General features: G+C 35.2%; 8 protein-coding genes, 1 non-coding gene and 2 pseudogenes across 9 annotated transcripts in view; 9 read left to right on the top strand and 2 right to left on the bottom strand.

Annotated features, from left to right (window-relative positions):
• The first annotated feature begins 13,946 nt into the window (after positions 1-13,946).
• Positions 13,947-15,138, top strand: LOC132302317 (stigma-specific STIG1-like protein 1). Its single transcript, XM_059799154.1, has one exon. The coding sequence runs from the start codon at positions 14,473-14,475 to the stop codon at positions 14,935-14,937; it is 465 nt and encodes a 154-aa protein (XP_059655137.1). The 5' UTR covers positions 13,947-14,472; the 3' UTR covers positions 14,938-15,138.
• A 2,506-nt stretch (positions 15,139-17,644) lies between these two features.
• LOC132302316 (stigma-specific STIG1-like protein 1) lies at positions 17,645-18,346 on the top strand. Its single transcript, XM_059799153.1, has one exon. It carries the CDS (start codon positions 17,690-17,692, stop codon positions 18,158-18,160), a length of 471 nt encoding a protein of 156 aa, XP_059655136.1. The 5' UTR covers positions 17,645-17,689; the 3' UTR covers positions 18,161-18,346.
• A 6,310-nt stretch (positions 18,347-24,656) lies between these two features.
• Positions 24,657-25,955, top strand: LOC132305338 (stemmadenine O-acetyltransferase-like). Its single transcript, XM_059802994.1, has one exon. The coding sequence runs from the start codon at positions 24,657-24,659 to the stop codon at positions 25,953-25,955; it is 1,299 nt and encodes a 432-aa protein (XP_059658977.1).
• Positions 25,956-28,541: 2,586 nt separating this feature from the next.
• Positions 28,542-30,239, bottom strand: LOC132303873 (stemmadenine O-acetyltransferase-like). Its single transcript, XM_059801321.1, has one exon. It carries the CDS (start codon positions 30,085-30,087, stop codon positions 28,813-28,815), a length of 1,275 nt encoding a protein of 424 aa, XP_059657304.1. The 5' UTR covers positions 30,088-30,239; the 3' UTR covers positions 28,542-28,812.
• An 11,036-nt stretch (positions 30,240-41,275) lies between these two features.
• LOC132305336 (stemmadenine O-acetyltransferase-like) lies at positions 41,276-41,770 on the top strand. Its single transcript, XM_059802993.1, has one exon. It carries the CDS (start codon positions 41,276-41,278, stop codon positions 41,768-41,770), a length of 495 nt encoding a protein of 164 aa, XP_059658976.1.
• A 569-nt stretch (positions 41,771-42,339) lies between these two features.
• On the top strand, positions 42,340-42,413 carry TRNAV-CAC (transfer RNA valine (anticodon CAC)). The gene has a single exon. It is a non-coding gene; the product is annotated as a tRNA-Val (tRNA).
• A 6,119-nt stretch (positions 42,414-48,532) lies between these two features.
• On the top strand, positions 48,533-49,773 carry LOC132305335 (stemmadenine O-acetyltransferase-like). Its single transcript, XM_059802992.1, has 3 exons — positions 48,533-49,030; positions 49,096-49,374; positions 49,618-49,773. The coding sequence occupies exons 1-3, from the start codon at positions 48,533-48,535 to the stop codon at positions 49,771-49,773; spliced, it is 933 nt and encodes a 310-aa protein (XP_059658975.1).
• Positions 49,774-59,419: 9,646 nt separating this feature from the next.
• LOC132305334 (stemmadenine O-acetyltransferase-like) lies at positions 59,420-60,703 on the top strand. The gene has a single exon (XM_059802991.1). It carries the CDS (start codon positions 59,420-59,422, stop codon positions 60,701-60,703), a length of 1,284 nt encoding a protein of 427 aa, XP_059658974.1.
• Positions 60,704-63,316: 2,613 nt separating this feature from the next.
• On the top strand, positions 63,317-64,621 carry LOC132305333 (stemmadenine O-acetyltransferase-like; annotated as a pseudogene).
• A 2,137-nt stretch (positions 64,622-66,758) lies between these two features.
• LOC132305332 (stemmadenine O-acetyltransferase-like) lies at positions 66,759-68,354 on the top strand (annotated as a pseudogene).
• A 3,119-nt stretch (positions 68,355-71,473) lies between these two features.
• LOC132302315 (GRAS family protein RAD1-like) overlaps positions 71,474-72,089 on the bottom strand; it is a 1,572-nt gene continuing 956 nt past the window's right edge. Inside the window, exon 1 of the mRNA XM_059799151.1 lies at positions 71,474-72,089. This exon is cut by the window's right edge and continues 956 nt beyond it. Within this exon, the coding sequence (XP_059655134.1) occupies positions 71,474-72,089 (616 nt within the window).

Raw genomic sequence — 72,089 nt, 5'->3', positions numbered from 1 at the left:
CTCAGCATTCTAAGGATGGCCAAGTTGCTTCCCTCCTCGTGTTTCTAGCCAGTAGGTGCCTTGTTTTTTTGTTTAAACAACCCTATAAGGGCCTTCCCAGTTGGTAGCAAGCTTACCTTCGTTTGGTTCCTTGGTGGCTTGGGTGACCCTACGTAAGACAAGATCCCTGGGCTCGAACCTCCTTCCTTTCACCCGAGAATTGTAATATCGGGACATCGTTTGTTGGTATGCTGCCACCCTAACTTGGGCTTGCTCTCTTCTTTCTTCAACTAGACCCAAGTTGACTAACAGTTTTTCTTCATTCTAGAAGGGGTCGAAGTTGGTGGTCCTGAAACTTGCCAAACTAGTTTCTACTGGAATTACGGCCTCACTTTCGAAAGTTAGAAGGAAATGAGTTTCTCCTGTTGGGGTTTCTGAGGTGGTTCTATAAGCCCACAACACGTTTGGAAGTACCTCTGGCCACAACCCCTTTGCCTTTTCCAGTCGCTTTTTGATTAAGCTGAGTATTGTCCTATTGGCGACTTCGGCCTGCCCTTTGGCCTACGGATGGCCAGGAGAAGAATAGTGATTTCTTATTCCTAGCTCAGAACAGAAATCCTTGAAAATAACACTATCAAATTGCTTCCCGTTGTCCGAAACAATAACATGGGGAACACTAAACCTACATATTATTGATTTTCATGTGAAATCCTTGACATTGTTTGTTGTGATTGTGGCCAGTGGTTGGGCTTCCACCCATTTGGTGAAATAGTCGATTGCCACGACAACATGCTTGGTTTGCCCTTTGCCAATGGCTAAGGGGCCAATCAAATCCATTCCCCATTGGGCGAAAGGCCATGGGCTGGACATTGGTACTAGCTGCTCTGGGGGTTGTCTAGGAACATTAGCTAATCTTTAACATTTATCACACTTTCGCACGTATTCTAATGCATCCCTCTGCATGGTAGGCCAATAATAGCCCTGACGGATTGCCTTGTTGGCCAAGGATCTGCCCCTTGCATGGTTCCCACAAACTCCTTCGTGTATCTCCTTTATAATATAATGAGCTTCTTCAGTTGATACACAACATAGAAAATGCAAAGAAAAACCTCTTTTGTAGAGAATTCCATTCACGAGCGTATACCTGGGTGCTCGGACCCTGACCTTCTGAGTTTCCACAGGGTCCTGTGGTAGTTCCCCGTATATGATGTACTTTATTATTGAGTTTGCCCACTCCAACCCTAGTTCTAACTGGTTTATTTCCTTGCATTCTTCAGATATACTAGGCTCTTCCAAGTACTCAAGTGGTATAGCCTTAGTATTCTCAAGCTCGATTGCAGTTGCTAGTCGAGCTAATGCATTTGCATTCTCGTTCTCCATTCTGGGTATTTGCTGATCATGAACTTCTTGAAGTAACTAATTAGGCCTCTTACCTTCTGTACATACAATTTCATTATGTTATCTTTGGCTTCGTACTCTTCACGAACTTGCCTTGCAACTAATTGAGAATTAGTAAACACCTTCAAGTGTTGCACTCTGAGAGCTTTTGCCAGCTTCAATCCTATTATCAAAGCTTCATACTCTACTTCATTATTGATAGCCTTGAATCCAAATCAAAGTGCATACTTCAAATTCTCTCCTTCTGGCGATATAATCACTAAACCTGCCCCACAGGCTCGGGCGGTCGATGACCCATCAACATAAAGTGACCAAGTATTACCTAACTGGGTCTGATTATCAGGATTCATTTATGAGGTTGTAAGCTCATCTTTCTTTTGAGGGAAAGAAAGCTTTGCCACAAAATCAGCGAGTGCCTGACCTTTTATTGATACCCTTGGCTTGTACCTGATGTCGAACTCACCAAGTTCCACTGACCACTTAGTAAGGCGTCCTGATGTCTCTGGCTTGTATAGGACCTGCCTCAGTGGTTGGTCTGTCAGTATTATCATGGTGTGTGCTTAGAAGTATGGTCTGAGTTTCCTTGCTGCCACAACAAGTGCAAATGCTAGTTTTTTTATTGCCGGGTACCTTTCTTCCACTCCCCGAAGTACTCGACCAGTGTAATACACTGGCTTTTGAATACTACTTTCTTCTTTTACCAATGCTGAGCTTACCGCCACAGGGGAAACTGCTAGGAATTGCTTGGGACAACAACAGTGGTGAACTAAGATAGTTTTTGAGCCCTATGAATTCCTGCTCGCATTCGGGGGTCCACTCGAAGGCTTTCTTTAATATCATAAAGAAAGGAAGGCACTTGTCGGTGGCTTGAGAGATTAACCTGTTTAATACTGCCACCCTTCCTGCCAGCCTTTGGACCTCCTTGGTTGAGCTAGGCGATCTCATATCTAGTATTGCTCTAATCTTCTCAGGGTTTGCCTCGATTCCTCGTTAACTTACCATATACCCCAGAAACTTTCCCGAGGATACCCCAAAGGCACATTTGCTTAGATTTAACCACATCTTATATGCCCTAAGCACATCTAAAGATTCCTGTAAATCAACTAAATGGTCCTTAGCCTTGAGGCTCTTTACCAACATGTCATCCACATATACTTCAATGTTTATGCCTATTTGTTGCTTGAACATTGTGTTAACTAGTCTTTGATAGGTGGCACCAGCATTCTTCAACCCAAATGACATTACCTTGTAGTAATACAGACCTCTATCAGTGATAAAGGAAGTTTTTTCACTATCAAGAGCATACATGGGGATCTGATTGTATCTAGAGTAAGCGTCCATGAAACTCAGTAACTCATGTCCTGTCGTTGCTTCAACCAACATGTCGATCCTCGGTAAAGGAAAACTATCCTTTGGGCAGGCTTTATTTAGATCTGTGAAATCCACACAAAGCCTCCATTTACCATTTGCCTTCTTGACCAGGACCACGTTTGAGAGCCAGTGGGGGTATTTTACCTCACTAATAAAATCGGCCTTCAGGAGCTTCTTGACCTCCTGGGATATAGCACGGTTCCTCTCTGGGGCAAACACTCGCCTTTTTTGTCTGATTGGCTTGAAGGACGAATCTTCATTAAGCCGATGCTGCATAACAGAGGGGTCGATACCCGGCATGTCGTCATGCCTCCATGCAAACACGTCTTTATTGCCTCCTGAGAAGTTGAACGAGTGAATCCCGGATGAGTGGGTCGAGTAGTGACCTTATACTCACCTTTTTCCCGGTTCCCTCTTCATCCAAATCTATCTCCACAAGGTCTTCTATTGGTTCTCCCCTTTGAGTGGGCTCCTCCCTTTGAGTGAGCTCATTGTCCATTAAACCTTCTGGTGTCTCAATAGCCAATGCTTCCTCTAACTGTTTTCTTTTTAAAGTGGCGGCGTAGCATTCCCTTGCTGTTACTTGGTCACCTCTTGATTCACCAATACCTTGCTCTGTAGGAAAGCGCACCAATAAATGGTATGTGGAAGTGACGGCCCTCATAGTATTTAGAGCCGTTCTCCCTAATATTATATTGTAAGTAGACGGACAGTCCATCACAAAAAAATCCACCATTACTGATATTTGTTTTGGTCCGGTCCCGGCTGTCAAAGGAAGTGTAACTATTCCCAAGGGAAAGACTTTTTCTCAAGAAAAACCAACGAGAGGGGATTTTGTTGGCCTTAACCTTCCCCTGCCAATACACAATTTGTTGAAAGCATCAATAAATAATAAGTCAACTGAACTACCATTGTCGATTAGTACTTGATGGATTGTGTAGTTGGCCGCGACTACTGTCACCACTAATGGATCGTCATGCGGTTGCTAAACTCCCTTGTCATCTTCCTCGGAAAAAGTGATGACCTCACCTTCCCGTTTCGGGAACTTCGTTTGGGGTTCGAATATCCCAACCTTGTTGACTCCTATGGAGCTCCGGGCTCTTCTGACGTGGGCCTTTCTACTGAGCTCGACTCTCCCCCTCCTGCGAGTCTACCGGAGATCACCCTTATTTCACCCAATGGGTGGGCACGGGGATTATTCTCTCTATTCTCGCGAATAGGTTGACTAGTACCCTTCTCACAATCTGTTGCGTACCCATGTAACTTCCCCCGACGAATTAGGCTCTCAATTTGGCTTTTCAAGTCGAAGCAATCATTGGTATTATGCCATGGTCTCTATGGAATTGGCAATACTTATCCTTAGACCTTCTTTTCGGATTTGACTTCAACTTAGTGGGCCATTTTAAGGTATGGTCGTCTTGGAGCTGCATCAAGATTTGACTAATAGGAGCATTCAAGGGAGTGAAGTTGGTGTAGCTATCTCACCCTCTAAGGACTTTAGGGGACCTATCAGGCCTTTTGAGCTTGGAATCTCTTTCGTCTTTAGAGAAAGAGGCTGACCTCTTCTTATCTCCTTTCTTGTTATCGACTTCTTTGCTTTTCCTAAAATTCATAGCATCTTCGGCATTCATATGTTTTTGGGCCTTAATAAATAATTCTGTTATACTGTTTGGTGGGTCCTTAGATAAAGAAAAAAATAACTTATAGGATTGTAGTCCTCCCATGAAGGCTGTAAGAGCACCTTTATCATCCACCTCATCGACTTGCAACATCTTTGTATTAAATCGACTAATATAATCACGCAACACCTCCCCTATGTCTTGCTTAACATTCAGCAAATAGGTAGCCGGTTTTCAGTGTCGTCTCCCTACGATGAAATGCCCTATGAATTGCTTACTGAGTTCTTCAAAATTATTAATAGATCCCGGCTTCAATCTATTAAACCAAACACAGGTTGATCCTTTGAGGGTGGTAGGGAATGCCCTACACATGATCTCATCTGGGATCGCTTGTAAGTTCATCAGTGACTTGAAAGTTTTCAGGTGATCGAGGGGGTCACTGGTTCCGTCGAAACTCTCAAGATGGGGCGTCTTGAACTTCCTTGGCAATGGGAGAGCTATCACTCGAGGATTGAAAGGTAGATTCATCTTTTGAACAAGGGCGGGACCTTTCCCTTTCAAGGCTTGGGCCATCCCATCAACTTGCAACCTGAGATCCTGGATCTGCTGATCAACGTGGGTAGCTTCAGTGCGTTCTCCGGCATTAGATACATCCTTTCGGTGATGAGATGTTTATGCACCGGAAATATTCTGTCGTGGAGAACGAGCTGTGGAAGCACGACGGTTTCTTCATCGACCTCCCGCATGGCTGTGCCCAACTCTGTCATCATCATTGTTACCCTCCACGACAGGTGCTGCAGGGATAGCTAAATGCCGCATGATTGCTGTATTTTGTTGGACTAATTGGTTCATACATTGACTAAGGTTCTGAACATGCTGTTTTAATGCTGCAACACGCTCCCCTTCTTCCGGAGTGCGCCTTGACAAGCTCTCATGATGGGATGCCTGCTTAGAATGCTTTCCCTTCACGTGTGGCTGGTCATCCCTTGGGTGGGGTTGGTTGTCGTCATGGTGAAATTGACGATCACTGTTACCACACTCATGATGGTGACTGTCATTACCGTGCGACTGATTTTCACCATCAAGTTGATGGTGGCTGTTATCGTTATGTGATTGGTCGTAATGGCCTCTTCCATCAAGACGCGAGGGGTGCTGACTTCCTTCTCCAAGATAGACTCCGGATCATAACATCATTGTTATTCTAGGAAACTCGTATCGTTTCCCACAAACGAAGCCAACTGATGATGCGGGATTCCGCAGCGACCTGAAGCGACGTCGTACCTGAAAAAAGAAGAGAAAGGTGATCGGATACCGGTGTGGTACAGACTTAAGAGCCTCTGATGATCAAGTCAGTGCTAGATCAGAAGGGAGGAAAAAGGTTAAGAGCTTTTTTAGGGATTTGTGTCGTACCTTTTATGTTAACCTGAAAGCCTTCTTTATAGGGGTGTCAAGTTGTATTGAAGAAGGAGTAGTATTCCTCATACTTTTCCAACACGAAAGGGAGGACGTATTTTTATCCTTATCAAAGATAGTGGAGTTTATCCTGGTTTACAGCTTTGTGTGACGATCAAACTTCTTGGCTGAAGACTCCTCATTAGTTGGGAATGAGTCGAAAAGAAAGAGATGTTTACGGAATTTTGTTTTAAGAGTTATAACGTGATCCAACCACGTTATATTCGAATGATGAGTCGGCAATTGAATTTGGAAGACCTATCATTTCTCTAATAATAATAATAATAATAATAGGAAGAATGGGAAGAATCTAGGTTTGTTCAGACTTCACATCAAATTGTAAAAATTTCTACTTATTTTAATTTTTTTTAAAATTTAATTATAAAAATATCTATTTTAAATAATTATCTTTTATAATTATTTAATTTTTTGAGTGACAAATCAAACAATTGTTCTTGAATTAGTATGTTCTTGAATTAACATCATACAATTATTGTCAATTTTCTTTAACGAACCCCAGGTATATAATATATCTCTAGAGTTCCCCTCTTCAATCCTCTCGGTATAAATAAATTTTTTTTTAAAAATAAATTTGATCCCAAAAAAATAATAAAAAATTCTCACCCTTCAGCATATCTTTTTGGACTTTTAACAATATAAACATGTCAGAGTTTAGACAATCACTTTACCAATGTCTAATTTTGAAAATATGCTTGATGAAACCTACCACAAATTTTTAGGTCACATGCTACTTTTATTTTAGTTGCGTTGTCAAAGATGGCTTTAGATTTACCATTATACTTTTTTTATTTCTAATCTTAAAATAAAGTAAAACCAAGTTTAAAATCTTACTTAATCGTCACGAATAAATGTCTCGATAGTTTATTAAGTTAGTGTTTTTGTGAACTTTGAAATGTCAAAAAAAAAAAAATAAATAAATAAATAAACCATTTAGGCTGCGTTTAGTAATGAGAAACATTTCCTGTTTTCTGTTGTCAACCTCTAAAAAGGCAAAACGAAAACAAAAATCGCGTTCAATAAAATATTTTTGTTTTTCTATAATAGAAAACGTTTTCAATTTTTGTGAATAAAAAAGAGAAAACATCAAAATGATGCTTCATATGTTTTCGGTATTGTAGCGCAGAAACGTTTTCACTAATATTACTGCACATACACTATTCATTTAAAATAAAATTCATATTATTTGTTTTATATACTACTAAGTTGCATATTAAATGTTAATAAAAATATATATTTTTAATATAGAATAAATTAAATATAGTATATTATTTTTTATTTGATAAAAATATATTTTAATATCTAATGTACTAAATAATGATGTAAATTATTTTTTGTAACAAAATAATTTTTGATATAGAATATAATGTTATTAAATTATTAAGCAGTAGATATTTTATATTATTATATATCATATCTATATTATATTATATGTAACTATTAAATTATAATTAATTTACAATATTATAACAAAATATATATTTTATTACATATAAGATATATTATTTAATATTTTTTATTCATAATAAATTATCATATGCTAAATATATTATATATCACATAATAAATGTATACATCATGCATAGACATGTATTTATATACATAATTGGTGGGAATATTTTTGTTTTGGTATACCTAATTTTGTACTTATGATGTATTAGGTATTTTTAAGATTTATAATTTTAAATTAGATTTTCTAAATTTATGTCTTTTTTATATTAATGGAAGCAAGTGTCGTGCCTGAGTGGTTGGGTTGCTTCCTGTGTCCGAGAATTCGTGTTCAAGTCATCTAGCCTTCCCCTCACCCTCCTCTCTGATCACTAACTCCTGTCATGAAAACAATTAAAACTAAAATAAAAAAATTAAAGAGTATTAAGTACATTTTGTAACAAATATGTTGTATTACTAAATACAGTTATTATTTTATATTTTTAAATTTGTGACAACAACAAGTGTTAATAAACATCATTTCTATTTTTTATTTTTACTCAAGAAAGAAAAATCATGTTTTTTCTTTTTTAAAATTGCAAAAACAGAAAACGAAAACGTTAGTAAATGCATCCTTAATAATCACAATGAAGTTGGCTGTAGGGCCGGCCCTGAGATTGAAAAAATCTTGAGAGGCCCTAGGCGAACTTTAAATGTGAGGCCCTCTATACATAAGTTTCACAGGCGCAAAAAAAAAAAAAAAAAAAAAAAAAAAGGTGCAAAATTTTCATTAAAGTAAATGTGACTGTCTTGCATTTTGAGCTGCAAAATCATCAATTAAAGTGTTCAAATCAATTTTCTCCAACACATCTTTTTCAATAGACAAAATAGCTAATTCATTCAATCTCTCTTGTGTCATCGTCGACCGCAAGTAAGATTTGATTAACTTCAACTTTGAAAAGCTTCTTTCAGCATATGCAACTCTAATCGGGATAGTCAATAATACTCTATATGCAATCCAAGCATTTGGAAAACAATAACCTAATATTTTTATAAAATCCAATACTTTAATTGCCTTTTTTGTTTCTTTTGGTAAAGCTTCTCTTAAGACTTGTAGCTCTAAAGATAATTCAATCCCATCAATATCAGAAACCATGTCATGTTTTAGAATATTTTCAAGGTTATGACATGAACACTTTAAACTATCATTATTTAAAGACTTCAACCTCTCCAAATTAAACAAAAATTCAAAAGAGTCATCATATTGTTGAAATTGTTCAAATCTACTCTTTAGTGAAGAAAGAGCTTGATCAACTATGTATATAAAGTAATTAACTTTAAACGATTCTTCGGCCGATTGTGTCCTCTCTTCATTAGCACTCTCGTCAAATTGTTTCTTTCTACGAATGACACGTCTTTCACGGAATAATGGTTCAACTTCCATTTCAGTTGCGATCTCTTTAGCCTCAATCATAGAAGATTTAAACCCATTTTCTCTATAAGTTTCAAAAAAAATAAATGAGTCCTTTTAAGAGATCTATAGCAACATCAATTTGCATGTCCTCTATTTGCATGATTTTGCTTACTTTGTTAATAGCATTCAATATATCAAACCAAATAACCATGCCAAGTAAGAACTCAAAATTCTCAATTTCATATGTAGCTAAGCACTCAGTATCACTCTTTGTCTTGGGATCTTCACTAGTATTTGCTAAATGAATTAAAGCATTTCTTATATCTGGAGCTTGAAATCTTATTGCTTTAACACTTTCTAGTTGACCTTCCCAACGTGTTTGTGATGGTAGCTTAAGTGTAAAACCTTTAACATTGTCTGTGAAAACTTTCCATCGCTTTATGGAAGATGAAAACAATGAATACATGCGTTGCACAACTCCAAAAAAAGATGATGCTTTAGAACAAGAGTTTGCCATATCACAAAGTGCTAGATTAAGACTATGACAACCACACGGCGTATAGAATGCTTTAGGATTTATATCTAGTAATTTTTTTTGTACACCTTTGTGTTTCCTTTTCATATTAGAACCATTATCATACCCTTGTCCTCTTACGTCACCAATATCAAGTTCAAGAGCTTTCAAAGCATCTACAAGTTCATCAAAAAGATGTATCATCCACCTTTAGAAATCCTAAAAAGAACTCTTCCACATTTATCGGACTTGCTGAAACATTAACACATCTTAATATAAGTGACATTTGTTCTTCATGACTTGCATCCGGAGTACAATCGAGAATAACTGAAAAGTATTTTGCATCTTTAACCCTTTTAATGATTACACATTTGATTTCATTCGATATCCGAAGAATAAATTCATTTTGAATTTTGTGACTAAGATAATGGTAATGAATTTGTTTATCTTGAATTCGACGAATGTGCTCTTTTATTATTGGATCAAATTCAGCAATCATTTCAATTATGCTTAAAAAGTTTCCATTATTTTCTTCATAAAGCTTTTCATTGTCCCCATGGAATTCCAAACTATTTCTAGCAAGAGTTTTCACAACGGAAATTATTTTCAATAATACTTGCCTTCAATGTTCTCTATCTTTGTTGATTTTTTCTTCCATACTTTTATCGATTGTTGCATTTTTTTTGTAATCTGATTTCTAATTCAATCCAATGCCCCATGTTAACAATATGTTCATGACTAGTCTCGTGACTTTTAAGTTTGTCACTAAGATTTTTCCAGTCATTGACTCCTTCATTTGCCAAATGAGTTTTTTGTTCGTCACATTTAAACAACTTACAACAAAAGCAATAGACTCTGTCTAAAGAACTCGAATAGATTAGCCATCTTCTATCATGTTTTTCACCGTTTGACAAGTGTCGAATGTAATATGTAGAAGAGAAATGTCTATTTTTTGAATTTTTAGGAAAATTTTTAAGTTTAGCATCTCTTGGAGGACATCTTTCAACTAATAAATCTCTTAAATTTTTTTTTTTATTAATATCTTTCTAATTTCCTGGATCATTAATGTTCAAAAGAAGATTATCATTCTCATTCATATATTCTTCATTTATCAAATCTTCAACTTCATTCACATTTTCTTCATTTTGATTCTCATTCATATCTTCATTCATTAAATCTCCATGTTCATTAAAATTTTCTTCATTCCTATGTTCTTCATTCGCCAAATCATCAACTAAACTCTCAGTTTGTGCATTATTCCTAAGAAATTTATGAATAACACCTTTTTGAGATTGAATCAATCTAAAAAAAAAAGATTTTTTTTTTTTTTTTTTTTTTTTTTTTTTTTTTTTTTTGCATACCCAGAGTCAAATTTTCTTGTAGACATAATTGTCAAAAATATTGAAATCTTAGAAATCTATATAACAGGAAACACAATAAACATAAAACTAAACTTAAAAAAAAAAAAAAAAATACTTTGCTGAAAGAAAATATAGATTACCTCAATAGCTCAATGATATGTCTTCAAGTGAAAAATTGCTCATGAGTTGTCTAAATGATATGATTTATAAAAAAAACAAAAATACCTTGTGAGATGTCTAAATAATATGTCTTCAAGTGAAGGATTGTTGGAATGGAAGTTTGGAACTCCTGTATTACAAATTTACAACAAATTCATTGAGTTCATAATTCACACAGAAGAATAAGACAAATTAAATCAAAATAACAAATTTCACTAACAACGAGCCTAACAAAGAGGCCTAATATTACTTTTAGAAGCATCAAATGATCAATATGATGATGGTATGGGAGAAATCTGTCTAAGACTCCTATTAATTTTTTTTTTTATAATAATTATTATTATTTTTTTAGCATATTTTTCACCTGGAAAGTGATTTGATCTACAAGGGAATCAAAGAGATGACAACCAAAGTCCCATTTCAAAGCTACCTCATTGTTTTGTAATTTGTTTGGGCTGATTTTAGGAAGGAGTTTATGAAGGTGCTGTCCACTTGGAAGAGCTTAACATCCTGTTAAGTAGAAGGTATGTTTTAATTCCTCTACCATATATGTCATTCACTTTTTGGCCATTCATCTGAAATTTAGTCCTTTGGGGGTTGGAAAAAGTGAAAAGATTGGCAGTTTAATAATATTGCTTATAATTTTAGCAAGTAATCACTTATCAAAATTCAACAGTTGTCCTGAATATTGGGACGAGCGGCTTCAAATGGAGAGAATAGAGCGAGTTTGGCAGGTAAAGGGGCATTGGGAGTTCCAGTGCCGAGCATTCATGGGTGTCTAACTAAATAGGCAAAATACTGATCGAGGACTAGTCTTGTCAACACCATTTTCTTTTAATTAATGGGCTTCCCGCTGCACACAAACTATATTGATATTTGTCGCTGGTGCAATTACATAAATTCCAATTGTTAAATATGACTATTAGAATTTAGAAAGCACATACCCAAGAATGGTAAGGAGGCAGATTCTCCAGAGAGAGAGATTGAATGGAGGAAGTGAATTTTCCTATAATTAAAGATTCAAATAATTAATAAGACATATTTAGTGTGTGTCAGTGTGTGTGTATATATAATATATATGTGTGTATGTATTAGAAAAAGTAATGTGATGGGTGAGAGAGAGAGAGACCTGTGGAAGAAGAAGGCAAAGGGCAAGCCGGCAAGAGAGGAGATGATGTGATGACAGTGATGTTTTCAATTTTCTGTTTTGAACTTTTGATTTTTGTGTTGCAATTATAGTCTTCAGTCTTGCAGAGACACAGAGAGAGAGAGAGAGAGAGAGAGAGATAGAGGGTAACGGGTAAGCTTGAGAGTTGAGAGACTGTTGCAATTCTTGAGAAGAAGAAGATAATGCGGGTTCAGATCATCAGATGCTTTGCTGGTATATATATATATCTATATATATATATATATTTTTTTGTGGCCCATCATTGATAGGCCTATAAATTTTGAGGCCCTTTAAAACATTTGCTGTATCTAGTTAATTTTTTTTTTTTTGTTTTTTTGGTGGTCCATCATGCATGGGCCTCAAAATTTTGAGGCCCCTTAAAATCTGAGGCCCTAGGCGATCGCCTTGGTCGACCAGGGCCAGGGCCGACCCTGATTGGCTGTTATGCATTAAGGATGGGTCATGTTCACTACCGAAATTGGTCTGATTGGATCATGGAATAGAAAAATCAGCTACAATCTTGATTCTATAGTTGGGCTAACACAAAAAAAGGCAGTGTTTGGCTAAACTTATGACTTACCTCCAAAGTGGTTTAAATTAAACATGATTGGAATTGTACACATGACGTTTGGCCATTGCAACATCCACATCATACTGCTTTATGTAGTTGTGTACATGTAGTACACTTGATGAGATGGAACAGGATAAGTGGGTCCCAATTTTTGCATTTCACACCCTGATTAGTATTGAAATTCTTTGATCCAAAGTCGCGTTGAAGACCTGCCAAACATGGAAAGTCAAGACGCCCCAAAGACGTGAACGCAATCTAAATAGGCCGCGAAGGACTCTAAAAATAAGTGCTTCTGTAACTGATTTCTTAAAATTGTAGAAAAACCGTTAGTCTGATTGAAACGTGGGCTTTGATTCGGCCAACTAAATTAATCCGGCCCACCTAATTTGACATTTTAATCTTGCCAAAGTCAGCTCCATTTTTTGATTTTTGATTTTTTTGAATGCCGTCGTACGAGTTCTTAATACACATATATATATAATCATTGATTAAGCAAATACCAATTATGTGGTCACTTTTTAAAGTTTTGTTATGGAAGCTGTAAAATAGAGGAACACAAAAGCCAACTTTAGAGGTCACCCAATAGAGGTGAAAGGGGATGAAGTAACACCAGAGGCGTCCCAAAGGCCAACTGTGTGTGTATATATTTATATATATATATATGTAATATGTATATATACATATGTAACATGTATATATACATATACTAGGGTTTAGGATACTTAAAAAAAAATTGAACTCTCAATTTTTTATTTTAAAAGGTAAAGAAGTACTAGACTACACAACTTTTGATAATATCATATTATATAATGAATATACTCAACCAATATAAAGTCTAAGAGTTTGTTTGATATGTGCCTACTGATGAATTTGAATTTGGTAAGGCACAACAATGATACCAAAATGAATTCCGAGGGGATGAAATTGTTGGTTTATAACCACATAATTAATTATAAGGTAGAGGTATTCGAACTTGATTCTCCTTCCAGTTCAGGCTAGGGCTTGAAATCGAGCTGATCTCAAGTGGGTTCATGTAATCGGATTTTTATTTTAATGTCACGATTCATATCCAAATCTAAATTTGTATCCAATCAATTCTAATCAATATAGTTTAAACTTGATTCAAATAGGAGTAAAACATATTTGCATATCTCGGGGTAAAATTTGATCCATTTAAAAAAATCAAAATTCATGTTCAACTTGAATGCTCGATGCATGGATTTTTCAAAGAAAGTTTATATCTGATTTGTTATTAAATTTTGATTCAAAATTAAAATCCAAGGCAATTAAAATGGATTTCAAATTAAATTGCATCTTGGATCAAACCCACTTCTTTTAAGGCCCTACTAATAACACCTTTCTAATTACCAAAACAAATGGGAAAAAAACATTGAGACCAAAGTTTGGTTTGAGTCCTTCCCCTTTTCAAAGGAAAGGTAAAGGTTCAAATTTCGGTCAAGTATTTTACCTTAAAGAAAAAGATAAAAAAATCTTAATAGATGATCTGAAGCATTTATGCACTCATTCTGTTTTTAATCACCATGTCAAATAGATAATTTTTTTTTTTTTTTATCACTAATAGACTATAATTTAGTAATATTTTCCCACATTTGATAAGTGTAGAAGTTTATTGCCATGGTATTAAAAAAATAAAAAAAAAAAAAAATTAAAGAAAAATTTATAGCTAATACGGAAATTTCTGGTGACTAACATATAATATACCACATGCTGTATATACACCACAATTTTATGGTTCATCCCCTTTTCATCATTTTCCATTATTCCATTTGAGCTTGGAATTAATTTTCTCAAGCCTAACTTTCTTTTAGTTGAAAAATATATGCAACAATTGATAAGGACTACCATTAACCAACAAAAATCACAAATATAGCTAGCTAGATCTCTAGGGTTTTGTCTATAAATACCTTGCCATGCATCCTTTCATTGTTCTCATTAAGAACTAAATATTCTTATCATCTCTCTCATCTCTCTATCACGCATAGATCCAACCTTGCATTCTATGGAGTCATCAAAGATTTGGTTTGTCTTACTTGTATTGATGGCCACAACCATCACTCTCTTTGCAACACCAACTAGTGAACTAGAATCACTTGTCCATGTTAAGGAAGATGATGCTTCTTCTTACTTTCATTTTCATGAAAGCCAGGAACCATCTTCTCTGAGAGGAACTGCTCGCTTTCTTGCCGGCCAGGGTCCCCGTGCCACCACCATGACATGCGACAAGTACCCTAGAGTTTGTGCAGCCAAGGGCAGTCCCGGCCGGGACTGCTGCAACAAGCAATGCGTTAATGTGATGAGTGATGAGCTTAACTGCGGGAAGTGTGGGAAGAAGTGCAAGTACTCGGAGTTATGTTGCCAAGGCCAATGTGTGAATCCATCTGTGGATGAGAAGAATTGTGGGAAGTGCAACAAGAAGTGCAAGAAAGGAAGCTCATGCGTGTATGGGATGTGCAGCTACGCTTAGAATTTAGAAATGCTTGTTACATCTTCTAGCATTCACGTTATATATACATATATCCATCTATCTATTTTATGTGTATGTGCGTATATCTGTGTGTCCATGTCTTCATAATTTTAGTTAAATTTATTGTTAATCCTACGGGAGTTGTGTTCACCATTATTACGTGAAATAATAAAAGCAAGTCATCGAACGAGTTGTATTCGATCACCATTATTATTGTTCACCATTATTGTTATATATACATATTGGTTGTAATTAGGAGGAGGATCAGTGGTGAATATGTACGGCTGAATTTATAAATTTACTTTATAATTAAGATTAATTATTTAAACCTATTTCTTTTTCCAAAATTATTTACTTTTTTGGATAAATAAAATAAACTACTCAAATTCAAATTAAGTGGGTGTACCGGTATCAACTCATTCAATTTCAAAATAGATTTGTTATAGATTATTTAGAAATGAAGAGGTTTTTGAGAAACCGGTATCAACTCATTCAATTTCAAAATAGATGTATTATAGATTATTTAGAAATGAAGAGGTTTTTGAGAAAAAATGACCGCTTTACTAATGAAAATTCTAGTGGGAGAAAATAAGACTACCATATCGCACTTCTCCCACCTCTTTAACGTAAAATTCAAGAATACCCTACACATATATACAAAATACTAAAAAGCCAGAAAAAAAAAAAAAAAATCCTCCTTGATATTCTATATTTTTCTATTCCAATTTTATTCACATGACCCATCATAAATACTCTACAAAACTCTATATAACTAACATAATTACAGAATTCTCTAGAATATCCATGCCATATGATCATTCTGTGAATATAAGTTAGACAATCTATACAATGAAAATAATTACAAAATTTTCTAGAATGTCGATGCCATATGATCATTCTGTGAATCAAAGTTAGACAAGGGGTAACAATTCACTAGCTACTCAATCCACGTGACAAGAGTAAAACAATTTTTATTGTTTTAGTCCTTCGACAGTTCGACAGCCCAATTGAAACCTATTGGTCAACCATGCAAAGCAAGTCCAATATTTTAATTAATAAATAGAAGTCAAAACATTAGAATATATTGAGCATTGAAGTGCCCAAAATGAGAAATATATTATTGATTAATACATTATTTATAATTAATAATATAATACAAATATATATATATATATATTATGGACTTGATCCGGTCAGACTGGTCTAATTAAAAGACCATTTTTTATTTTTCGTTGCAAGAACTTGTACATACAACAGGATAATATGAGGTAACATCTGAGCTAAACTTATACTGTTGGTGACGTAAAGTAAAAAACTTTACCTCTATTATCACACAAGATTTGCCATCCTACAAGTAGTAAATTGCATATTTTCATATATTCTCTTGACGAAGTAGTACTAATTAATTAAGGAATAAACATGTAAATATGTATTTTTCACACTTTAGATTTGCAATCCATTAATTAGTTAATTGTTGTAAAATTAAATAGAAAATATAAGAAAAATATCAAATACACAATTTTATTTGGTTCACCCAAAATCGGGGTAACGTCTAAATAAATACGCTCACATTAGAACAACATAACAAGTGCAAAAATTATCAAAATACTCTTTAAAAAAATTATGAGTTAGAATTTGATGTAAAGTATATATCAGGTTCCACACTACCCATAACCAAATTCATCGATCCTATATCATGCACACGAAATGATCGATCTTTCTCCAAACGCATATTTTATGTTTGGGAACTTCCCATTTGTGTTATCCGTCCTCCTTAAATTTATTTAATTTCGAGACAAATCAACCATTTTTCTGTTGTTGAGATCACTGAATAATTAACCATTACATAACAGTCCAATGATTTTTGAAATACAGACAGACAAGCAGCTGTGCTGGGTGGGCTTAAGTTACTTTTGTGTGATTGTCCATGCAATGGCTTAGGCCTGCTTTCTGGTTTATATTCTCTTGGTGATTAAGTAGTACTAAGTCAGCATTGAGGGAACAATCTTTGTCCCAAGACTTTAGTCACCACCGAACTCACAAATCCGTGCCTGTTTAGTATTTGCTTACTCACCTTTTTTTTTTTTTTTTTTTCTTTTTTACAAATTTGATACAATTTAAAATGATATGTGTTTATTTGAATTCAAAATACATATAAGAGAGAGAAAATTAATTGTTTTTTAATTCACAGTTTAAATTTAAGATAAACACATATAATTTTATTATATTTGTGCCTCGTCAATAATAAGATGGAGAATTCTATTCTCCAATGACTAAGTATTGATCTGTTTCGAAACTGTCAGTCTTTAATTTCTTTAACTAAATATATAAAAGAAAAATATCATTTGACTTGTCCACCAATAAACAATTGTAATTAGTTATTGATAGCTCAAGGGAAACAATTGTTTAGATTAATTAGAGAAATCAAAACAAGGGCAGTCCATGTACGGATGTAGAGGTAGAGGTCTACCTACCAACCTATACATATAAGTATTATAAGATAAGGGTTGAATTCTACGTCGTTTCCTAATCTGGAGTAGTACATACAAAATTTCTTTGTAAGCCTAACTTTTACCTAAATTATATGTGAAACCGTAGAATAAGACCACTCCACTAACAATAAACAACGTACTATAACCTTTTACCATACTATAAATACCCTTGTTATCAACTTCCATTCTCCACACAAACCATTCTTCATTTATTTCTACATTGCAAATCTCTGTCTCATACAAACAAAAAATCAACAACAATGAAGTGCCTAAAGGTTTTTTTGGTGTTGGTAATGCTAATGGCTTTGGCTACAACTCTTTTAGCAACACCTACAGAAGAAGAGGTGTTTATTGATGGTGATGATGAAGATTCTCAAACTGATAATTTTGATGCATCTCTCCCTGAAAGCGAAGAAGTACTGCCAGCATCTCTTCGAGGGACTGGACGTTTTCTTGCCCAAACACCGCGCGTGACAATGACATGCAACAAGTACCCTAGAGTATGTCGCGCCAAGGGCAGTCCGGGGCCAGATTGCTGCAAAAAGAAATGTGTGAATGTGAAGACAGACAGACTCAATTGCGGCATGTGTGGGAAGAAATGCAAGTACTCGGAGATATGTTGCAACGGTGTGTGTGTGAACCCATTGTCCAACAAGAAGCACTGTGGAGGGTGCAACATTAAGTGCAAGAAAGGGAGCTCATGTGTATATGGAATGTGCAGCTATGCCTAGAAATGATATATACACTTAGAAATTAGAATTGTTTTGTTAGAGCTATAGGGAGTCCATTTAATTTGCATGTCAATGTCGGTAGCTACTAAAGGAAAGCCATCACAGCAATTTGATGGGCTTTGCTGATGATTTATTATTCTTTCGATTAGTTTATGTAGTCGCAGTCAAAATCGCTTTGTTCTTTTAGTTGAATTTTCATATTCCTCATTATTAATTAAAGAGAAATGTTGCGTCACTGGAACATTTGTATCCAATACTATGTTTTGCCTTTTTCTTTTAGAATTAATGTTTACCTAATGATATAATATAATATTTGATGCATTGCCATGACTTGTCTATGTCAAGGAATGATGCTTCTTATGACTTTCATTTTCTTGACGGAAATGCCATTAGTTGGATATTATGAGGCATCACAAATAGAAAAAAGGCAATGTGAATACATAGATGTACAAATCCAAAAAATTGACCCATTATTCATTAATGATAAGTCCAAGAGTTATATCCAAACTATCAAGAGAGGTGGGTATAATTTATTAAATATTTAATATAAGTTCGTGGGTTATTTTTAATATGTTATTTTGATAAAAATTGAAAAGAATATTTATTGAAAAATAATTTAAAGAGTATGAACAATTTTTCAAAATGTATTTGTTTATTATGTTGTAATTAAAGAATAGTTCTTACTCTACCAAATATTCGTGTGGAAGATTTGAAGTCACAACTTCGTCTCGATGAAGTATCTTGCATATTATTTTAATTTCTATAGTTTTTAAATGGAAAAATTTTCCATTTGTGGTATCTTAGTTACTGATATGCTATTTAACATGTAAAAAATTATGGCTACGCCAAAGGTAAATAACTTTGACATACTAGGGAATTGTTATCATATTTGAAAATTTTGAAGAAAAAAAAATAATCTTCACTCATTGATAGGAATCCTTTGCAAAAGACATGCGTATTTATACAAGAATTATCCAAATAGAAAAAGAAAAAGAAAAAACTATTAGAATATCTACAATAATGGTTAGAATACTCTAGAAAAATATAATAGATTTACTTATATATATATATATATATATATATATATATAATACCTACGATAATTGAAAAAAGAGAGATTCTTTAAAAAAAAATATGGCAAACCAAATTGCTATGTCGTATTTTGAATTAGCACATAATACATATCAGTTGTTAAATTATCGCATTCCACTTTCTAGATAACCACATTCGATAAGCGAGTTCAGTTGGAATATTGTAGACACCAAACAATTAGAACTTTTAAAAGAAAGACATAAGACAAAAATTGTAAAGCTACTCAAATTGGTATCACTAAGTGTTCGCTGGTATTTGTAAACAGAATATTTATTGTAGGCTATAATATAATTTGTAGACACCATGGTTTGAAATTTTTTATCTTTTTATTGTTAAAGATTCCCCTCTCACATAATTTTCCGAGTCCGTTCCTACTGCTGGACATCTCTATCGGCCACTCCTCGCTGCAGTCAATCTCCTCGACATGATTTTCATCGTTTCATTTTGAATACTTTAAAAACCCTAACCATCATTTTCGGTCATGATCATGCCTTGCACTCCTCAATTCGATCTATTACTCATGGCAAAAAGGAAGCGGATGTTAATGCATTCAGCCATTCAGAGTTGGTATGTTTTTGAGAAAAAATGTCAAAAGGAAATAAAGTTGAAGAGTGAGGTTAGAGAAAACAAATAGTAATCAGCTTGTTATATTTGCATTTTATAAATAAAATTAGATCATTAAGCAGGTTAAAAATAGATTATACAATACATGGACTATGTCATAGCCATGTCAAGATGATTTGGTATGATTATTAAAAGAGTTGCATGGGTAACTTTTAACTTGAGACAACTTCTTAGCACGGTTTGTCATTTCAATATCTTTCCTTTTAATCCGTTAAAAGTCATATGAATTGAACTGGATGGCCCAAATAATTTAACCAATTTAATAAGTAAATGGACAGCAATAAATTTATGTCAAGGAGCATTGAATCAATGTTTTAAAACATATATATATATATATATATATATATATAGATATATATATATATATATAGATATATATAGGAGAGGGAGAGTTAACTCTAATTTGAAAATATTAATTTAGTGCTGTGAAATGATATACACGTATGTAAACCAATGCGTCAAAATATCATTATTATTATTTTGATAAGGATTAGTATTGTTTCAAGTTAAAAATCTTGCATTATATTTGTTTTTTGTACAAGAACTTAGAGTATCTCCAGCCGTATGTTAAAATACTCTTTTATATAAAATATATACTGATTGTCACATTGTCAATGTGTAAAATTATTGTGTATTTTACACAACTTTTTTACACAGTCACACCAACATATTTTCTTTTTACTCTCTCTTTCGCATTCAATTAATAAATCAACCATATATTAAGTAGGTTTGTATAAATTATGTGGAAATTATGTGGGGTACAGATATGACACTGATTGATTATTATTTTGGAATATATTTTGACACAAAAGGTATAAAACGGCTGGAGCTAAAAATAAGTAATTAAAATTTTTTATGTAAATCTATTATGACACATAAATTTATACAATAAATAAAGCACAACGGTTGAAAATACTCTTACTTGACAAAAACCCTAATTTGGAAACAAAACTTCTGTAATGAAATTTTGTAAAAGGTGATGTGCCAATGCCTAGTGAGTAGTGACAGCATTATCCAAAGAACATTCCGTACGTATAAAAATTTTGTTAAATTTTTTGACCACTTGATTAGGAATTGCACTCAAATATAATTTGAAAAATCCCTTCCTCACTTATATATATATATATATATATATATATATATTTATATACCAAAAATAGGAATATATGAAATTGGAGGGTAGGTCCTTTGGTCGACACACAAAACAAAACAGTTAATTTTTTTGTTAGGTACCTATTTACATGCACATTTCACAAATTACTAGTTACGAGTTTTCGAGGGATAAGGAGGAGAGGATATTCCATTAGGTTAATGGAAGTCGTGTTGTAGTACAGGAGAAAGAGAACATTAATATTTTATAGTTCTCTCAAATGTAATGTATGGTAACAATAACAACATGGTTGCTCAAATGTAATGTTGTATGAGTTTCACAATAACCACATGGTTGCTCAAATGTAATGTTTTATGGCTTTACATAGTTAACGTACCACATGGTTGCACAAGTAGTGTAATGTTATATGACTTTACATAGAGTTATAGCAAATGTATAATTTTGGTAACAAGAACCACATGGTTGCACAAATGTAATGTTTTATGACTTCAGTGGTATCAAGAACTTGATAATACACAAATTACAACCACATAATGTAATGTTTTATGACTCCAATAGTAACAACAACTTGATAATACCCAAATTACTAAATACTAAATACTAACCATGGTTGCGTTCACAAATATAATGTCTTGTCATAGTTTTTTCAAGAACTAAATGATAGAAAGTGTAGAGTATGATAATCCGATAATACGTAATAAGAAGATTGATGTTGTGATCTATTTTTAATGCTCCGGCCTAGAGTTTCATGAGTAATCTAATTACCCTCGTGGACCACAAAGAAGTTGTATCGCTCATGACCAGACCTTGGTCAGCCTAAGCACCATATTGGGGTATTATTGTATTTTCAGTCACACTTATATGTAATAGTAGACTTAGGAGTCCTAATGCATCTGATTGAGATGATATCACTGTAATGTTATCGACATTATTCTTTTCTTACATAAATTTAGTCTGATGTGCGAAACTTTAGTAATCCAAAAACAAAGTAAATTAAAGTTTTTTTTGTTTGGACTTAAAATGTTTTCTAAATAAAACTTTTCATGTAAAATGTTTACTTTATTTTTCTTTTTAGATATTCATTTTTCTTTTTAGATATTTGGTAATAGCTAACTTTCTTTTCTTCAATATTCCTCACCAATAGGGAATAGGACTTCCTAAACCATCCTACCCTCTCTCTATGCTAAACCAACCTTCCCTTTCCTTCTCGTTACTCTCTCTCTCCACTCTCTTTATACCAGAACATGCTCTCGACCCAAATCTGTTCCCCTTCTCTCTTCTTCTCAGTCTCCACTCTTCATTCTATTTCTTTTCGCTCTCTAAGAAAACAAACTCTTTCTCTCTCTACCCAAAACTATCTTTCTCAATGCTGTACAAATTCTATTCTCATTCACAATACTTTCTCTCCTCTCACTCTGTGGGAAAACAATCACTTTCTCGACAATTCAAATTTGTGTTTCTTTTTTTCTCTCATCTCACTCTATGTATACATTACTAAGATTAAAATATTTTTAGATTGGGATGATTAAAAAAGATTAGTTGTTAGAGGGACATATGTACTCAATAACAATATAGATGATTAGATGACCAAAGGTAACATGTGGAAAATGACTTACCGAAACATTTTTGGTAAATCATTGTCAATCATTTGGGGTAAAATAGTTTATATGAAAAATAATTTTCTACCCTTGGAGTCACCCAAATATCAGAAAATGAGAAAAATGATTTTCAAAAAATATTTTAGTATGAAAACACAATTAATATGCTAATATAACTAATTTATGCAAATAACAACAAAGATTAGGTCTTACTATATAGGTATTACACTGAAAAAATAATCCTTTTATTATCACAATATTTACAATGTCTAGAACATTCATTTATTTTTTTCATAGTTATAGCATATTTGTCAATTCTTAAAACGTAGGACAATAGAAATTGATATAAATTATTTGTAATTGAAAATAATTCTTAAAACTAATTTAATTTGATGGAAACTAATTAATAGGGAGACGATATTTGCACTCCACTTCTCTACATCTACACTGCACTTTTTTTTTTTTTTTTTTTTTTCTTTGAAGTGAATGACAAAAAAGTTCATAAACTAATTAAGGCATCATATTTTATTTCATTATACCCTAGCTACTCTTTGTACTATAAATTTTCTTCTTCTTCTTTTTTTTTTTTTTAATACTTAATTGACTAGTTTTGTCTTGTTCTATCTGTTTTGTTTTGTTTTTTAAGGAGCCTAAAACCAATTGTAATCCATTACAAGCCTCTCTCTCTCTCGCCACTCTCTACCCAATTTACAAACAACAAAATCTCTCATTTATATTAGAGGTTTGATTGTTGATGGGGTTACAACTTCTACTGTTCCTTCAATAGGGTTCAGTCGGAGTCAAAGACCTTCTGCATCTCCAGTGCTAGCTTTTAATGCGATTAGTGTGGTTGTTGATCTTGGTGATGGGTTGGCATCCAAACACAACTAAGCAACACCTTATTTCACTGGGATGCATATGCGCTCTCTCTATATATTCTTCTTTCTATTTTATTTCTGTATAATCAGTAGTGGAGTCAGGAATCACAATTTAGGGGTTGAACCAAAAAAAAAAAAAAATTAAAAAATGAAGTTCAATCCGGTGCATGAGACTCTTCTCATTATAGAGTTCTTGCCGAACTAATACTATATAATTTAAAATTGAAAATTTTATAAATCAATTTTAATACAATTGTTTATATTATATTATTCTTATTATTATATATTGAGAAAAATAATACAGTTCTAAATATGAGAAAAATTAACCTAAATAAGTAATTATGAAAACTAATATGAAAAAAAATAAATAAATAAAGAAGAGGAAGAGATGAATCATAGGTAAAATTTTTTTTGTAAACTCAGTGACAAAATGGTGAATAATTATTGAACAAAAAAAGATTGTATGACCGCAATAAGAAAAAGAAAAAAGAAGAGATGTTGACACAACACTCTAATTCAATGGCAATGACTGTAACATCCATTTCTTCCACACTTCATATGTACTTTATTAACTACAATTTATTTTTTCTATGTCGTTTAGATTCCTATTATAAAGGTTGTTTTTTTTTTTTTTTTTTTTTTTTTTTTTTCTCTCTCTCTAAAATTGATATTTAGTCCTTAGCTATGTAGCTACATAATTTTAGAACGTCTAAATTGAATGAAGAAGATAGAAAAATCGTACACCATGTAGCATTGATATATAATAGAATACTGTTTCTAGTATTTTTTTTATGCTTCTAATATTATTTCAATATACTCACAAATAACATATTCTATTAAACTTTGCAATCTCGTTTGCTTATATATAGTAGGAATACCAATTGGAAATCTTGAAGATATCACACACACGAATTGTGGAGAGGAGAGGGAGAAGGGTACATGATTGTGATATTTGAAAAAAATTATTATGTATTTATTTATAAAATTAGGAATAGAAGTGTCATATAGATAAATAGAGTACGAATACCGCCTCCCAATTAATATAACTTTTATATTTAAAATTGAATGTGTGGGTCCCTAAAGAGGCTGGCCTCTTTCAATCCACTCCTTGTTAGACTCTATATAAGAGAGATCACATTCCCATTAAAATTACACAAAACAAACATCAACTTTAGGTAGCAAAAGGCGGGAAGATGGTGGGAAGTTATGTTGAGGTGCTTTCTAAAGAGATGATAAAACCATCGTCTCCAACCCCCCATCACCTTAGAAACCTAAAGCTTTCATTCTTAGACCAAATTGCACCACCAGTTTATGTCCCTCTCATTTTCTTCTATCAAACTGAGATAGGCCAAAGTATTGATCATGCCCAAAAATCTCAATCACTAAAACTATCTTTATCAGGAACCCTAACTCACTTTTATCCGTTAGCCGGAATGATAAAAAATGATGGTACTATTGATTGTAATGATGCTGGAGTTGAGTTTATTGAAGCTCAAGTCCATTCTCATCTTTCACAAGTTATAGAAAAGCCTGATGTTGAAGAGCTAAAAAAATACCTTCCTATTGACCCTTATGGTACTAGGGCTGAAATGGCTAAGGAACCACTCCTATCTATCCAAATCAATTTCTTTGATTATGGTGGGATGGCTATTGGTGTGTGTATTTCACACAACATAGCTGATGGATTGTCTTTAGTCACATTCATCAATGCATGGGCTGCCACGTCTCGTGGAGCTAGCAAACTTGTGCGCCCTAATTTCGATTTGGCGTGCCATTTCCCACCTAGGGACTCACTAGGGTTTATGCCAATGGCAAGCGTCACGAAAGAAAAGATCGTGACAAGAAGGTTCATATTCGATAAGATGAGGTTAGCAACATTGAAAGAGGTCGCTTCCTCACCTTTTGGATCAGAAGTGAAGGATCCCACTCGTGTTGAAGCTGTCTCAGCTTTCATCTGGTGGCAATTCATGAAGGTGTCCAAAGTTAAGCTCGATACAAAAAAGATGTTTGCTGCAGTCCATGCTGTGAACATGAGACCCCAGATGAAGCCACCCCTCCCAGACCACTCCTTTGGAAATGTTTGGACTTACGCCACTGCGTTATCAACATCTAAGGGTAAGCAAGATTACCATGACCTAGTGAGCCTGCTGAGGGGTGCAATAAGAAAAATCGACGTTGATCATGTGAAGAAAGTACAAAATGGAGATTGGTACATGAAAGATCTCAAAAGGGTAAAAGAGAATTTATGCAAGGGTGATTTAGAGTTTTGTAATTTTAGTAGTTGGTGTAGATTTCCTATGTATGAGGTTGACTATGGTTGGGGTAAGCCAGTTTGGGTATGCACCACAACTATGCCTTTCAAGAATCTGGTGATTTTGATGAGTACTAGTTGTGGGGAGGGAATAGAGGCATGGGTGAGCATGGTTGAAGATGACATGGCCATGTTTGAACATGATCATCTCTCGGTGCATGCCACTAAAATGGATTCTTAAAAACTTAGATGGTGATAATAAGGGAGGTATCTAGTTTAGTCCAACGATTTACCATCTTATTTATAAGTGTGCAATATTTGACTTCTTCCCTAGCTAGCTATTAGAATAAATGTGTATGCTTGTGTTTCAAAATTTACCTAAAATAATGGTATTGGCATGCATGTACACTTCTCAATCAATAAAAACACTTTCCCATATATCTTCACTTTTCTTCTTTTTCTTTTTTCTTTTTCATATAATTTCTTATATTTTTAGGGGTTTTCTGACTCTATAAATGTGCTTATGTTCAGGAACATAAATGAGTCACACCAGCTTATATTCACGAACCTACATGAGCTGAGCTCAACACTATTTGGGATTGGCTCGCTCGTTTACTAAACGAACCTAAAAAATGATTCTGCTCATTTACTTAACGAACAAATCCGAACCGAACCCTAAAGGAGCTGAACTCGAGTTGTTCATGAACAACTCGGTTTTGTTGCAGCGCTAGCACAAGGGCTTGAAATCAGAAATATCTTTTACATGTAGTATTTGCATTCCTGATTATGTGGTTAAAGGCATGGAGAGGGAGGGGAACTGTTACAACGTGTATTGTCTTTCCATCCAATCATGCATATTCTGTTTCATACATGATTAATACATGAGGAGTTGTTGTTCAGTTCTAGAAGTCTTTACGATGTGATAGAAATATGCTTGAATATTAATTTTGATTTGTTAAGAATTGGAGAGAGCTAGAAATAAAAGAGAATAAGTAATCGGTTATTTGGCTCTGAGGACATAACAATTCAAGGATATGGTACCAAACCCTCCCCCATTTCACTGAAAAAATAAAAAATAAAAAATTACCCTCCAATTCTTTGAGACAAGCACAAGTGCACAAGTGAGACTTTCTAAAGAGGAAAGGCTCGTGATACATACCTAGGCACCCAGAGACGAGGAAGGGTGCAGTAAACGACAAAATGTTCGAGTAAAGGCTCACGATAGATATATACCTAAGCGCCTAGAGACGAGGAAGGGTGCAGTAAACAAAAAAATGTTTTAGAGATCGAGTGAAAAAAAAGCATAGATTCAGAGATTTCCGAATATGTCAACCTTGTTTATTGTTTATAGTGAACTCCATCTGGAAAAGTTATTCAGTGGACTGATGAAGGAATATGCAATGTCAACTTCCCGGTTCAAGTTATTGAAATATATATTCTATATATGTATTACACATATATAGAATATATATTTCAATACAAGTTCCCTAATTGGCAAGCAAAAGTAAAGAATAAAGAGGGAAAAAAAGACCATAACTTCATCTAGTTAGTTGGCAGCAACTCCTAATTTTTCTCATATAGGATGGTTTGATGAACCCTGTGGATATATTTATCAAATATCGATACAAGAGGGTGTCAAGTACATGGAAGTTTTTGTTCTAAGCATAGAACAGTTCGTGCAAAAAATATGTTTTCAAATGTTTCAAGTATACAACAATTGATAGCCAAACAAAGCTATTGTGTTTAATTGATAACTAAGCATAGTTGTGCTTATTCATTGTCCTTGTTAAATTGGCTTCTACTTTTTATTATTATTATTATTTTTTTGTATGATTGCATGAGAACATATCTTTTAAAGATTTGGGTGGTTGATTAAATAATTGTCGCAACAAATTTATTGCTCAGGCCACAGTGAGATTGATGATTAAGTAGATTTTGCACGCGTATATATTTTATCTTAGATTGTGCTTTAAAGGAGGTACCCTATTTTGCGAAGGCGTGACAGCAATGATCTGTAGCAAAGATTTTACAGAAAAAAATACAAGATACTCAGATGCCTCATAATGACTTTAACACTAGGCTCATTGGCACTTCAATTTGATGCGTCTCAAGTTCTATGTTAAAGACAATTGATTAAGTACAAAGTTTTGTATTCTTAATTCACATAGTTACAAACTATTTCAATAAACATTATATACTTGCAATTTAATATGTAATGATCAATAAAGAGTGATTCCTTTGCTCACCAGTAGATGCTCCATCAATAACAAACAACACTTCTTGTTTGTGATGCCAAATTTTCACCTTTTTTTAATTTGGCTGATAAACTATTATAAAACTCATTCTATAGTGGCTTGGATATGTAATCTTACATGGAGTGATTCCTTTACTCACCACTAGATGCTCCACAATAGCAAACAAAACTCCTTGTTTCAATCACTAGATCTCAAATTGATTTCTAAGTCTTATTCAGAAGTTTGAAGTGTTAAGATATTGACTGATTGAAACTCATTGGCTTACATATTAGGTTGAATTATTTTCTTAGAAATGAATTTGAATTACTATGAGATTGAGGTCAATACAATGTTCTTACAACATGATGAATTAAGCCTAGCTTAGTGATCGAAATCTCAGAAAGACTAAACTCATTTAGGGCCAGATTTGTCTATACGCTAGTTAGATCCCCTAGATTTGCATTTTTTCGGTCATATTCTCTACTTTTTCTAACACACGAGTCTCTCCCCTCATGAAACAGATGTCAGAGATGTTTTTTTTGTTGGCATCATCAAAAAAGTAGTTTATATTAATGCCCAGACTGCTCATTCCCTCCAATGAGGGTAGATTAGTCATTTCATTCCTTTCTTTAACACCCTCAGCCGGCAACGTGTAAAAGGGGATATGAATGAAGATATGCAAACTTGGGGGGTCTAACTCAAGTATAGACAAACCTCAGGAGGATCTAAATGAATTTTACCCAAGAATTTTTCATGAAAAAGAAAAAGAAAGAGATCTAAGAAAGAATAATTAGACAGTAAAGATACAAAAAAGTTATAATTGGCCAACCATTCTTCATTTAAGTAACAGACAAGTGAAATTTACTAATTCGATGAAACGTAGCTCAAGAGATCGGAGTGCTGCTCGAATTTTGCCATATCTTGTTCATCAAGGACAACCCATGCTTCAATTCCATCACCATTTTTGGAATCCATCAGGAACATAGTATCCTTAATGGCTATGCCAGCAATACTCACCCAGGTGGGCTTTCCCCAACCAAAATCTGCCTCATAGATTGGAAACCTACACCAACTACTAAAGCTTAACAACTGCACTGAGCCGGACAATCTTTCAACCAGCTTCTTCAGACTACTATTCTTGATCACTGCATAACCATCTTCACTTAGTTTTCTTATATAATCAATGTCAATTTTTTTCATTCCTTCCCTTAATTTATGCACTAAGGAAGCCAACTCCTCTTCACCATCAGTACTAGTTGCGAATGCTGTCCTAATAAGATTCCCAAAATGATTTTCCGCCATTGGTGTGACCATCCTCCCCCTCAAATTCACTTGATGGGCTGCTATTGATGTGCTACATCTATCAAGATCTCTTTGAGCCATGGCACACTTCCATATCAGCGCGGTGACCACCTCAACCCTTGTAGGCTGCTGCACGGTGCATGAGGCTCCGGTCACTGCTCTAGCTTTCAGAGCAGCTATTGCTGAGGAATTGAAAACAAACCTTTTAGTGACAAGTACCCTCTCTTGTGAAGAATTGGTTGGCTTTGGCAAGTCTAGCGGTGGGAAGAGAGACGCGTTGTTCAAGTTTGGATGCACCAAATCGCGCTCCCCCCTAGCCATGGCAGCCCAAGTATTGATGAACATGACAAAGCTATGGCCATCAGCAATCCTGTGTGAAATGCACACACCAATAGCTATACTGCCACAATCCAATAAGTTGACCTGAACGCCTAATTGAACATCTCTAATCACAACACTTCCATTTTTCGTATACGGAACAAGTTGGTTCAGGACTTCAGCCTCTGGCAATTCAATGATGTCCGAGAGCTTGGCATAGACTCTGGCTTCCAAATAATCAACCCCCTCGTCGTTACAATCAACTGATCTTTCGTCTTTGATCCTTCCGGCTAGTGGGTAGAATCGGGTTAAGGCATTGGATAATGATGTTTTTAGGCAATGAGACATGTTGGACTGTGTATGATCACCAGTTTCATCATTGGAGTAGTAGAGAATAAGGGGGAAAAATAAAATTGCAGTGAGCTGATCTAACAAGGAGAGGTGGTAGGTTCTAAGGTGATGGGGTGTTGGAGAGGAGGGCTTGATGAGCTCCTTGGAGATGATATCAATCTTCACCATTGTTGTCTTAGTAAACAAAGAAAATGAGTGTGGGTTGTGAGTTTTGTAAGGTAACAATAATGCTATATATGTGGTTCTATCATACTAGCAATAATGCACCTAATACCATCAGAATTCTGCAGTCAAGCATGTTTGGACAAAAATAGTACTGAGATAAGTGACCATCTTAAAAGTGTGTGTGTGTGTATATATATATATATATTAATTTATTAAAGGAAATGAATTAGGAATGCATGACAGGGTTGAAAGCAAATCTTGTGGACCTCCTAAGTTATTCTCCTCCTAGTTGAGCCAAGGAACTTTGCCTTTTCAAATCACTAAACAAATGGGTATGGGGAAAAAGAAATGTTAGCTCAAATCTTGTGGACCTCCTAAGTTATTCTCCTCCTAGATTCCACATGCTTCTAGTGGCTGACAGTAGTCGACTGTCCTTATAATTTTTATTAAAAAGAATTTGGAAATCAACGGTGGGAATTTGAGAGTAAGAATATGAATGCATTTATGTTTTTATAGCCGACTCGTTTGCTTAACGAATGTACCCAACTTCACAAAATTAAGAATATGAAAAGAACATCAAATAAGTCACCAATTTATCCTTAGAATGCATTAAAATTATGTTTTGCCAAATGGTACTTCGTGGCCAAGTAAAAGGCAAATAGTTTAAGTTCTCGCAGGAGTAAAATTAGGTGTGTGAGTGTATTTTTTGTTAATTAAAAAAAAAAAAAAAAAAACCTAAATAGAATAATATATGTAGATATGTTAAAACCCCAAGAATGGAAAAGAAAATGAAAGAGGGAAAGAAAACAAAAAATTAGTCCATTAATGGAAGGAGCATATGCCCTTGTGATTTTTTTAAACAGTCTAACCTTTCATTTTCACATCTTTTTCTCAATTCACTGCACCATGGTGAGTCAAAATTCCCCATATCTTGGTCATGTCATGGCAATATTCAATCATGCAAATAAGAAAATTAAATTCTCTTATCCCTTGATTAGGAAGTGCACTCAAATATTATTTTGAAAAATCTCCTTCCTAACATACATACATATAGTTATTTACCAAAAATGGAAAAATATGAAATGGAAGGGTTGGTCCATTGGCTTACACACAAAACAAAATTCTCTCTTTTTTAAACTTTGTTTTTAAAAATAAAAAGTACTTATACACATTTCACAAACTATTCATTGTGAATTTGAACTCCACACCCCCTTTAAGAGAGGAGAGGTTATACTATTCGACTAATGACACTCAGACATATAACCACATATTATAATAAATTTTTATTTTTTCTCGATAAAAAATGTGCTTTACAGAGAAAGAGAACTGCCAAATGTAATGTTTTTATTTTTATTTTTTATTTTTTATTATCATATACAGTTCTCCCAAATGTAATGTTTGGTAACAAGAACCACATTGATGGTTGCACAAATGTAATATTTCGTCATAGTGGTACTGGTAACAAGAACTTGATAATAGGAAAATTACCAATTAACCACATTGATGGTTGCACAAACGTAATGTTTTATCAAAGTTTCCCTAACAACTTAATAACAGTCTATTGAATAAAACAGTGAAAAAGTTGGAGAGTTTATTTTGTTATATTGATTTTTGTTTTTTTGTTTTATTACTTTTTTCTTACAAACAAAATGATAATCTTAAATGAAAACTTTCCATGATAGACATCATGAATTTTTTTTTTATACATACTTCCCCAAATGGAGAGATTGAGGTTAAATCTGATCATCGAGAACAGGTGGATAATGGGTGTGTATTTACTTCAACTTTAAAAAAGATTAAAAAAATAAAAAAGAAATTGATATAACTTATTTGTAATTGAAAATAATTCTTAAAATTAATTTAATTTGCTATAACTTATACTAGTTCCAAAATTTTATCTTACACGGACGTGGTTCCATATTTTTTTTTTAATATTATTATTATTGTTATTATTTTGTTATATATGTGCAAGTTATACTTGTTGAGTTGTTCTAGATAAGAGTAAGGTTAATCATGAAAACGTTCTGATTTAAAAATACTTACTAACATCACTTTGAAGATCAAAAAGATCTCAATTTTTGGTTTGTTTTTCACTATAATAAAATCTGTGTGTTTTTCTCTATAAGAACAACCTTTTTTGGTTGAAAGGTAAACTTGAATTAATAAAATTAGGAAAATACAATTATCGGGTTCTAAATGATAGAAATTTGCCCAAAAACACCTTACATCAGCAACAACTATTGGGTTTTATGAGTTAGGCTGTTTCCAATCCAAGTAGGGTATTGGAATTGTCAAAAATTACCCCCGAATTTGTGTCCACCCACTTGTTTGACCTTTTTTTAAATTTTTTGGTAAATCTTTTTCTACGCCTTCCCTCCTCTTTGAGAATGAGGAGGTTATATAATTGGGACAAGAGCACTTGACTTGTTTGACGTTTTGATAGTCCAAACAGGTCACATAAGCTTCAACTATCAATGCTACATCAGCTAGCCTCTTTCAATCTCCTACTTCTTAGACTCTATAAGAGTGGTGACTGTGAAATATTATTTTGTAATTGGCAATTATCGGAAACAAAACAAATTCTTGCCGAGTTGTAATTTGAAGTTACTATATCGGGATCGATAACGACTATGGAATGGAAAGGTTGTTTAAAGTTACTATAATTGAGATCATTTGAAATAAGGTAAGAGCAACACATTAGGAATGATTCTAAACAGGGTAGGACACATTCTACACTCTCCATAGTTTTCAGAAACTTACTGTAGAATGTTTTTAGGCTTAAAAAAACCAAGTTTCAAGTTCTAGCCAACTTGAACCGATTTAGTCCCTCTAAACCGGTTCAAGGCTTCAAGATTGGATTCGAAAACCAATCTGCCAAACTTGAACCGGTTCAGCCCCTCTAAACTGGTTTACGTAGTCCTGATCAGATTCCAACTTTCAGCTTCCTATTTTAGAATTGTTTCCTAGTTGCTCTAGAATTGTACCAAGTCCTATGCATGAATTTTTTCATATTTTCAAAGGGACTAGGATATTCTAAATTATATATAAACCTTGTCATACACATAGGTTTATTCACGGCTTTTGCATTATCAGTTTATTATTTTTAAAAGACTTAGGAAGATTTTTGTCTCATAAAATCTTAGAGATTTTTTTTGTTTGTCTTTCTAGAACACACACATAGTCACATAGTGATTTTAGAATTTTGTTGTTCGAATCCTGATCGTGATTATACAGTTACATCTACATCAATCAGACAAAAGTATATCTACTTCTACATTAAATCCAAAAGTTGAAGAACAGAAGTAAAAACAATCACACTTTGAAAAGGTTAGAGCATTTGAGGAGTGTTGTCTGGTCTACCTACTACTCCTCTACAAAGATCAAGCATAAGTCTGAGTTCAAGTTGCTGCTGGACGAGGAGTCACAAAGCTAGAAGATTGTCAGCAATTGGTGTTTGGTAGAACGATAGGGTGTGAGCTAAAGTCAAAGTTCAGTGTACTTTGTTTCAAGCAGAGTGGATCGGTTTACTTTGGACTACACAGTCCACGAAGTTTTTTTCACGCAAACAGTTGACGTATTTTATCAACTGGGGTTTACTCGCTAAAAATCCTGTTGTCACCTCTAATTTTTACTTTGCTTTATTTTATCTGCATGTGATTAATTATTTAATTACTAAAATAAAGTAAGTTGGAAAAATACAAGATCTATTTTCAAAAATAATAAAAACTTTCTAAATATTCTGCTGCGTACAACTCATAAATTGGTTTCAGAGCCAATCTCTATACATTGAGTTGATCCTTGTTGGAAAGTTTTGTTTTGATTTCAAAAATTGGTTTTTAATCATATCTTATGCATTGAAAGAAAGCGGTTCTAATTAACATGGTCCTTTGTTTGGAGGAGATAATTACAATTTTTTGAAATCAAAGATGAGAGCCTATTTGCAAAATTCAGGTGATAAAACTTGGGCTATTGTTGAATCTGGCTATTCACTACCTATAGAAGATAAAATTGTAGATGGTAAAAAAGTCAAGGTCTTAAAAGATACTTTTGCTTTTACTGCTATTGAAACTGAGCGTAATGATGCTAATGGCAAAGCTTTATATGTAATTATTAATTCTGTTGTTTCATCTGAATATGCTAAAATTTCTGATTATAAAACTACTAAAGAAGTTTGGAATATTTTGCAGGTTACTCATAAAGGAACTTCAAAAGTGAAGTTGTCTAAAATTCAGATACTTTCTCATAACTTTGGGAACATCGTGATGAAAGATGATGAATCCTTTTCTAATTTTTATTCTAGTATTCTTGAAATAATTTTTGAACTACGTCACTTAGGAAAAATGGTTAGTGATAAGAAAATCTGTGTGAAAATCTTAAGGTCGTTACCTAAAAGATTTTAGATTAGGGTATCACTGAACATTGGGATTTAACTACCTGTAAAGTTGACGAGGTTGTAGGTTCATTGAAAACTTTTAAGATGCAAAACTTCAATTTAAATCAAAAGGAGAAAAATCTTGCTTTAAAATCAACATGGGTTAAGAATTCTCTAGATGATAACTTTGATGATGATTTTGTTTTTTTGTCAAGGCAATTCAATCTGATATTGCAAAGACAACAGAGGAGAAGGAATGACAACATAGCCAATCCTCAAAATTTTGACAAGATGTCAAAATTTAGGTTTAATGAAAAGAAATTAGAAGAATCAAAAGAAACTGAATTCACTTACTGGAATTGTGGTTGCAAAGGTCACGCGTCTAATGTTTGTCCTAATCCTAGGAAAGAACAAAAGGATAGGAATAAAGGAAAAGCAATGAAAGTTTCTATGTCTGAAAAATCTGCTTTAAGTGATAATGATTCTCCTTATGATGATACTGATGATTTTTCATATGTCGCTTTTCTTGAAAGAGGTCCTCATGTCGTTACTTTATCTGACTCTGATATTTCAGATAATGAAGACAATGAAGTTCATGATGAACAAATGCAGGAAGCTGAAAAGGGACGATGAAAGATTGAAGAAGATGGTCAAAGAACCATTAAAGTCAAACATGCAATCAATAAGCTAGCAAATGAGCTTATCCAAGCAAAAGGAGGAATGAAGATCTAAGAAAATAGATTGATGAAGGCAAGAGGAAAGCTTTTGAAAACAATTCTGTCATCACTGAGCTTGAGAAGAAGATCATCATTCTTGAGGATAAGGTAAGTACTGCTAACTCATTGAAAGAATGTCTTACTTTGAAAAATGATTATCTTGAAATTAAATTAAAACCTGAAAAAGATCAGTTGAAAGGATTCAATATGAGTCAAAACAGTTTGAATAAGATAATCAACATGGGCAAGGATATGAATGATAAAAATGGATTTGGATTTATTAGAGGTCCATCTAGTGGTCAAGGTAAAATAATTTTTGTTAAACCTGCTAATATGCCTAAACCATGTTTGTCTGATTCATTGCATTCTGATATGTCTTATATGCCTAAACTATTGCATTGCACTTTCTATGGTAAGACTGGACATAAGCATCACTCATGTTTTCAAAGGAAAAAGAAAAAGTCTTCAAAAATTTATTCTCAGAATGTTCAAGCTAAGAAAAAGGTGTTTTCTAAAAAGAAAAAGAATTTTGTGCCACCTAAGTTTTGTAAAGCTGTAAATTTACCTAAGAAAGAGATAAATAATGAAAGAGAATTTCAGGAAGTGAGAGTAAAGACTGTGTGGGTCAAAAAGACTGATTTGATCAATTTTGTGCCTGTTGAGTCCATGGAACTAGATTCCAAAAGGACTTCACCTTCAAACTGAGTCCTATGAAATTCAGTGATCATGGCTTGTGCTTAAAAGAAAATTTTGTTGCCATTGGATCACTTGTTAGGGTTTGGTTTATGTTTTGAGTTTTTGATCATAATCTTCATGATATACATGTGAAAATTCTTTTAAGGAATTTATGATATCTATCTTTAAATGCAAATTGAGACACATGATAATTTGGATAAAAATATATTATTGGTCTGTAATCTATACAATGAAAGATGATTTGCATTGATTATGTGATTTTTAGATTTGAATCTCTTAAATTCATAAACTTTTGTGCACTAGTTCATCTCTGAAAAATTTGGTTGAAAATCTTTTGGTCTGTTGACTAGGGTTTATTGTTCACAAAAGTTATAAAGGTTATTATTTAAAAATAAATAAATAAATTAAAAAAATAATAATTTAGGAGCTTAAATAAATAAATAAAAATTAGCTTGAAAAGAAAGAAAAATTTGAAAGTTGCTGAATACTTTGCTAAGGAAAAGGCTACCTATTGAGATTTGATCGAAAGCTCCCATTAGACTATGAATTGAAGCTAAAAACGGAGATAAGTTGAGTTGGGGAATTGCTGACTACTCTTTAGAGTGAAAGCCACCTTGCTTAGAAAAATTGCTCAAAACAATGTTATCTTAATGCTTTTCGATCAATAAGGTTTAGACAATGATCTGTTGAAATTTAGCTGAAGATGGATTGGATTGAGTTTCACACACACACATAAACTTGGTCGATTAATTTCTAAATCTTTCACTAAAATTTGCAAGTTTGATTTCATATTGTGATTATTTTCTGAGATTTGAAATTATTTGAAAAGTCTATGGAGTCAAATATTTATTATTTTTAAAATTCTCTGAAAGGGTTTTGAATCGTGTATTGACCGGATAATTTTAATAATTGGTGATTTGTTGTTTTAATTTAAAAAAATAAAAATAAAAATTGAAAGGTTTGAAAAATTCAAAAAGATTTTGATTTTTAGGTTTTTAGATTTTTTTTTTGTTGATTTTTTAATCACCGATGTGTTAAAATATTTTCTACAAAAATTGGAAAAAGTTTTTTTCTTTTTCAAATTTTAGCACTGTGTTCAAGACTGCCCTTGTTGAATCGGTTCAATGGGGCTGAACCAGTTCAAGGCTGTAAGCCAAAAAGGGACTGCCCTTCTTGAACCTGTTCAGGCCTCCTGAACCGGTTTAAGGCCGCGGGCTTGGGGTATTTTATTTGCTTGTTGCTCATTTGTTTTGCAACTCTCTCTTTAAATGCTCCATTGATTTCTCCTTTTCATATCTTAGTCACACACACACACACACACCATCTATATCATATTTTTGTCATTCATTCATGGAATATACTTAATCATTACATGATAAACATAAGATTGAAGACAAGAATTGAAGATTGTGGATTGAAGAGATTGAAGCTTCTAAAGAGAAATTGGGGTAGTAATCTACATTGTTGTTGATTTTTGGGAGGATTGAAGATCGAAACAAAGTTTTTTATAAACATTTTTGGGGTTGCACACCAAGTGTTTGATAGAATTCCCAAGAGAGTTTACAAGCTTCAAAGTGAAAATTTTGTGAAGAACAAGGCTCCAAAATTGTCTAAGGAAGCTAAAGGCAAAGGTGTTGCATAACCTAGGCCTCCTAAGAGACCTTGAACTAGCATAACCATTCAAGAACCTCAAGGTGGTTCACATGCTTCAAGAAACACTTCAATCAATTATCCGTCTGTTTCTAGCACCGGCATAATTGAATTTGAAGAGTCACACTTCTATAATGACAATGCATGGCAAACTTACCTTTTGTGTACAAGGATGGTCCTATAAAGTCAAAAAGGAATGTTAATCTCCAAAAACTTCAAGACATAGCTGGACAAAAATTGGTCGATTACATTAAGTCTTATAAGTGGTTCTTCTCCATAAAGCTTGGAAAGAGTACTTACTGTCCGAATATGGTTCGCTACTTCTATGCGAATATTCAAGATACCAAAGATTCATACTTTAATGTATCTCTTTTTGGGAAAGATTACATGGTGGATGAAAATGATATTGAAGCTATCTTGAATTTTTCAGACAGTTGATAGGACAGACTTTGCCTTTGACAATCACGGGTCCAAATTTTTCCCAGATTGTTTCAAAGATTTGTGTTTCGAATTCTTCTATGAATCAAGATAGTATTCCGGCTAGATTTATGATAGATGAGGCGGTGTTCTTTAATTTGTTTGCCATGGCTAATCTTGGCTATTTTGGAAAGAAAGATGAGATAAATCTTGAGCGAGCACAAGTTCTCTATTTTCTTGCTATTAATGAGACTATTCAGCTTGCACCATTAATTGTGCAGCTAATGATATCTCATTACAAGAAGAACTCGCGTAAGTATTCTTCTCATTTTCCTATGATAATCATGGAAATTTGCAAGTTAAAGAATATTCAGATTCCTCCAAGAGCGTATCATCAGCCTATCATGACTGAGTTAGATCCTCGTGCTCTGAATAAGTCTAAAACTACAAGAAAGGCTCGGAAAGGTATAGATGAGGGTTCGTCACAAGCTCTAGAAGTTACTCAACTATTTCCTCAAAAGGAAATTTCACAAGAGCAGATGCAAACATCATGTATTCTTATCTTCTGCAGCATCAAACTTCTTTGTTTGAGAGAATGATGGTTGAGGTTAGAGATCTCAAACTTCAAATGAATCAGATGAAAGGATAGCAGCAAGGGGTTCCAGATGAGGATGTTTACAGGCCTGCATCTCCAGATCCATCTATGAGAGCTGAGGATGAAAATGAAAATGATGATCTGGATGACTATTCAAATGGGGATGAGGATGAGGAAGATAGTGAGAAGACTGAAGATGTTTTTCTGACATAGCGGTTAAGAAGATAATGATGCTGACTTTTGCGTTGATTTATCATGCATCATGACATTATACTCTTGTTAACATGGTCATTATTTTTGGATATTTTCGTATATGCTTTAATGACATGTTTGGATGTTCTATCTGATTCTCTTATTTGTCTCTATTTCAAAGTCTCTATGTTTTGTCAATTTGTTACAAAAAAGGGCTGAGAGAACAAATGTGATGTTAAAGGGGAGATAATTTTTTTTTGGATATTTACTTAAGGGGGAGTTTTTATAAATTTTTATTTATTAAACTTCACTGGTAGTTATTATGTGATATTGTGCAGGAAATCAGGTCAAGCCGTATATCCAAGAAGAGATGAGAACAATGATCATATTCCATGTTTTTGTCTATAAACAAAATAATAATTTACTTTTCTGCTTTGGGTAGATTATTCAAATTGTTTTTAGGGTTTTGTCACGAAATTGTCAAAGGGGGAGATTGTGAGATATTATTTTGTAATTGGCAATTATCGAAAACAAAACAAGTCATTGTCGAGTTATAATTCAAAGTTACTATATCGGGATCAACAGCGATTGCGGAATAGAAATGTTGTTCAAAGTTACCATAAGTGAGATCATTTGAAATAAGGTAAGAACAACACATTAGGAAGGATTCTAAATAGCATAGGACACATTCTACACTTTCCATAGTTTTCAAAAACTTACTGTAGAATATTTTTGGGCTTAAAAGAACCAAGTTTCAAGTTCTAACCAACTTGAACCGGTTCAGCCTCTTTGAACCGGTTCAAGGCTTCAAGATTGGATTGGAAAACCAATCTGCCAAACTTGAACCGGTTCAGCCCATATGAACCAGTTCAAGTAGTCCTCATCAGATTCCAACTTTTAGTTTCCTGTTTGAGAATTGTTTCCTAGTTGGTCTAGAATTGTACCAAGTCCTATGCACAAATTTTTCCATATTTTCAGAGGGACTATGACATTCTAAATTATATATAAACCTTGTCATACACATAGGTTTATTCATGGCTTTTGCATTATCAGTTTATTATTTTTAAAAGCCTTAGGAAGATTTTTGTCTCATAAAATCTTAGAGATTTTTCTGTTTGTCTTTCTAGAACACACACATAGTCACGTAGTGATTTTAGAATTATGTTGTTCGAATCCTGATCGTGATCATACAGTTTCATCTACATTGATCAGACAAAAGTAAATCTACTTTTACATCAAATCCAGAAGTTGAAGAATAGAAGTAAAAGCGATCACACTTTGAAAGGGTTGGAGTATTAGAGGAGTGTTGTCTGATCTACCTGCTACTCTTCTATAAAGATCAAGCATAAGTCTGAAGTCAAGTTGTTGTTGGACAGAGAGTCACAAAGCCAGAGGATTGTCAGTAATTAGTGTTTGGTAAAACGATAGGGTGTGAGCCAGAGTCAAAGTTCAATGTACTTTGGTTCAAGTATAGTTGATCAGTTTATTTTGGACTGCACAGTCCACGAGGTTTTTCCCACACAAACAGTTAACGTATTTTATCAACTGAGTTTCTTCGCTAAAAATCCTGGTGTCATCTCTAACTTTTACTTTGCTTTATTTTATGTGCATGTGATTAATTGTTTAATTAAAATAAAGTAAGTTAGAAAAACACAAGATTTGTTTTCAAAAATAATCAAAACTTTCTAAATATTCCGCTGCGTACAACTCACAGTAACATTCTCGTTGAAGTTGCAAAAAACAAACATCAAGTTATTTCTAAAGAGAGGATAAAACCCTCATCGATCTCCATCACCCCATCACCTTAGAAACCTCAAGCTTTCATTCTTAGACCAAATTGCACTACAAGTTTATGTTCCTTTCATTTTCTTCTATCAACCTGATTAGATGTGCATGGTATTGGTCGTGCCCAAAACTCTCACTCACTGAAACAATCTTTATCGAAAACCCTAACTCGATTTTACCCCTTAGCAAGAATGATAAAAAATGATGGTACCATTGATTGTAATGATGCTGGAGCTGAGTATGTTGAAGCTCAAGTCCATTATCATCTTTCACAGGTTATAGAAAAGCCTGAAATTGAAGAGCTAAACCAATACTTTACTATTAATCGATCCTCATGGTACTAGGACTGAAATGGCTAAGGAAGCACTCCTAGCTATCCAAATCGATTAATTTCTTTGATTATGGTGCGGTGGCTATTGGTGTGTGTATTTCGCACAGCATAGTCGATGGATTGTCTTTAGTCATGCACATTCATCACTGCATGTCGTGGCTCGTGGTGCTAGCAAAATTGTGCACGGTACCTTAATTTCGATTTGGCATGTCATTTCCTACCTAGGGACTTGCTAGGGTGTATGCCAACACGAAAGAAAAGATCATGACAAGAAGGTTTGTATTCGATAAGAAAGTTAGTAAAACTCAAACAGGTTGTGTCCTCAGCATTTGGATCACAAGTGAAAGATCCCACTCATGTCGAAGCTGTCTCCTGCCTCAGCTTTCATCTAGAGGCAATTCATGGAGGTGTCCAAAATTAAGCTAGATACAAAAAAGATGTGTGCGGTCCATACTATAAACTTGAGAGCTCGGATGTGGCCACCCCTCCTCGACCACACCTTTGGAAATGTCTGGACTTTCGTGAGTGCATTATTGACATCCGAGGGTAAGGAGGAGTACCATGACCTAGTGAGCCTACTAAGAGGTGCAATAAGAAAAATTGACATTGATCATGTGAAGAAACTACAAAATGGAGATTGGTACTTGGAGGATCTCAAAAGGGCAAATGAACATTTTTACAAGGGTTATTTAGAGTTTTGTAGTTTCAGTAGTTGGTGTAGATTTCTTATGTATGGGGTTGACTATGGTTGGGGTAAACCAGTTTGGGTATGCACAGCAACTACGCCTTTCAAGAATGTGGTAATTTTGACGAGTAGTAGTTGTGGGGAGGGAATAGAGGCATGGGTGAACATGGACATGGCCATTCTTGAACATGATCATAAACTCCTTTCTCTTGGTACCAATGAAGTGCATGGATGCTCAAAAACTTGACGGTGACACTAGAGGAGAAACAGTACTTTAGTCCAATGACCTGACATCTTATTCACATATAAGTGGGCATTTCACTTCTTCAGTAGCTAATAGAATAAATGTGCGTGTTGGTGTGTGTAATTTAACCTAAATCACGTATTGGCATGCATGTTCACTTCTCATTATCCATTTATTTTCTTATACTTTTATGAATTTTTCTGACCATAAATGCTTATCTCTTGTGTATGGTTGTGACTTCTGCTAACAGTGCCTATTAAGCAGCCATAGTAGGGGTTCATTTCTTCTGTTGATTTTTAAGTAACCTGAATTTGGGTAGAATGGGAACTTTCGTTTCTTTTGAATGTTTTCCATATTCTTTCCTATAATGTGTTTACAAAAAACGGGAAAAGAGAAGGCCAAGTCTTAGCCCATAATGTATGTACGAAAACAAACCCGGTGACAAGCCCACCCAAGAAGAGAGGAATAAGAGCCCATAATATCTCCCTGTCATGCTACTAAAATCAAATGCAAAAATATGTTTTTAACTGTTCAATAACTGTTTTAATTCTTGAGCATAATTGATAACCAACGTCTGGGTGGTGTAGTTGGTTATCACGCTAGTCTCACACACTAGAGGTCCCCGGTTCGAACCCGGGCTCAGACAAAAATTTTTAATTCTTAAAACCTTTCAATTTTTATTTTTTGGCATATATAGCATACTTTTGTTTTATTCATTGTCCTCGCTAGATTGGCCTATACAATATTTATTTATTTTTCTTATTAATTGACAGATTAATTAAAATTATGATCATATCAATGAAGATTTTGAAAGCTTTCTTAGATTAGAGTGAAATTGATAATCAAGTTCATTCGCGAAATAAATAAATATGTACGGATTAATTAACAAGAAAAAGAAATGTTAGCTAAATTTTGGATGAGGTAGTGGTTGAAAATGGTCACGCAACGCGTGCACGACTGCTTTTTGAATTATTCTTAAAAAGAATTTGGGAATCTACAATGAGAGTTTCAGAGAGAGAATATGAATGCATGTCCAGAAAATACTACTTTTAGACACCTTAATTTAGCACTTAATAGAATAATTTTTTTTAAAAAGTGCAAAGTTGACCCACGGATTGATTCTATTGCTCAACAATTTTGCATAGGTGCTCTCAATACTTTCAAATAGAAATGAATGCGGGTGGAACTTGGATGTCCTCCCGTGTGAGAACCAAGAGCCCTCTTGTGCATCAAAACAGTGTTATTTTGAACAATAAGAATTGCAGATCGCACGAAACTGTAACACAGGTTTATTGGAAATAAAAATAATCAATCAAGAAGAAAACAATCACACAAGGCAATCACACATGAATTTGCGAAATATCAACGTAAACCAAGCTTGTAATTCATTTTTCACATCCTCATTAGAGTTTTGAGTCGGACTCCATGTATTTACATTCCAAGGGTACCATTCGAAGGGGGTGATAGAAATCCTCATTTTAGTGATCCAGCTGTGGAAGCTTTTACTGGAGGAGATGCTGCTGATAATATAGCTTATTCTTTTTTATTTTCTTCTTACAAAATATGAATTTTTTTTATTTTTTTTATTTGGGATATTACAGAAACATGGAGATTCGGAGGTTAAATTACAAAGCTATGAAGTCAGTCTATATTTTTCATAGATCTGATTTTTTCTTAAAGTCTGATCATAGAAGCACGTTATTCATATGCTCAAACTACACTTAATATTTTCAAGTACCACTTATGCATATGTATGTATCATTCTTGTGCACAAAAGTACCAATCTTATGCACGGAGGTACCATTGTTATGTAAACTAAGTCATCAAAATAACCTGCACAAAAACTGATATTTTGTGCACTAGAGTAATACCTACCAGCACATACGTAGTATCTTTGTGCATAAGAATGATACTTGTATAAAAATGATACTTCTAATCACATAGTGACATTAACATATTATAACGTACATGCATAAGAGTGATACATATTTTTATGTACAAAAGTAATACCTAAAAATACTATAGAATAAATAATATTTTTTCATGTTTACCTTAAAAAAATTGATGACAATAAAAGGCGTTGACTTGTTGACTTTTGACTTCGTGACCGTAAATTAACCTTCAAAACTCCATGATTTCATATTTATCCCTTTTTAATTTTTATAAGAAATAATTAATTTATCCTTCCTTACACTTTAGGGTCCGTTTGACATGCGTTTTGTTTTTATTATTTTTGTTTTTGAACCGTTGCAAGTCGATTTTGGTAATAAAAACATATTTTGTGCGGTCTTGTTTTATTTTATACAGTACTAAAATACTTCGTGAATAGTGATCCAAAACCAAAACACCAAAAAAATATATTTTTTTTTGTTTTGACAATGTTCATGTCCCAAAACTATAATTGTTTGTATTTTTATTTTGTTTTGACAATATTCATGTCCCAAAATCATAATTGTTTGTATTTTTATTTCCGACATTTTCTCAGCAAATTATCGTTTCAAAAGTACCACTCTTGCAACAAAAATACTATTTTTATTTTAGTCAAAAACAAAACGCCAAAAATAATGCAATTACCAAACCGCCCTTTAACTAAATTCGCTCCGCTCACCATTTCTCTCGATAATCCCACCACAACCCTCTGGCACAGCTCACAACTCTTGTCACGAATCTCTAAAATTGAACGTAGCGCTGCAGGTGGAAATGGTTGTATCACCATCTCTCTCTAGACTAGAAGTGATTCTCCATCTCTCTCTCTCCCTTGTAAATACACAAAATCACATACTTTTCATTCTTTACTACGTGAGATGCACCTTTGATTATATTTAACATGATTATATAAATATGATCATATGTTTTGAAGTCTGATATTTTTTTGGTACATTTATATAGATTCATATATGATCATATGTAGATTCTATTTTTATTTTCTTTTGTCTTGTTTTGAAGGGTGAGATTTTTCGGGACCAAGGCGACAACCGCGACAGAGATTGGAATTCATATATGCATTTGTATAAAAAACTGAGGTACGTTAATGGGTCGACTCAGAATTATCACCGAGTTGACTCATGGTAATTGTATCGTGGAGTTTTAGCTATAATGTAAGGTCTGATTTTCATCAATTTAGCTCTGGTTTGTGAAAAATGGTGCAATGTTCTTTTTGGGTATGAATCAGTTAATCATGAACTTGGATTTCATTGAGAAATTATTCAATTTTATTTTATTTTATTTTTTTGTTCTCCTTTTCACATAGGAGTAGGAATTATTCTGTACTCACAAAGACTTCTAATAATAATAATAATAAGCAAAAATTAATGGCACAGATTTAAGAAACGAGGTTATAAAGTTAAAGATAAAAGATTTTGATAACTTCAATTTTATATTAGACGAGGCATTGCATGAAAGTAATGTTGAAAACATTAGGCTGAAGAATAAAATTGAAATAAAGCTTTTTGATAAAATTGAAAACATTAGGCATGAAAGTAGTGCTGAAGCATATAGTCATTGCCATCTTCAATGAGCCATAAAAATTAATTATTCGGAAGTGTTAGATATACGATATTTTGCTTCACAATAGAAGAACAAGATATATCGTCTAACCACAAATACTTGGCTGCCTTTATGGTGTCATTTGAGGTCCTGAACTCACATCAATTGTGCCACGTTTGCACCTATATAATGTGTCTAAACTGAGCTCCAACGGGTTGGCGAAACGAACTAAAATGTCACCAACCAGTTGGTGACATTCTGCTCTATCGCCAACCAGTTGCTGATCTACAAAGAAAATTTCAACCAGTTGGCAAAATCTTGTGACGAAAAATGGTACATTTGTGAAAAATAGTGGTGTGTTAATGCAAAAAAAGTAGTACATGAGTGCAGAAAAGTGGTACATCGGGATAAAATACTTAGGCAACTTATTTTTTTTCACAACTAGACTTTGCAATCAGATATTTGATCACACATTTGTCACCCACTAAATGTAATGAACGAACATTTCGCCAACTGGTTGGCAACATTGTGATTGTTCTTATTTTCCATTTGATTGTGAAGGCGTTCAAAGTTCGATATCTTGATTATGAGGTGATGAATGCTAGGTGTCTTGCTTATAATTAAGGCATCTAACTTTTGACACCTCACTGTCAAGGAATCTAACTTTAAAAAATCCCTCTCTGAACTGTTCAAAGTTCGATATCTTGATTGTGAGGCGATGAATGTTAGGCGTCTTTCTTATAATTAAGGCATCTAACTTTCAACACCTCATGGTCAAGGAATCTAACTTTAAAAAATCCCTCTTTAAACTTGTCTGGGTTTTAAGAATACAATTGTTTTGATGGATATACCATAGAGAGATGGAACTGAACCCTGGGTGACATAGGTTGAGCAAGACATGCCCTTTTTTTTTAGCGTGATCGCGAATTTCTCAGATATGTCTCCTCTCAATCATGAGTGGCAGTTTTTTCTGTTAGAGCTCTAATATTTTTCTGTTAGATACGCTAATCTCTTGTAAAATATTTAGGTATTTGAGTCAAAATTGTAGGACTGACATCCGTTAGGCAAGTGGGATTTACATTTTATTGATACAGGGAAGGTTATGTCTGTTGTATTGTGGTCCATTCTTATCTTTCAAACAAAAGAATTAAAAGGAAAGTGTACAAAATAATAAAACTAAAAAATACATTTTAATAATTATAGGCACTACCTAGGAACAAACTTGGAAAAGTGCACTAGCTTAAAATATGTAGGACATGGGAGATGCAGACATTGTTTATTAATTCCTCTCTTCAGGATTTTTTAGTAGATGCTCTATGTACTTGCAAATAAAACTGAATGTGAGTGATGCCAAAATGTCCTTAAATATATATAAATATGCCTACCAAAGGTTGTGTAGCCTAGTGGCATTGACTCTACCTCCCAAACTGGAAGGTGAGGGTTCAAATCCCCGTAGAGACAAATGGATGTGTGAGTTTCTTGTCAATGAAAGATATATGTATAGATATATATAAATTTGCATAGCTACACTTGTAATACTGAACATGTAGATTTTTCAACAACAATGTCATGCCCAAAGAGTTGATAAAAGAAAAATGCTTGTTGTGCTCTTAGTTTCACAACTGAATCTTCTACTTTAACAATCTTTTTGTTTTTCTTGTGCTGGACATTAATCCTGGTGTTCTCTTGATAATTTCCATCCTCTACCAAATTGAATGTGGCAATGTTAGAACTTTTAGCTCTCCGGCCTAGATCAGCTCTCTCTAGATACCATATATTTTTGGCTGGGATGTTTCACCATGATATTCTTCATTGACTGTAAATTAGGGGATTAACCTCTTAAACTCTATTATGATTTTTTCCACATTACACACTAGTTGGTAAAAAAGAAAGGAGCTGTGTGCTAACTCAAAAGGAACAAACACGTCAATGAAATATAATGATCCTTTTTATTTAATACATGTGCGAAACATACAAGCTATGTTCTGGGAAAAAAAAAATAATAATAATTGATAAAGAAAAAAAGAAGCAACAACTGAATATTAATGTCTTGGAAATGAAGTAATAAAGTCAGTGTTGTGCTCAAATTTTGTCATACCTTGTTCATCCATTTTAAATCTTGTTTTTTACTTTTTTTGCAACAATGGTGGCTTAAAGCACCGTTTAATCTACTATCGGACAAATGCAGTCCTCCAAGATGCGTAAAACCACATTCTTAAAGGTCATTCCTGCAACTACTCTAATTTTTTCCCAACAAAAATCAGCTTCATATATAGAAAACATACACCAACAACTAAACTTGAGAAACTGCCCATCCCCATTGTACAATACCTAATCAAGATTTGTCAAATGATCATTGACCACTTCATTCCCATATTCACCTGGTAATTGTCTTACAGAATCACTGTCAATTTTCTTTGTTGAGCTCCTCAGCTACCCCACCAATTTACCCAAATCTGTTTGGCCATATGTTGCATTCGCACTTACATTTCAAAGAAGTTCCCAAAGGAATAATCTGGCAATGCCAGGGCAGTTTGCCCCCGTAATTTGCTAAATTGGCTGGCATGTTACTAGTGAGTGAAAAAATTTGTGAGCAAACTTACAGATGACCTATGAAGGCGTACACACACCCTTTTCCTAAAAGTTCTATTAATACACACACATATATATATTTATCAATATGATTCGAACCTGAATTTGATCATTAGTTTTTAGTTGCACGGTGAGATACCATGGAAAAAAGTGTACACGACTTTTGATTCCTTAAACATTTACGCATCCCTTTGGGCCTCCTCTAGGACCGTACACATGGCCTTATATCAATGACCCATAGGGATTTGAATGTGTGGCAGCCATTCGGATTCTCTGTCCCTTGGCCAGAAATATGCTCACCAAAAACACACACATAAAGAAATAAAAAAATTTAAATTTCATCACTTCTTAGTCTTTATCGAAAGCTAGAAACAATAATTGTCCATACAAGGGGACATGACCTATGAATTTATTGTTTAAAGTCTGCTGATATATCGAAAGCTAGAAATTCCTATGGCAGAGTGGATCATTTCTTCAGCTCGGCAATCGATGCTCTAACATGACAAACAAAACTTGTGATCTGAACCAAAATGTCCCAGTTATATATGTTATTAATAACATGCTTAGTTAATTGTACAATAGAAGACATGTAACGTTGCTTGTTGTGGGAGTTATACATTCATTAATCTGGACACATTAGATTGATGCTTTTGTGAAGTTCCAGCTTGAGAGGGAATGAAAATGAAAATGGGGAAGGTTGAGATCACATCCAGAGAGTCCATCAAACCATCCTCCCCAACTCCCCAAACCCTCCGAAACTTCAAGCTCTCCCTACTAGATGCACCCAACAGAGATAGCAAAATCAAAACTATTGACACAACCAATCTACTAAAGAAATCTCTTTCTGAAACCTTAACTCGCTTCTACCCAGTAGCGGGAAGGATCAAAGATAACCTATTGATTGGGTGTAGCGACGAGGGGGCTGACTTTTTAGAAGCCAAAGTCAATTGTCCACTCTCAGAAGTTCTCAAACAACCTGAAGCAGATGTGCTGAACCATTTCCTTCCTCAGGACTACCATTGCTGTAAATCACACATGGAAGTCCTACTAGCCACTCAAGTCAATATCTTTAGCTGTGGGGGAATGGCAATTGGTGTGTGCATGTCTCACAAAATTTTTGATGGAAGCACAATTGGTCAATTTATCAATGGTTGGGCTGCTATGTCTCGTGGGCTAGGTGAAACCGTGTCACCCATTTTCCTGGGAGCATCTCTCTTCCCGCCAAGAGATTTATCAGGGTTATCACATAGCCTCAACTTACAAAATCCAAATGCATCACCAAAAGATTTGTGTTTGATGCGTCAAACATAGCTTTGCTAAGGGAGAAAGTAGCCAAGCATTCATGTGTTGATCGTCCAACCCGTTTGGAGGTAACATCGGCGCTAATTTGGAAGTGCGCCATGGAAGTGCAGAGAGCAAAGTCAGGGTCTTTTAGGCCAAGTTTTGCATCACAAACTGTGAATTTACACCCAAGGATGGTTCCACCTATGCCAGAACAGTCTGCTGGAAATCTTTGGTGGGCAATTTCAGTAACACCAACAACTGAGAAAGAGATATAGCTGCATGATTTGGTTTGTCAAATCAGAAATGAGATAAGGAAATTTGATACCAACTATGTGATGAAGATGCAAGGTGAAGAAGGCTCCTTGCTGGTTTTTGAGTCATTTGAAAAGAGATGTAAAATGTCACAATATAAAGACATGTATGCGATTAGTAGTTTACACCATTTCACGCTATATGAAGCTGATTTTGGGTGGGGAAAGCCTGTTTAGATAAGCTGTGCTGGTCTGGATATTAAAAATTTATTTATTTTGATGGATACACCACAGAGAGATGGAATTGAAGCTTGGGTGACATTGGATGAGCAAGACATGTCCATTTTTGAGTGTGACCATGAACTCCTCACATATGTTTCTTCTCAATCATGAGTGTTAGGTTTTCTGTTGAACTCTAATCTCTTCAAGTGTTGCTTAAATTTTAAAACATGGGTTTTGACTAGTGCCTTAGCTATATGAAGAAATGATTGAGCATATATGAAGTTCTAATCCTTGTTACTAGCAAAATTCAACCGGTATATATATATATATATTGGTAGGCAAGACACTGACACAACACACCACACTCATTATGAATCACAAAAAAGGACTTCAATACTCAACCTCCCTTTGAGAGGAGGAGGATATATTCTATATGATTGCTGCTCTTTATAAAGATAACCCCTTTTTGGCATCAAATAGTGATGTTTTTGGACTGAGCACCTCACATCAGCTTGGAGAAGCTATAATCAGTTGGTGCCACCATCACATTCACTGCAGCTAAACAGCAATGTCATGATACAATGTGTGAAAGACATAATGTCCTGAATTGCATAAAATCCTTTTGATAAATTTACGTAAATATTTGATTCCATTTGTTACAACTTCGACTTTAAACAGTGAAGTCCCCTGATTTTTCTTCTCTATTAACTCATGTATGGAGCACTTTCTGAAACCAAAAAGGGTTATCTTTATAACAATAGATTCATAGGTCATATCCCTTTGTATGGAAAATTATATTGGTGAGTCAAGTTGATTAAGTCATTTATTTTACTACTCCCAATATAAGTTTTATACTGAATATCTATAAAGTTGTTGGAGATTCCTACAGCAGAGTGTTTCCTTTCTTGACAAACAAAACTTGTGACCTGAACCAAAATGTCCCAGTTATATTATTAATAACATGCTTAGCTAGCCGTACAATTGAAGGCATTTAAAGTTGCTTATAGTGGGAGTTACACAGTTATCTGAAAACATTAGATTGATGGTTTTGTGAAATTTCGTCTTGAAAGCATAATGAAAATGGTTAAGGTTGAGATAATATCCACAGAGACCATCAAACCATCCTCCCCAACTCCCCAAACCCTCCGAAACTTCAAGCTCTCCCTTCTAGACCAGCTCTCTCCTTCACTATATGTCCCCCTTATTTTCTTCTATGCACCCAACAGAGATAGTGAAGTTAAAATTATGGATAGAATTGATCTACTTAAAAAATCTCTCTTTGAAACCTTAACACGATTCTACCCAGTAGCCGGAAGAATCAAAGACGACCTATTGATTGAGTGCAACGATGAGGGGGTTGACTTTTTAGTAGCCAAAGTCAATTGTCCACTCTCAGAAGTTCTCAATCTACCTGAAGTAGATTTTCTGAACCACTCCGTAACTCAGGACTACCACTGCAGTACATCACCCCTGAAAGTCCAACTAGCCACTAAAGTCAATATCTTTAGCTGTGGTGGAATGGCAACTGGTATGTGCATGTCTCACAAGATTTTTGATGGAAGCACAATTGGTTAATTCATCAATGGTTGGAGCGCTATGTCTCGTGGGCTAGGTGAAACTGTGTCACCCATTTTCTGGGGAACATCTCTCTTCCCTCCAAGAGATTTATTGGGGCTATCACTTAGCCTCAACATCCCAAAATGCAAGTGCATTACCAAAAGATTTGTGTTTGATGCATCAAACATAGCTTCGCTAAGGGAGAAAGTGGCGACACATTCATGTGTGGATCATCCAACCCGTGTTGAGGTAACGTCGGCGCTGATTTGGAAGTGTGCCATGGAAGTGCAGAGAGCAAAGTCAAGGTTTTTTAGGCTGTGTCGCAGCACAAACTGTGAATTTACACCTGAGGATGGTTCCGCCTATGCCAGAACAGTCTGCTGGAAATCTTTGGTGGACAATTGCTGTGGCACCAACAACAGAGAGGGAGAGAGCTGCATGATTTGGTTTGTGAAATCAGAAAGGAGAAAAGGAATTTTGGTGGCAACCATGTGATGAAAATGCAAGGCGAAGCAGGATCATTGCTGGTTTTTGAGTCATTTGAAAAGAGATGTAAAATGTCTCAATTTAAAGACTTTTATGCGTTTACTACTTTACATCATTTCCCGCTATATGAAGCTGATTTTGGGTGGGGAAAGCCTGTGTGGATAAGCGGTATAACTGATTGAGATATATGGGGAAAGCCTGTGTGGATAAGCGTTATAACTGATTGAGATATATATATATATATATATATATATATATATATATATATATATATATATATTTCTTTTTGGTAGGTTGACGCAGCGAGACATAACACACCACGCATTATGAATCACAAAAAAGGACTTGAATGCTCAACATCCCATTAGAAGGAGGAGGAGAAATTATTTATAATCTCTGCTCTTTTAATGAGAACAATTAGGTTGATAATATCATTAAGATATTCATAGATATGAAACTTTTTATCATTTTGCAATTCTTATAATCCTGCTACAGATTTTTCATTATGGTCTAAAGCCGACAGAAGAAGATTAGTTTTAGTGGGATTTACATTTATAGACCTACGGAAGGGTTAAGTCAGTTGTATTGTGGTCCTGTTTTTATTATATTAAGGACCAAAGAAATTAAAAGGAAAAAGGGGACAAAATGATAAATCTAAAAAATACAATTTAATAATTCGACCCCCTAGCTAGGAGCAAACTTGGAAAAGTACACTAGCTTAAATATTTACTGACATGGGAGATGCAGATACTATTGATCATCTCTGTTCTTCTTTTCCAAGCCCACATGCGATGGGCCTTTGTTGCATTGGGCCAGTCTGGCCTTTGCCTAGTTTGGGCTCCGCCTCTCTTGCTCGGGTTGGTTCGCACTTGGTCTAGGCCAGTCATGTGGCACGTGGCGCCTGTGGAGGGTTCAACTCTCCTCTCAGTTAAGTTCGTACACTGTCATGTCTGTGATCTCTGTAATTTTTTTTTATTTTTACATACAATGTGTTCTTATCTTGGCACGAAAGTCAATACATCCTTTTTATACTGTGTGTTAAAGACATTATGTCCTGAATTGCATATATACCTTTTGATATATTTACATGACTCCTTTCATTACAACCTCTACTTTATTAAACACTGAAGTTACACTCTGCTTTGCTTTGCTTCCCCATCTCCCAGGGCTTTTGCACGCTCTGTGCACGCTTCCTCATTTCTAGGGGACAGATGTTGTCCGCTTTGTACACTTTCCATGCTCAGAGTTTTTAAAATGTGTCTAAACAGTTAGAAGACATCCACACATATAAGTGCCAACAACTTTTCACTCTAGGTGACTTGGAATGTCACAAGCTTAAAACACATCAAGAAGTCTTTATTTTTTTGAAAATTAGAAAAAATATAACAGTAAATGCCCGTATTAAAATTTTCAAGTATATGCTCATTATACACCTTTTGTGATAGTCCCAATAAGCCTTGAGACCCATCCAGATGAATTTCAATGCCAAGAAGAAATGATGCAGCCAAATAGGAACCACATGATAAACACAAATAATATGGTTTGAAGCCATGATAGCATAATTAGAATCTTGGGAAACCAAACTGTAATTTTTACGATTACGCAATGAACAACCATGAACATGTGACTATTTTAATTTATATATTACAAGTCAATTTTTGCAGAAATTAAAATATAATCATATATATCAATTAGACTATAAGCCACATGATACACACATATAATTATTAATTATAGTGATTAGTCAAGTTGATTAAGTTAAAAATTTTCTACTCCCAATTTAAGTTTTATATTCATTATCTATAAAGTTGTTGGAGATTTATATAGCAGAGTGATTCCTTTCTTCAGGTCAACAGTAGGTATGCTCTAATATGATCAAAGACGACCTATTGATCGAGTGTAACGATGAGGGAGTTGAATTTTTAGAAGCCAAAGTCAATTGTCCACTCTCAGAAGTTCTTAAACAACCTGAGGTAGATTTGATGAACCATTTCCTTCCTCAGGACTACCATTGCAACAAATCACACATGAAAGTCCTATTTGCCACTCAAGTCAATATCTTTGGCTGCGGTGGAATGGCAATTGGTGTGTGCATCTCACAAGAGTTTTTGATTGAAGCACAATATATTGGTCAATTCATCAATGGTGGGAGCGCTATGTCTCGCGGGATAGGTGAAACCGTGTCACCCATTTTCCTGGGAGCATCTCTCTTCCCGCCAAGAGATTTATCGGGGTTATCAGTTAGCCCCAACATTGCAAAATGCAAATGCATTACCAAAATATTTTTGTTTGATGCATCAAGCATAGCTTTGCTAAGGGCGAAAGTGGCCATGCATTCATGTGTGGATCATCCAACTCGTGTTGAGGTAACATCAGCACTTATCTGGAAATGCACCATGGAACTGCAGAGAGCAAAGTTGGGGTTTTTGAGTCCATCTGTTGCAACAAGTGTGAATTTATGCCCCAGGATGGTTCCACTTATGCCAGAACAGTCTGCTGGAAATCTTTGGTGGGCAATTGCAGTGGCACCAAGGGCAGAGAATGAGATAGAGTTGCATGATTTGGTTTGTCAAATCAGAAACTAGAAAATGAAATTTGATGGCAACTATATGTGTTGAAGATGCAAGGTGAAGGAGTGTCATTAATGTTATCAGAGTCATTTGAAAAGAGATGTGAAATGTGGCAATTTAAAGATTTTTACTGGTTTACTAGTTTACACCATTTCCCACTATATGAAGCTGATTTTGGATGGGGAAAGCCTGTTTGGATGAGCAGTGCTGGTCATGGTTTTAAGAATATAATTCTTTTTGATGGATACACCACAGAGAGATGGAATTGAAGGTTTGGGTGACATTGGATGAGCAAGACATGCCCATTTTTTAGTGTGATCATGATCTGCTCACATATGTTTCCTCTCAATCATGAGTGGTAGTTTTTTCTGTTGAACTCTAATCTCTTTTTAAGTGCTATTTAAAATTTTGTAACTTGGGTTATGCCTTGTCTCTAGAAAAATATGCAGAAATAATTAAGCATATACGACGTTCCAATCCTTTTTCTAGTACAATTCTCTTTGAGCACTATAATTGTTATATATATGTAGCTTGCGTGACCTCCTTTTCCTGAACTGAATAATATGTAGCCAATCGTTTAAACAATGCCTGAACTGAATAGAGATCTCGTTGAACCATTTTGGTATTTTGGAACCTTTTATTGGATCTTTTGTGAAAAGCTTATATTTTTTGGTTCTGTCAGTTTGCTTGTGACTTATGGTATTTTCGTCTGTGGGCAATTCTTGGTTTGATTGGATATATAAAGTTTTCTGATCTTGACTGAAATTGGTTGTGCCCTTCTTGTGGATGAAATTTAAATGTAACAACTGCACATTGCAAATTTAGTAATAAAAAGCATTGAATAATCTAGAGCTTGATCTTTTTTATTTGTTACTAGAAGAAATGTTTTAAAGTAATTATTTCTAAACATGTTAGTAATAATAAGTGTTCTCAGATTACAATGGTTATTAGATCCCTAAACAAATTCGATTATTTGGCTGCCTTAGTTAAATCATGATCAATTATTATTGGTTATTCGCTTTGTTTAAGATAACATAGATGTTAGACTGTTTAGTTGTGTCATTTGGAAGTGAAATCAAAGAACAATGAAAAACCATTAATCTGCTTCTTTGCCATGCAGAAGAAATATTTTGCTGTAATTGAGAGGTGTGCAGGAAGGTGTTTGGCATGGGTATAGGTTTTTTTTTTTTTTTTTTTCCCTAGTTGGTACTCACATACACGTGTCTCTTCTGAGACTTGAAGTCCTGACCTCCCTTTGGGAAGTAAGAGGCTGATACCGCTAGGCCACTGGCCGTTGGTGAGTATAGCTAAGTTGGTGTGAGTTTTTGAAAAGGAATTAGCTTGAGTTCTTAGGTTGGACTCTACACTTATCACTTCTAACGTAAGCTTCGAATTTCCCAAGATTACAGACTAGCTTTATGGAGTTTGTTGGTCACCTGGTGCATATGAGAGAATTAGTTTCATTTCCACAATAAACTGCTAAGTCTAATCTTTTCCATCCCTTCCATACAAAGTGTCAAAAATGCAATCTGCTAAGTCTCTCTTTGTCTATTTATCTGTTAAAACTTTAAGCTTAGAGAAACCTTTTCCTTTCTTGTTATATTAGAGTTTATACACAAATGTGGGAGCCACATAAGCAATGACATGGACTACTAACAGCCTGTCACGTGGGCTATGATGTGAGCTAACATGGAGGTGACATGTGGCCCGATGACATGGCGGATCAGAAAGAGGCCATTAAGCTGGAATATTATGACATGATTAGTAACATGCTTAGCTAATTTAATGGAGGAATCAGTGGAAGAAAATCTTCAATAAAAACACATGTAAGTTGGAGTTATTGTAATGTCTGTGTCTAATATATATACATGTGTGTGCATATGTGTATATATTTGTGTGTGTGTGTAGTTTAAAATGAAAAGAAAAAGGAAAATAAAAAGGAAAGTGGGTGGGACCCACAAGCTATTTAGATTAGTGGCATTGGGCTGATTTCATTTCTGCATTCTCTCACGTTCGGCTCTCTCTCTCGCTCACTGGTTTTTTTTTCTTTTTCTTTTCCACATCAAATTCAAGGCTTGATTTCTCCATCATTTCTTGGTAGATTTGAGAGCCGTTTGAGGCAAAACAAAGCCCACGACGAGCTTTACGCGCTAGTGTAAGCAATTTCAGATTTGGTGCTTCCTAGGGAGTTCGAAATTAGAGACCCATTTCAAGGGTTTTGTACAATCTTAAGGTAGGGGGTCTTAATCCACAATTTTCGTGCTCCTATGTGAATTACATCTTCTAAATTGTTGCAGGACATGCTTATTTGTGCTAGTTGTAGTTTAGAAGTAGTTCGAACATGTGTATGTGGTTATGTGAGAGCTTGTATTAAATGTTTTATGTGAAAAACTTGCCTATGTGATGATTTATATATGTTCGTTAGGCTAGATGTATTGTTGTATAAGAGTATGTTGAAATTCCTTGAGAAATTCTCGTGAAATTATGCCTTGCTTACTTAAATTGAGTTAGTTGTGGAATAATGAGTATATTCATGGTACTGATGCACTTACATTGGGCATGAAATGGGAGAAATTGTTTTGGAACAAAAAGGGAAATTTTGGGAAAAGAGTTTTTACGAAATGGTTTAATGAAAACCCGGTCGCCGCGGGGGTACCAAAGGGCCGGAGTGTTAATATAGCCTAGAGGGGACTAGGAAGTCGCCCTAGCATGGTTGAGCTATCTAGGCCCCTCGATGACGCTGCGGGGTTACCAAAGGTCTAGGGACAGTAGCTAATCCTCCTCTCGTGCCGCTGCGGGGTCACCAAAGGGCGGATTGTATTAACAGTTTGAAAGTGATGGTTTGAAATGTGAAAATGGGGAGCGACATCGGCATGCATTTGCATTCCATGGCATTGTATTGTTTGCACTTGAGTTTGGTTGAAATGTTGTATTATCCCGACATTGTATGATCCCTATTCCTATTGATCTATTCTTTGTATGGATTCACAAGGACACAAGATGCGTGTCTTAAGTGCTACCTACTGAGCTTTATGCTCACCTTATTATTTAATAATTTTTTTCAGGAAACGGGAAAGAAGTGGCGGATGACTTTCCACCACAGGCCTAATTTGGATTAGAAGACTTCTTTTTGCTATTTTTGTATTAAGTCCCATATTTTTGTAAAATTTTAATTTGTTATATTTGGTATAGAGGTTTGTGGACTCTTGTTATTATAATTATACCAATGGGCTGTAACTGTTGTATGAGCTGTCTAAATGTTGTAAAATATGGACATTTGATATTAATCTTGTATTTTGGGACTGTAATTATGATATTCGGATGACATAGTATGTGGTTGTACCACTATGGAATGAACTAAGTTAAGGCATGGTGAATGGATGAAAGGGATGTTGGAATGTATTATATGTTTATTGTGCTGGGACAGGTTAAAAATGCATTTAAACAGGTTGTGGTAAGCCCATTTTTTAAGGGAGGTCATGCCAATTTTTTTTTTATAAATGGTATCAGTTTAGGGTCGTTACAGTTATACATGTGGATACATGTGGATGGACGCGTTAGATTGATGCTTTTGTGAAATTCCGTCTTGAGGGAAAATTGAAAATGGTGAAGGTTGAGATAAAATCCATATGACCATCAAACCATCTTCCCCAACTCTCCAAATCCTCCGGAACTTCAAGCCCTACGTTCTAGATCAACTCTATACTTCAGTATGTGTCCCCCTTATTTTCTTCTATGCACCCAACAGAGAGAGCAAAATCAAAACTATTGACATAATCAATCTACTAAAGAAATCTCTCTGAATACCATTTATTTTTGGTTGAGATGTTTTACCATGATATTCTTCATTCATTGTAAATTAGGGGATGAACCTTTTAAAAGTTAAGAACTCTAGTATGCTTCTTGCCACATGACACACTCGTTGGCAAAGAGAGAGGAGCTGTGTGCTAACTCAAAAAAGGGAACAAACACATCAATGAAATATAAGAATTTTTTTTATTTAATACATGTGAGAGACATACAAGCTATGTTCTGGTAAAAAGAAAAAGAATGATGCAACAACTGAATGTTAGTGTCTTGGAAAATTTAGTCCTATCTTGTTCATTTATATTTAATCCTGTTTCTACTTTTTTTGTTGATGATGGTGGTGTCGAGTACCATAAAGCACCCGCACAGTCCCACTGGGCAAAATCAGCTTCATATACTGGAAACCTACACCAACAACTAAACCTGAGAAACTGTCCTTCCCCTTTGTGCAATACCTAATCTAAGATTTTTCAAATGACCATTGACCACTTCATTCCCATATTCAACTTGTAATTGTCATACATAATCTGTTTGGCCATAATTTTCATGCAAGCAATTTGGCTGGCATATGCATGTTACTAGTGAATGAAGAGAATTGTGAGCAAGCCTACAGATGACCTATGAAGGAACACACACACCCTTTTCCTAAAAAATCTATATATATATATATATATATATACACACATATATATATATACATAAACATATTTATCAATAGGATTCGATTTGATCACCAATTTTAGTTGCACAGTAAGATACCAAGGAAAAAATTGTATGAGAATCTTGATTCCTTAAACACTTAGCTATTCTGGCATCCTCTAGGACCAATTTTAGTACACATGGCCTAGGATCAATGAGCCATAGGAATTTGAATGTGTTGCAGCCATTAAGATTCTCTATCCCTTGGCCACAAAAAAACAGAAGGAAAATGCTCACCAAAAACACACACACAAAGAACCAAAAAAAATAAAATAAAAATAAAAATAAAATAAAAAAATCATCAATGCTTAGACATTATCGAAAGCTTGACACAATAATTGTCCATACATGGGGACATGACCTATGAATTTTTTGTTAAAAGTCGGCTGAGCTATCGAAATCTAGAAGCAAAAATTGTCCATACAGGGGGCCAATAATTAGTTCGATTTGATATTATTTTAAGCTGTTGGAGATTCCTACAGCAGAGTGAATCCTTTCTTCAGGCGGCAATAGATACTCTACTATGACAGAACTTGTGATCTGAATCAAAATGTCCCAGTTATATTATTAATAACATGCTTAGCAAATTGCATAATAAAAGACATGTAACGTTGCTCGTTGTGGGAGATATATATTCGTTTATGTGAACACATTAGATTGATGCTTGTGTGAAATTCCATCTCGAGGGAAAAATGAAAATGATGAAAGTTGAGATCACATCCACAGAGACCATTAAACCATCCTCCCCAACTCCCCAAACCCTCCAAAACTTCAAGCTTTCCCTTCTAGATCAACTCTCTCCTTCACTATATGTCCCCCTTATTTTCTTCTATGCACCCAACAAAGATTGTGAAGTCAAAATTATGGACAGAATTAATGTACTTAAAAAATCCCTTTCAGAAACCTTAACTCGATTCTACCCAGTCGCCGGAAGGACCAAAGACAACCTATTGATCGAGTGTAACGATGAGGGAGTTGACTTTTTAGAAGCCAAAGTCAATTGTCCACTCTTTGAAGTTCTCAAACAACCTGAAGCAGATGTGCTGAACCATTTCCTTCCTCAGGACTACCATTTTAGTACAACACACATGAAAGTCCAACTAGCCACTCAAGTTAATATCTTTAGCTGTGGGGGAATGGCAATTGGTGTGTGCATGTCTCACAAGATTTTTGATGGAAACACAATTGGTCAATTCATCAATGGTTGGGGTGCAATGTCTTGTGGGCTAGGTGAAACTGTGTCACCCATTTTCCAAGGAGCATCTCTCTTCCCACCAAGAGATTTATCGGGGTTATCATGTAAGCTCAACATCCCATTTTGCAAGTGCATTACCAAAAGATTTGTGTTTGATGCATCAAACATAGCTTTGCTAAGGGCGAAAGTAACCAAGTATTCATGTGTGGATCATCCGACCCGTTTTGAGGTAACATCGGCTCTAATTTGGAAGTGTGCCATGGAAGTCCAGAGAGCACAGTCAAAGTCTTTTTGGCCATGTGTTGCAGCACAAATTGTGAATTTACGCCCAAGGATGGTTCCACCTATTCCAGAACAGTGTGCTGGAAATCTTTGGTGGGCAATTGTAGTGGCACCAACAACAGAGAGTGAGATAGAGCTGCATGATTTGGTTTGCCAAATCCGAAATGAGAAAAGGAAATTTGATGGGAACTATGTGATGAAGATGCAAGGTGAAGAAGGCTCTTTGTTGGTTTTTGAGTCATTTGAAAAGAGATGTGAACTGTCACAGTATAAAGACTTTTACAGGTTTACTAGTTTACACCATTTCCCGCTATATGAAGCTGATTTTGGGTGGGGAAAGCCTGTGTGGATAAGCAGTGCAGGTGGGAATTTTAAGAATTTCATTGTTTTGATGGATACGCCACAGAGAAAAGGAATTGAAGCTTGGGTGACATTGGATGAGAAAGACATGCCTTTTTTTGAGTGTGATCATGAACTGCTCACATATATTTCCTCTCAATCATGAGTGGTACATAGTTTTTTCTGTTGAACTCTTAATCTCTTGTAAGTGCTGCTCAAGTTTTGAAACTTGGGTTGTGCCTTAGTTCTAGAAATATATGATAATAATTGAGCATGTATGAAAGTTCCAATCCTTGTTACTATCTAAATTCTCTTTGACTACTATATTTCAGTTTTAGAATATATCATTGAATAGCTGATTCATTAGTCAGGATCTCATATGGATGCTTCAAACTGGTTTGCAATTGATAATACATACTGCGCCCCCCAAATTTTTTTTAAAAAAAAAAACCTTTTTTATGTATTTTTTTCTGAAATTTCACAAATCCCCACCCCCTCCGCCCCTCTCCCCAAGTATTTTTTTATTTTTATTTTTGTAAGCATTTATCTCATTTTATACTACTCCTTGATTAGAATATTGTTTTGGTTGAGAAATGTAACTTAACATAACAACTTTAGTAGAGAACTTGGTATATTAGCAAACTAGAACTTGCAACTTTAGTCTTGTTGCTTGACATGAATAAGCAATAGGACACATTGATTTACCACTTCTGAAAATTCTTCTGAAATACTTGTTGTGGGGTATTATTATTGGTGCAAAATACTTCTTATATAGTTGCTGTGAGATAGTATTATTGATGCCATGATTGGTGCTTTAATTGAAGTTACAGTAAGTGGGATTTTTGCGTGTCAATTACATATGGTGCCTTAGATTAATATGCTGATGGATTGTGATCAATTATACATGCAATAAAAGGAATTAGTACATTGAGATTGAAAAAATAGTGATTTCGCTATGATTTTTTTTTTTCTTCTCCTGTCTGCCTTTTGATGTGAAAAATCTATATTTTTCATGTTAGTTGATGTTTTTTTCCCATCAAATACACTGCACCCCTGAAATGAAATCCTGGCTACGCTTCTGCATACTTGGCACGTGCTGCGTCTCATATTCAGAGGCAAATGAAAGCTAAAGTACTCAACAACTCTTGTTCTCCCCTTTAAGAATTATTCAAGCCATCTGCAATTCTATTAGAGTTCGCCTCGTGTCTGATAGATGCAGCAAAATTCCACTTGCATTGGAAACTGCTAAATGTTTGGACCTTCCAAACTCTTTGTTCTTTTTTTTTTTTTTTCCCCTGTAACAACATTTTCCACTCCTTTGACTGTTAATCATTGGCTTCTTTCATGGTTCTTCTTTGCCCTGTGTGATTTGATCATCTCCTCTGATTAAGGTTGGTTTATCTTTAATCTGCTCTGGTGATTTCATAATCTAGTTGTGAGCTTGGCCTTTGGTTTGGCTTGTTCAGGTTGACACCACTTTGTTGGTTTTTTTTTTTTCCTTTCTTGCTCCTTTGGGCTTCTAGCCATAATTGTTTTTGTGCCACAAGGTATACCCTTTGTAAAATTGTATAGTTTTTCCTTTTTTATATTTATACTTAAATTAGCAAAAATAAATAAACAAAGAAAATTGTGTCCTTACCCATTACTCCAATCAAATCTTCCTCAAAAGGAATACAAAAAGGATGGCTGATTATCATGTTTGTGTTATGTACACATGGATTGTGTTATTTCTGAAGCACATTCTGAAATCAGCCCACATATAATAACTTGTTCTGGTTATCATAATGACACCAAAGTCATAAAACTCATGTTTATCTCAAGTTAAGCTCTTCTCAGTCTCCCTCTGATAATCTGGAGTGTCCTCTCCAATTTGGCCTGTGATCGTGAACTGCTTACGTATGTTTCATCTCAATCATGAGTGGTAGTTCTTCTCTATTTTGATCAGTAAGACACAGACTTGAGTGCTCAATCTCCCATTTGAAGGAGGAGGAGTTATTGTCTATGATTGCCGCTCTTTAATGAGGACAATCAGATAGATAAATATCATTAAGATATTCATAGATATGAAACTTTTTATCATTTTGCAATTCTTAGAATCCTGCTAGAGATTTTTCATTATGCTGTAAAGTCAATAGAAGTAAGATTAATTTCCAATACTAGTTCATTTTTTTCAAGTCAAATCTGGAAAAGACAAATGCCAAATCATACAGAAACTCATCTTTATCTTCAATATAAGCTCCTCCCAATCAAGTTCTCCCTCTAATAATCGCGTGTGTCCTCTCCAATTTGGCCTGTGTATAAAAGAGGAAGATGGAAACCAACCTCTAGGAACCAAATTAGTGACACTTCCTTTTAAAACATTATCCACAAACCATTGAGGGTGGGTGATGTTACTTTCTTTTATACTAGAAAATGCGTGTAATGTCTATTGTGTTTATATGTATGGGTGAAAGTAGTGAACTATTATAATCACAAGTTAGTTATGTGGAATATTACTGAAGGGTCATGTGCTGAGGCCTTTATTGGCATCATAGTGAAGTTGAGCTAAACAGCAATGTCATGACTGTAAAGTTTGTACAGTGCCATGTGTTTGCTCTAATACAATAAACAAAACTTGTGATCTGAACCAAAAAATGTCCCACTTATATTATTAAGTAACATGCTTAGCTAAACCTGCAATAAAAGACATTTAAAGTTGCTTATAGTGGGAGCTATATGTGTATTTATCTGACACATTATATAGATTGATGCTTTTGTGAAGTTCCGTCTTGAGAGCAAAATGAAAATGGTGAAGGTTGAGATCATATCCAGGGAGTCCATCAAACCATCGTCCCCAACTCCCCAAACCCTCAGAAACTTGAAGCTTTCCCTTCTAGATCAGCTCTCTCCTTCACTATATGTCTCCCTTATTTTCTTCTATGCACCCAACAGAATTAACTCGATTCTACCCAGTAGTCGGAAGGACAGAATTAATCTACTTAAAAAATCCCTCTCTGAAACCTTAACTTGATTCTACCCAGTAGCTGGAAGGATCAAAGACGAGCTATTGATCGAGTGTAACGATGAGGGGGTTGACTTTTTAGAAGCCAAAGTCAGCTGTCTACTCTCAGAAGTAGTCAAACAACCTGAAGTAGATGTGCTGAACCATTTTCTTCCTCAGGACTACCATTGCAGTACATCACACATGAAAGTTCAATTTGCCACTCAAGTCAATATCTTTAGCTGTGGGTGAATGGCAATTGGTGTGTGCATGTCTCACAAAATTTTTGATGGAAGCACAATTGGTCAGTTCATTAATAGTTGGGGTGCTATGTCTTGCAGGCTAGGTGAAACAGTGTCACCCATTTCCCTGGAGCATCTCACTTCCTGCCAAGAGATTTATCGGGGTCATTACAGAGCCCCAACATCCCAAAATCCAAGCGCATTACCAAAAGATTTGTGTTTGATGCATCAAGCATAGCTTTGCTAAGGGCTAAAGTAGCGACGCATTCATGTGTGGATCATCCCACCCGCATTGAGGTAACATTGGAGCTAATTTGAAAGTGCGCCATGAAAGTGCAGAGAGCTAAGTTGGGGTTTTTTGAGTCCATCTGTTGCAGCACAAGCTGTGAATTTACGCCCGAGGATGGTTCCACCCTTGCCAGAACAGTCTGCTGGGAATTTTGTGTTTGTTGCAAATGCAGTGGCATCAGCAGCAGAGAGTGAGATAGAGCTGCATGATTTGGTTGGGCAGATCAGAAATGAGGTAAGGAAATTTGATGGGAACAATGTGATGAAGATGCATGGTGTGGAAGGCTCATTACTGTTTTATGAGTCCTAGAAACAAATAGGTGAACCGTACTCAAAATATGAAGACATTTACAGGTTTACTACTTTACACCATTTCCCATTATATGAAGCTGATTTTGGGTGGGGAAAGCCTGTTTGGATAAGCAGTGCTGGTATGGACTTCAAGAATATGGTTTTTTTGATGGATACACCACAGAAAGATGGAATTGAAGCTTGGGTGACACTGGATGAGCAAGACAAGCCCATTTTCGAGCGTTATGAAGAACTTCTCACATATGTTTCTGCTCAACCATGAATGGTAATTTAACTGTTGAAATCTATACCCGTATAAGTGCTTGAAATGAATTGATAATTGGGCATGTATGAAGTTTCTATCCTTATTACATGGATTAGCACCAGTATATCTTTTCCTGAACTGGAATAGGATTAAGTATCAAGTACTTTGTTTGAATTATATTTATTCAAAAGCACATTATCAAATCTGCCCACATAGAAACTATTCAGCATGTATCTAATGAAGTAATGCTTCATGTCATCACACTAATACAATGCAGCAGCACAACCCCTAGATAACATGTTAATATTGCTTCTCCTAGATGTCCTATTAGATACAGCTTTATGTCATGATGTGCAGCATTAATATTGCATCTGATAGGAAAGAAACATGAGAGAAGAGAAGGAAAGATTTCTAAAATCTCTCATTTTCTCTTGTTTGTTTTGCTCAAGAGAAGAGAAGAGAAGTGGAGATAATTTTCCAGAAATTTACCCTCTTGGCCACAAACATCTAGGGACATTTTCTTCTAATTTTCTCTCCACTTCTCTGCCTACATGAACAGAGGAATCTCTCATTTTTCTATTTTCTCTACTTTTTGAGAGAGAATAGTCTACTTCTAGTTCTGAATCTTGATGTGGACTGGTTTGCTAGTTAACTTGAAAGTCCAAACAAAAAACACAGTCACTATATATTTTTGCCACCACCGGGACTTGAACACATAACCTCCTCAAAGGGGGAGGAGAGCTTATACCATCTATGCTAGATCCTATTGTTCCCATTTTCATATTACCTAAAGGAGACTATACCAAAAATTTTAGATAAGCCATCCAAGTTTACTAATTCCTAGAATATAGAGTTCAAGGTTGACAAATTTACCTCTGATGAACTTCTTGGGATTAAAATTCATAATGTTAGTGAAGAACAGAAGAGAGGAGGGATGGATAAACCTTCTCATGTTTGGCAAGCAGGAAGGGAAGAGGGGAGGAAGCATGGAGGGAAGAAGCCTCCTTGCTTTGAGATCTTTTGACCTGTCCCCCTAAGCAAGGAAAATGTCAATTCATTTTCCTTAAAAGAAAGGAGATCATTGCCGTACAACTATCGCCTTTATACCTTGTCGAAGTTTTTACCGGCGATAGCGATGTTTGGATATTAACTCCCCCCGACCCACTCAACGATCAGTTGTTGTTGAGAGAAATTCTTCCTTTGTCATACACAGCGGAAGTATCATCATCAAATCAATCACACACATATATGGAGATAACAATCATACACATCCATGCATAGCACAATATTATGCATGGAGAGATAGATTTCACTGTTATGCAAGGAAGAGAATATAGAACCACGGATGTCAAAACCCCACTCACTTTTTCACTCTTTCACTTTCTTCACACTTTTCTTCTTAGGCTAGAATTACGTATATTCTCCCCTCCCCTCCCCTCCCCTCACAACACTCACCATCCCCTTACATCTTTCCCCTCACTCTCTCTACCCTAATCTCTCACACCATAGATGTCAAAACCCCACTCACTTTTTCACTCACACTTTTTTCATACTTTTCTTATCAAGCTACATCCACAAGAATTACATATACTCTTCCCTCTCCTCACAACACTCACCAGCCCCTTACATCTTTCCTCTCTCTACTCTAGTCTCTCCCACACCTCACTCTATGATCGCCGCTCTTTAATGAGGACAATCAGATTAATAAATATCATGAAGATATTCATAGATATGAAACTTTTTATCATTTTACAATTCTTAAAATCCTGCTACATATTCTTCTTTATGGTTTAAAGTCAATAGAAGAAGATTAATTTCCAATACTAATTCATTTTGGAAAAGACTAACGCCAAATCATACAGAAACTCATGTTTCTCTTCAATATAAGCTCCTCCCAGTCAAGTCCTCCCTCTAATAATCCTCTGTGTCCTCTCCAATTTGGCCTGTGTATAAAAGAGGAATATGGAAAGCAACCTGTAGGAACCAAATTAGTGACACTTCATTTTAAAACATTATCCACAAACCAGTGGGGGTGGGTGATGTTACTTTTTTTATACTAGCAAAGGCATGAACCCTAAACCCTAGAAAAAAATTTAATGTTTATTGTGTTTATAAGTATGGGTAATAGTATTTAACTATTAAACACGAGTTAGTTATGTTGAATATCATTGAAGAGTCATGTGCTGAGGCCTTAATTGGCATCACAACCAGGTACAGCAATGTCATGACTGTAAAGTTTGTGTACTGCCATGTCTGTGCTCTAATACAATAAACAAAACTTGAGATCTGAACCAGAATGTCCCAATTATGTTATTAATAGCATGCTTAGCTAAATGTGCAATAAAAGACCTTTAAATTTGCTCATTGTGGGAGTTATATATGCACTTAATTGGACACATTATATAGATTGATGCTTGTGTGAAGAAGTTCCATCTTGAGAGCAAAATAAAAATGGTGAAGGTTGAGATCACATCCACAGAGACAATCAAACCATCCTCCCCAACTCCCCAAACCCTCCAAAACTTCAAGCTTTCCCTTCTAGATCAGCTCTGTCCTCCACTATATGTCTCCCTCATTTTCTTCTATGTCCCCAACAGAGAGAGAGTTCAAAATTGTGGACAGAATCAGTCTATTTAAAAAATCCCTCTCTGAAACCTTATCTCGATTCTACCCAGTAGCTGGAAGGATCAAAGACGACCTATTGATCGAGTGTAACGATGAGGGAGTTGACTTTTTAGAAGCCAAAGTCAATTGTCCACTCTCAGAAGTTCTCAAACAACCTGAAGTAGATGTGCTGAACCATTTTCTTCCTCAGGACTATCATTGCAGTACATCACACATGAAAGTCCAATTTGCCACTCAAGTCAATATCTTTAGCTGTGGGGGAATGGCAATTGGTGTGTGCATGTCTCACAAGATTTTTGTTGGAAGCACAATTGGTCAATTCATCAATGGATGGGGTGCTATGTCTCGCGGGCTAGGTGAAACAGTGTCACCCATTTTCCCGGGAGCATGTCACTTCCTGCCAAGAGATTTGATGGGGTTATCACAGAGCCCCTACATCCAAAAATCCAAGTGCATTACCAAAAGATTTGTGTTTGATGCATCAAGCATAGCTTTGCTAAGGGCGAAAGTGGCGACGCATTCATGTGTGGATCATCCAACCCGTGTTGAGGTAACATCAGCGCTAATTTGGAAGTGTACCATGGAAGTGCAGAGAGCAAAGTCAATGTCTTTTAGTCCATGTCTTGCATCACAAGCTGTGAATTTACGACCAAGGATGTTTCCACCCTTGCCAGAACAGTCTGCTGGGAATCTTGTGTGGTTTGCAAGTTCTGTGGCAGTGGCAGTGGCACCAACAACAGAGAGTACTGAGATAGAGCTGCATGATTTGGTTGGGAAGATCAGAAATGAGATAAGGAAATTTGATGGGAACTATGTGATGAAGATGCAAGGTGAAGAAGGATCATTACTGTTTTATAAGTCTTTTAAACAGGGAGGTGAAGTGTTCTCAAAATATAAAGACATTTATATGTTTACTTATGAAGCTGATTTTGGGTGGGGGAAGCCTGTTTGGGTAAGTAGTGCTGGTATGGACTCTAAGAATATGGTTGTTTTGATGGATACACCACAGAAAGATGGAATTGAAGCTTGGGTGACACTGGATGAGCAAGACATGCCCATTTTCGAGCGTGATGAAGAGCTTCTCACTTATGTTTCTGCTCAAGTCAGTCTCAACCATGAATGGTGATTCTTAACTCTTAGTTTCTAATCCCATACAACTGCTTGAAATTTTCAGACTTGGGTTGTGACTTAGTGCTACAAAAAATGAACTAATAATGGAGCATGTATGAAGTTTCAGTCCTTATTACATGGATTAGCACCAGTAATTTGTATTTTTCATCTTCCTTGGTATGTTTCAGTAACAAATAATTCTTCTGGCAGTATGATGAACTTCTTTGGCATTCCATCATGCAATACTTTATTTCTATTCCACCAAATATGCCAAACAGTTCAAGTGAAGACTATCGCCATTATTATGCTTCTACTTGATTTTTTTGGGCGGGGGGACTTGAACATGGGCACACCATGATTCCAAATCAGACAGTCCTGGCCTTGAGTTCAAAATATAAGAGAAGAAAAATTAAGAATTTTGTTTTTATATATACATTTGAATCAAAATGGAAAAGTGTCATTCTATCATTGTACTAGCATCAGTGGTGAATTAGGAGATTATTCTCCGGTGCCAAGACAAGTATTGTTCTTTTGTTTATTCTCCTAAACTTGTTGGTTTTGAGTACTCAAATCCTGCCAAACATAAGCAACTCGTGTTCGGTTAGGTTTTGGAATAGTCAAAAACATTCAGCTTGTGCACATGCTCAGCCACCTTATTTCAGGCTCCCATTAGTCATTACATTAAACTAATTGAATTGGATATGATTATACTAAAATATGCCAACAGAAAAATAAGAAAAAAGAGGGTTCAATAGAATAAGAAACTAAAATTTGGTATTAGCTAAGACAATGATAGGTAATTGTCCATCGGCAGCAATGTTGACTAGGAACTAGGGCATGTTTTTTAGTATTAGTTTTTTGAGTCCAAATCTGTTCTGCATCTTCAGATAAGTACATTGGTCTCATGGTCTGGACCAACTTCCATTAATCAAGATAGAACTGACATCTGCATTTTTTGGATTCATCAAACATTCTGACCACTCTGTGACCAAATGTTTGAATCAAATAGCATTTTTTGGATTCATCAAACGACCACTTGTGACCAAATGTTTCAATCAAAGAGGTTCCATTCCACCAAGGGTCAACAAACAACTTTGATAGAGGAGCCATCACCAATTTTGAACTCTTAAGTGATCTGCCATGATTTCTCTGATGTCAATTACTTATTTCCAGAATCTAGAATGCTGAGCTCTAGGAACACGTGACATCTCACATCGTACGTGAGAGAAGTTGTTGAGATTTATACGTGTGAACACTCCTTAACTATGTAGACGCGTTTTGAGCAAAATCATGAGTACCAAGAGGAGTGTGTGCAAAACAAACAATATCTACATGGATTGTGGCAGGTCATCCACCCTTCTCACCCCAAAACCCCCCTCGACCTTTAGGTCTAGCAACCGGAGACCACTTGATGCACCCTTCCAGCCAGAGACAAACTGAGAGCACAGCACCCCAACCATTAATTTTCGCAGAAATTTTATCAATTAATCCACTGCAATCTCTATGTCTCAACCCTCTGTCAACCATAGGAAGGCTGGGAAACTGACCTCTCCATGTTTAAAATTCTCAAGATACCATTAGTCCTAACAGATTTGAGAATAACTGAGAGCCAGCCATCTTGTTCCACAATTCCCCAAAATTTCTGGAAGAACCAAGGAGGGAAACCATAAGGACCCGAGCTCTTATCAAGGCTTAACTGATCAACCACAGCTTTTAATCTCTCTATCTGAGACCTGATCTTCGAGAATACCAGCTTCAATAGGAGATAACTTAACCCTAGTAAGAACAGGAATATCAATAACATTCTGGTCTTGATCTTCATTGAAGAGTCTTTGATAGTAATCAACAAAACATTGCCTAATTTTGTTCATATCATTGGACCACACCCCCATCTTCATTTGAATAGCAGCAACGGCATTGGTAGCCCTACGCTGAGCCACATTGATCATTATTTTTTAACCGCCGAATTCTTGATTTCTGGGCTGCAATTATCTCTTCATTTCTCAGACCATGCCTTAATTCAGCTCTAGCCGCATTCTCTGATCTGATGAGAGCATTTCATCCTCTGGATTCTGCAGTAACTTCATTTGAACTGATTTCACCTTACTCCTAGCCTCGGAAAGTTGAACATCTAAGTGTTTGAAGACAGTTTTATTCCAATCCTTAATTAGGCACTTAACATTCTGTAATTTTTTAGTCCTCCCACATACCAAATTATTCAGCATATACATAGTGAAATATATGTTGCTTCCATGTCACCACACTGATGCAGTTCAGCACCACAACCCCTAGATAACATTGTAACATTGCTTCTCCTAGCGGTCCGATTAGATACTATTTTTGTGTCGCGATAGGGTAGGAAAGCACAGGAGAGAAGAGAAGGAAAGATTTCTAAAATCTCTCATTTTCTCATGTTTGTTTTGCTTTAGAATAGAGTAAAGAAGAGAGGAGTGAATTTTTCAGGAATTTTTAGGACATCTTCTTCTAATTTTCTCTTTACTTCTTTGAGTTTCTTTTCTCTATCTTTCCTCCGTTTCTCCAAACAAATTCAATATCTAATGCACAATGTACTGTCACCATATAGAATTACTTATGTTGGAGTTGAAAACAGTTTTCCGAAAACTGAACCAAGCAAGGCTTAACTTCTCATTTGTTATTATAAAAAAGAGACATTTACCACTAATATAATGCAGAACCTACCAATAGCATAATCATGCCATTCTTTAATGGTTGATCATTAAAAATTCTGTAGCAATTACATTGATTATCACATGATAATTAGGCCTAAAAATTGTGAACAAATTGAGTCAGTTTTGGTTATTAATTAGAGAACAAAAAAATGGCAGTATGTACATTGAATACCACCAGTCTATATGCACATTAAACCACCAATACTACTTTATTTCATAACTTCACCCTCCCAAACACCAAATATTCAAACTCGGTTTCTTTATTTTCCATCCAAATTCAAGAGTCTGGACTCAATTGAATTTGGGTATAGCAAACTTCGCATTGTGGTAGCAGATAATGCTTTATTTTCAGTTCCATGGAAACCCCAAAATGCTTTATTGATTGCAGAACTTGATCCTAGTCTCCTTTCTGGGCACTTGGAACTGCAAATTGGGCAGCTAAAATTCAGCATTTCCAGCAAGAAGCCGCGACAATCGGCTTTGATTTCCACCCAAGAACCAAGCAACCCTTCTCCTCCACAATGGTGTAACCATCACAAATCTTGATCTTCCCCAGCCATTGCTTTGCCTGAGCCACCATCTTAATTGGCGCAGGCTGGAAACCAGCTCGGCTCATTCTCCTTCGCCACTGGTCCACCCTCTCGTGCCTTTCCACCCTTGCCGGCCCCTCACAGCTCACAATGTTCTTAATCTCCTCCGCAAAGTAGAACTGCTCCATCTTTGCACGCCTTGTGTCATACTTAGGTAGCATTGCATCAAGGGAGTCAAAAATTGCTGAATAATAGTGGAGTGCTTCCATGAACCTCCCAAGAAAGAAAGGTCCATTGTGGCTCGAGTCCTGCTCCACGAGGACTAGGACCTTGGGAGAGAGCTCATGGATCATCTGCAGAACCGAGTTTAAAGCCCCACGGCTTTCCTTCACCACGCAATGCAACTGCAAAATGCTATTGACTACAAGCACTTCGCCATCAAGCGTTTTGATGTCTTCGGGTTTTAGGTTTTCCAAGTTACTTTCCACCATGGAAAACTCCAAATTTATACCCAATCCTTCTGCAAAAGCC

The sequence above is a fragment of the Cornus florida genome, unplaced genomic scaffold (genome assembly GCF_030987335.1).
Source record: "Cornus florida cultivar Cherokee Brave unplaced genomic scaffold, ASM3098733v1 CherokeeBrave_3.0.0_Hap2_Chr04, whole genome shotgun sequence".
NCBI lineage: Eukaryota > Viridiplantae > Streptophyta > Magnoliopsida > Cornales > Cornaceae > Cornus > Cornus florida.
This window is presented reverse-complemented; position numbering and strand designations above follow the sequence as displayed.

Bases quoted from the DNA above. Each gene is read 5' to 3' on its own strand.
- LOC132305336 (XM_059802993.1), top strand. From the start codon at position 41,276: ATGTGTGCGGTCCATACTATAAACTTGAGAGCTCGGATGTGGCCACCC.
- LOC132302316 (XM_059799153.1), top strand. From the start codon at position 17,690: ATGAAGTGCCTAAAGGTTTTTTTGGTGTTGGTAATGCTAATGGCTTTG.
- LOC132305335 (XM_059802992.1), top strand. From the start codon at position 48,533: ATGGGGAAGGTTGAGATCACATCCAGAGAGTCCATCAAACCATCCTCC. The intron at 49,031-49,095 runs GTGTCACCCATT...GTTATCACATAG, and splicing joins CTCGTGGGCTAGGTGAAACC to CCTCAACTTACAAAATCCAA. The intron at 49,375-49,617 runs GTAACACCAACA...AAGCCTGTTTAG, and splicing joins ATCTTTGGTGGGCAATTTCA to ATAAGCTGTGCTGGTCTGGA.
- LOC132305338 (XM_059802994.1), top strand. From the start codon at position 24,657: ATGGTGGGAAGTTATGTTGAGGTGCTTTCTAAAGAGATGATAAAACCA.
- LOC132302317 (XM_059799154.1), top strand. From the start codon at position 14,473: ATGGAGTCATCAAAGATTTGGTTTGTCTTACTTGTATTGATGGCCACA.
- LOC132305334 (XM_059802991.1), top strand. From the start codon at position 59,420: ATGATGAAAGTTGAGATCACATCCACAGAGACCATTAAACCATCCTCC.
- LOC132303873 (XM_059801321.1), bottom strand. From the start codon at position 30,087: ATGGTGAAGATTGATATCATCTCCAAGGAGCTCATCAAGCCCTCCTCT.